The sequence below is a fragment of the Schistocerca americana genome, chromosome X, assembly GCF_021461395.2.
Source record: "Schistocerca americana isolate TAMUIC-IGC-003095 chromosome X, iqSchAmer2.1, whole genome shotgun sequence".
In the NCBI taxonomy this organism is placed as follows: Eukaryota; Metazoa; Arthropoda; class Insecta; order Orthoptera; family Acrididae; genus Schistocerca; species Schistocerca americana.
Window position 1 is genome coordinate 942,847,983 of NC_060130.1, and position 72,089 is coordinate 942,920,071.

The 72,089-nt window shown below is 37.7% G+C and overlaps 1 protein-coding gene across 1 annotated transcript; it reads right to left on the minus strand.

Annotated features, from left to right (window-relative positions):
• Positions 1 to 21,547: 21,547 nt before the first annotated feature.
• LOC124555213 lies at positions 21,548 to 58,831 on the minus strand. The gene is made up of 2 exons (XM_047129063.1): positions 58,447 to 58,831; positions 21,548 to 22,515 (listed from the first exon to the last, which is right to left on the minus strand). The coding sequence occupies exon 2, from the start codon at positions 22,421 to 22,423 to the stop codon at positions 21,773 to 21,775; it is 651 nt and encodes a 216-aa protein (XP_046985019.1). The 5' UTR covers positions 22,424 to 22,515; positions 58,447 to 58,831; the 3' UTR covers positions 21,548 to 21,772.
• Between the last annotated feature and the right edge of the window lie 13,258 nt (positions 58,832 to 72,089).

Sequence of the window (72,089 nt, forward strand, 5' to 3'; positions counted from 1 at the left end):
GGGGCTGGGAATTAGGCGTTACCCAGTCATCTTTTACGTGTCAGACGCATGGGCCAGCCTTCAGGAATGCACAGGGAGGAAGAAGAAAAAAGAGGATCCTCAAACGCCGAAACGGAGGAGAAGGGAAACATGGAAAGGAAAATGGAGCCAAAAAGAAAGTTGAGACTGTTCACAGGTCAGCGACAGAATGCAGAACATTCCCAATAATACCCCAGACATGTTACCCAAGGGAGGGGAAAAAGAATAGCAAGAGGATAGACATACAGCATGGAAGGGAAAAAGTGCTGCAAAGGCTGAGGCCCTGTGGTAGCCAAGCACGAACCCGCCAAAGAGTGGCGAGCCCCCTGGGGGGTTGAAAACTTTTGTTTATCCCATCCAGTACCTCACAGAGAATATAGCATTTTCAGCTGTTAAACGACTTCTAAAGCTGAGCTGTATATTTGACAGCAAATTGTGTGATATAAAATGATCAATTATCCTTACATACACAGCCTTTTCAATAACTTTAGCAAACACTGATGGCATAGAAATAGGTTTCAAATTGTCTACATCATCCTTTTCTCCCTTTTTATAAAGCGGCTTTACTACTGAGTGCTTTAATCCTTTAGGAAACTGACCCTTCCTAAAGGAAAAATTACAAATATGGCTAAATACAGGGCTAACATGTGCAGCACAGTACTTTAATATTCTGCTAGGCACTCCATCAAACCTATGAGAGTCCTTAGTCTTTAGTGATTTAATTATTGGCCCAATCTTCCCCTTGTCTGTATCACAGAGGAGTATTTCAGACAACAATCTCAGAAAGGTATTTGCCAAGAAAGTTTTTTATTTAATTCACCAGCAATGTTCAGAAAATGATTGTTAAATACTGTACATATATCTGATTTATCAGTAACAGAAATATTTTCACTATGACCCGCCAGGTTAGCCGAGAGTGCTAATGCACTGCTTCCTGGATTTGGATAGACGTGCGGACCCCCGATCGAATACGCCTGGCGGACTAATGACGAGGGCCAGTGTGCCGGCCTGCCTGGATGTGGTTTTTAGGCAGTTTTCCACATCCTATGTGAATACTGGGCTGGTCCCCATGTCCTACCTCAGTTACACGACTCGCAGCTATTTGAAATATATTTACACTATTACATGGATTACACTAGACACAGACAGCTGGTGTACACTGATTCCGTTCTGGGGGGTACGGGGTGATGGCAGGAAGGGCATCTGGCCACCCCTTCAATTAATCATGCCAAATCTGATCGTAACTATGCCGACCCTGTGAAAACTGTAGAATAAGGCACAAGCAAACGAAGAAGAAATATTTTTACAATGAACTCACGTTATATCATCGACCTTGTGCTGCTGACCAGACACCTCCTTCACAACTGACCATATGGTTTTAATTTTATACTGAAAATTAGCGATTCTATTTGCATACCACATACTCTTTGCCTTCCTAATAACATTTTTAAGCACCTTACAATACCGTTTGTAATGGGCTACTGTAGCTTGATTGTAACTATTTCTAACATTTTGATATAATTACAGCTTTGTTCTACATGATATCCTTATCCCACTAGTCAGCCACCCGGGCTGCCTATTACTGCTAGTACACCGTTTAAAACATTCTAATGGAAAGCAACTCTCAGAGAGCATGAGAAATGTGTTAATGAAAGCATTACATTTATCATCTATGTTATCGACACTATAAACATCCTGCCACTCTTGTTCCTTGACAAAGTTTAAAAAACTCGCTATTGCAGTTGGATTAACTTTCCTACATCATTTGTAATTATATGTGACATTTGTTTGAGTACAAAAGCCTTTTACTGTTAAAATTTGTGCATCATGGTCTGTAAGGCCATGCACCCTTTTACTGACAGAATGGCCATCTAGTAATGAAGAAAGAATGAAAATATTGCCTATGGCTGTGCTACTGTTCCCCTGCACCCAAGTTGGAGAAAACACAGTCTGCATCAGATCATATAAATTTAGGAGCTCTACCAACATTCTTTTTCTTGCTCCATCATATACAAAATTTATATTGAAGTCACCACATATAACTAATTTCTGGTTTTTCCTACAAAGTGAATCAAGAACCCTCGCTAGCTTGAGCAGAAATGCTCTGAAGTCAGAGTCAGGGGACCTATAAACAACAACAATTAGAAGTTTAGTTTCAACTGCTCCTGCACAACATTCAAATATCTGTTCAGTGCAGTGCCGTGATACATCTATGGACTCAAATGGAATACTGGTTATTACGTACATAGCCATTTTCCCACCACGCAAGGAACTTTGGGGTGTGGTCCACCTTCTCCTGGACTGTGCTGCAGTGTTCAAACACAGCAACCTGGGTGAACAGTGTCCAGTTAGCCCAGCTGACCATCCATTTCGGCAACTTCTGTCCAAGTAATGCTCCATCCAGTAGGTAGATCCACAGTGGTAAATGATTACTAGAATGAAGTTCATCAGTTACTTCCCAATGAGCAGAGTCTTCAAGGGATGGAGAGCAGAAAGAGAGGTCAACGGCTGAGGATGGCCCAGTAGTAGCCAAGAAATGAGTGGCACCAGCTGTGTTGGGTATTCACAGCTCTTGAGACATCATGGTGTTCTCCAAAACTTGACCACCACGGCAAATATAGTTTAAACCACATAATACATTATGGGCATTGAAATAAACCAGTAAGAGAAACTGGCAGGGGAGTTGTTCAATAAGGTCTGTGAGAGTGTCTGACCCACATGAACTGCAATGACTATGGCTTGCAGATCAGTAACCAAGGAGAGAGCAGAGAAATGGTGTTTGTTATTGACAAACACAGCAACCCCTCAAATGGTTCAAATGGCTCTGAGCACTATGGGACTCAACATCTTTGGTCATCAGTCTCCTAGAACTTAGAACTACTTACATCTAATTAACCTAAGGACATCACACACATCCATGCCCGAGGCAGGATTCAAACCTGCGACCATAGCAGCCACGCAGTTCCAGACTGAAGCGCCTAGAACCACTCGGCCACTCCGGCCGGCAGCAACCCCTCCCTTGATCCTTTCCCAAGGCAGGTGATCCTTGCAACAGGGACATCAGATGCTATAAAATGCACTTCCTGAAAAAACAAGCACAGGGAGCATTTCTGTGCTAGGACCTCTAGTTCTTCCTCATGTGTCCTGAACCCATTAATGTTCCACTGTAGCAAGGGAGCCATTTATCACTAGGGCCCGGATTTTAATGACGAGTCATATTTTTTTCTGAACTATAGGGTGAATTTTAGAACAATTTATAAACAAATCTAGGCATTTTAGTGTCAAAAAATGTATTTTGATTGTGCATATAAAGTCATATTCAACAAATTTTAGTAATATGTCATACTGCGCCTAACTTTTAACATAATAGGTCATATTTCCGTCAACTTTTGCCAAAAATGCATATACCGTTTTTCTTGTATCTTAAGGGACACACAAATAAGAAAATGAATATGTTGCTCACGAGACAATATTTAACGTGATATTATGAAAGATAAACAGATAAATTAGTACACAGATTTATTTCTCAGGACTGTAGCAGACAATCGGTGTACCACAAAAGTCGTCTCGCGAACGTAAAACACTGTTGCGCAGAGTCGGCAATACGCACTCAGAGCCAACAAAGGCGGCTTCTGCCGTAATAATCATTGCAGTCGCACAGGTGTTCCCAGTAACCAGTTTGAATACAGCCTTTGCCTTGTTCAACATGCCTAAAGCAAATTGCTCCGACAGCGTGAAGTTGTGAGGATATGTTCGAGAATTTGGAAAGAAGTTCTTTAGTACTGATGGGAAAATATTATTTTGTAAACTGTGTGAAGTTAAAGTTAGTGCAGAAAAGTGCTTTAATGTGCAACAACACTGTAATACCGCTAAACACAGCAGCTGTGTGAAACGAAGTGCTGAAAATAACAGCAGGCAAACGCTGTTATTTGAACAGACAGGTCAATCGTCAACCGTGCAATCATTCTGCAAGGATTTGTGTGAGATGATGGTGTCTTGCAACATCCCATTGGAAAAGCTGAAGAATCCACACTTCAGATGGTTCTTGGAGAAGTGAACAACACATCCAGTTTCAGATGAATCTACACTGATAAAGAACTATTTATCCGTATGCTACAATGATGTGCTCAACAAAATATGAATTACTATTGCTGAGCAAAAGATCTGGCTGTCGATAGATGTAACTATGGCTATTAGTGGGTGATATATTGCAAATGATGTTATTGGTGTGCTAAAAATTGATGGCCCTGGAGATATGTTCCTACTAATGTGTGAAGCTCTCGATAGAGTAAACAATTCGAAGATTGCTATTTTGTTTGACAACTCTCTGAAGCTACTGTGACCTGATGGTGCGAAAAGAGACATTTTGCTGCTTGTAACAGATGGTGCTTCATATATGGCTAAATCAGCCAAAGGGCTTCAGATTCTCTATCCCAGTATGGTGTACGCCACTTGCCTTGCACATGCGTTGCACAGAGTTGCCAAAGAGGTGCGATCAAATTACCCTGACGTGGACAAATTAATTTCCTGTGGCAAGAAAATCTATGTGAAGGCTCCGCTACAGGTGCAGAAATTCAAGGAACAAGCACTTTCAACGCCCCTCCCACCTAAACCTGTTCTTACACGATGGGGTTCTTGGCTTAATGCTGCTGAGTATTACTACACCAACTACACCCAAATAAAGACAATCTTCTGTGAGCTTGATAGCGATGAATCAACTGCTATCAAAATTGTGAAATAAGTTTTTACTGATACATTGTTTCGAAACTTGGCATCCATCAACGTCAATTTTTCAGTGATATCAAAAGCCATCAAATGACTGGAAGCTGTTGGCACTCAGCTATGTGAGGCCCTGAGTATTGTGCAACATGTGCAGAGTGAGTTGGGTCGAGCTCGTGGTCATGTGGCTGACAAAGTGAAAAGCAAACTGCAAAGTGTTCTCCAACGGAATCCTGGATATTCTACACTGTGCAAAATTAGTGACAGTCTTTCAGGGAATGCCGCAACATTTGAAGATATTGAAACAAAGCTGAACTCCAGTGACCTGGCTGCCTTCAAATACGCTCCAGTGACGTCTTGTGAAATGGAGAGGAGCTTTTGCAGATACAAAACTATCCTCAGTGACAACCGTAGATCTTTGAGAATGCAAAACCTGAAAATGCACCTTGTAATCCAATGCATCTTTGCAGATACAGAAGATCGACATACAGTATTAAATAATGTGAAATGCTTTAAATACTAGGTAGAAATAAAAACATTGTTTTACTGTTTCGATAGATGATCTTTTCACTGTGCTTTGTGTTTAGAAAATAAAACATTCTGACATTAAAAAAATAGGTGCAAATTAGCCACAAACCCTACAGAAATAAAGAACTATACTTACAATATTTTGAGAAGTAAATTTTGTATTAGTTTATGGTGAATAAGAAATTAAATAAACATACAAGAATGCTTTAAATAAACTTCTATTAAGTCATATTTTATTTTTAAGGTCATATTTATGTAAGTTTTAGGTGATAAATGCTTGCATATTTCACTGTTTTTAGGTAATTAAAATCCGGGCCCTATTTATCACAGCGGTTGTGCTTTCACCCTGTATTTCTGCTGGGGAAGGGAACCTGTAGAGGGCAGAGCCTCAATGTTCGGGCGAGATGTGTACCCCAGTCTGACACTAAGGGCCATCAGCTCCGAAGATGAATCATGAGAGATTTCATTGAGAGGGACATTGACATCATTAGACTACTTAAGTACCATCTCTTTAAGTGGCTTACTCTTTGCCTTTCACTGATTTATGTTGTTTTGCCTGGGGATGCTTCAGAGCCACAACTGTGAAGTTGGTAGTGGCAGTGCTGGACCAGACAGAACCTTTGGAGGAGCAGGGGGGCTGCACAACATTGGCAACCAAGGCCTCTTATCATGTTCTGGGAGGAAGTAACAAACACAGGTACTAACGCTGACACTAGCAACCTTCCTTTGTGTAGAAGTATCTACCTTCTGAACAAGCTGTTTGAGAACAGAAGCAAAGGAGGTAGCAAACACTGGGGGCTGCATGGTCTGATAGAGCTCTTTGGTCTCAGCATGTGAGACATGCTTATTTGTATTTATCTCCTGTATGTTCCTTTCTTCAAGGAAGACACTGCAGTTCATTCTCCAGACAGGGCGATCCCCAGAGCAGTTTACGCATTTCAGAGGAGATGAACAACCAATTCTTCATGGCCGACCTAATCACATTTGGCACAAGTGGCTTCTCCCTTACAATCCAAGACTCACGTGCCCAAGTGGTATCATTTAAAACACTGCACTGGGTTGGGAAACATAAGGACGCATGTTGAGTCAAAAGAAATCAGCAATGACATGCTCGGGAAGTTTCGTGCTGTTGAAAATCTGTATAAACAAGTTTGGTGTGATCAAACTGCCATCCAGCCTTTTCATGATATTCAGCACATCAACAATTCCTTTCTGAGCCCACTCAGCTTTCAGTTCTTCTTTAGAAATGTCCATCAGATCCCTGCATGTCATATCACCTTTGCTGAAATTCAACATGGTGCGTAGCTGAGCTTTGATGGCATATTTCTAGCTTTTCGCTTTCTGCAGGTTCATTGCCTGTTGGGAACTAGAGGTTTCAACCAACAGCATCCCACTGCACATCTGCTTGACTGATTTTAATGTCCCTGTGATGCCTTAAAAACACTTTTGAATGTAAGAAGCTCAGACTTTCTCAGAGGTTCCCTCTCTTAACTATCAAAAATACAATCTGACCTGCAGCATGCATTCTGTTACTAAATACTGAACTACCTTTAACAGCTGCAGAATCTGGAGGGCTCATCACGAGGCCTCTTGAGTGACTGCACGTTGGTACCTACTAGCAGCTCACACATTCCGTTTGGAGGACGAGAAGAAGATTTCGAGGGTTCCATGAGCAGCTAGGAAAATAAATTTCCACCAAGGCAGAGTCCCATGTGCCTACGTAAAACTTATACAATTGATGTGTGGTAGGTTCCCCAGAGATAGCCCACTAACTACTGTCCCACCTCAACAGCCATACATCTCACTGGCATGCAGCACACCTTGAGCTTGAGGTTTTTATCATCTTCACAATCTGGGTGGTCAAGCCAAGGTTCCCATTGCCTGTGACACAACATTCCACTGCCATGGTGCACAGTGGTTGCTGAAGCATGCCCAGAGCTTACAGTGACAAAGGACTGGCGGCACGTGTCAGTCCCCAGCTCAGGAACCCTGGGATTGCTGAGCCTGTACCCAGCAAACAAATTCTGAGCCGCTGAGGGCTGTTCCAGGGCTTTGGAAATAGTGGGTAAGATTACCTGTTAATCACAAGTTGTTTGTTAGTTTTCATTCTTCAGCACAAGTTGTACAATGCAAGTGGGGTACATCACTTTCACAAGAGAAAAAATTGGATATGCCTGTCAAGACATACTAAGCTATCTGCAACATTCTTGATGATGTTATTGCTGATATAGTCACTGACTATCGCTTCAGAGGAAATGCTCATTATTGCTTTTCTCACTGTGTTTATTGTAATGTGCAATAAATGGAAAGGGTCAGGGTTAGATATACAGTCTGGAGCTTTTTGCAGGTGACAGTTCTTTACAGCATTGGAGCTGATTTTATAAAATGCATTCTGTTGATCAACTAAGACCTGAAATACAGTTTCTGATTTTGTCTTTACTGCACCCAAGCTGCAGAGATTCTTCCACAGAATCACAAAGCTCATACTGCTGCAAAACAATGGAACAAACATGCTTGATTGTGGCATAGTGAACTCATTGCTTTATCCTGTTTGGCAGCTTTAGATATTCTTCATACATACATATATAGGGTGAAAGAAAAAGGTATGGCCAAACTTTCAGGAAACAGCCCTCAAATGTAGAGGAAAAAACTATGTTATATGGACATGGGTCCAGAAACACTTTATTTTCATGTTAGAGCTATGTTTCTACATCTCTTCAACACATTCATCATCTACTTTGTACAAAGCCTCATCTGTGAACAGCACATATGTATTGAAATGAGGGTTGACACATGTTGAATGAACGATCTGCAGAAGTATGCCTCTGCAAGAAAATGAGCTGCTGGTAGTGCCTGCACTCACTGCATATGGTGGTACAGATACAGCAGGTTCTCCTGTATCACCCTCCACACAGTCATGTGATCCACATTACTTGTTGTATCTAATTGTCTTACAATGACACTAGCATTGGTGCAACTGCATGAAAAAATTTCTCCTCCAATTGAGATGTCCTGATTCTTCTATGCCTCCCCGAGTCACAAGTAGTAGGCTTAAGCGTACCACACTCCCTAAAACAAAGATCAGTTATTTCAAATGTCGTCTTGTTAGGGCACTGTCATTCTGGAAATCTCTCCTGATACAAATGTTGATCACCACAGCCATTACCATCTGATACTCCATACAACAAATGTGGAACTGCCAACTCCACATTTGAGTACACTTCCACTGCACTGCACTGGAAACCGTGTTCATGAAAAACACCAAACAGTTGATGCTACAAGCTTGCACAGTTGATGATGAACATGGCCTGGATGTCCACTGGGGCCATATTCGTCTGATTAACAAGTTACCCACAAGGTCATACATCTATGGCCGACTACTGAAACTCGTCCACTTCAGCCGAGTAAACTCTGACACAGTCAGTCATGGGGCAACTGAATTGCTTGATTGGACAATGGAAAGTGATTTGTAATTCCTAGCAAATGTATTCTTCATGAGTCAAAGAACCAAACTAAAACGAACGAAGTTCCGGGTCAGCCCTATACTACACAATTGAAGAAGGCTGAATAGGGAACAGGAAAATTTTTCAGCTACTACACGATTAACACAGCAACGTTTCAGTATATCCTTACAGCTATTCAGCCTGTGATTATGAAACAGCTGAATTTCAGGGAAACTATACAACCTGAGGAATGTTTGAGTTTCATATTGGCATAACTTGCACATACATTTAATGGCCACAAATGAAAAAATACTGTACAATGCTAGTTCTATAATAATATTCCAAAAGTGTATTACAACACAGTTTATGAAAAATATGTACCAATGGAGAGATCATAGTACTCGCATACGGAACAGATAAAACATTTTGTTTATGAGTCTGTACAGTTCTCCACAAAATTTGACAGTATGTGGTCACAGTTGGTATAGGGACTGTTTCATTTACATCAATGAAGTTGACATTTGTCAACTTGTATCACTATATCTCGGAATAGACTGTCTCTCTCAAACAAAGAGCTCACAGGTAGTCTGTATCCCGAACATTCACTGCTTGATTACTGAGGAGATATACTATAGGATATGATGGTGGTAGACACAGCATATTGATCCTCATCAAGAAGAACTTGTTGCAGTTTGGGAAAAACTGCAAGTTTCCAGTGGGTAGTTATGTTCTTTAAAAATGGTAGCAGTGTCATTAAAAACATGTAATTGCCGTCTTGCTTCAATGCAGCATGTTGTTGTTGTTGTTGTTGTGGTCTTCAGTCCTGAGACTGGTTTGATGCAGCTCTCCATGCTACTCTATCCTGTGCAAGCTTTTTCATCTCCCAGTACCTACTGCAACCTACATCCTTCTGAATCTGCTTAGTGTATTCATCTCTTGGTCTCCCTCTACGATTTTTACCCTCCACGCTGCCCTCCAATACTAAATTGGTGATCCCTTGATGCCTCAGAACATGTCCTACCAACCGATCCCTTCTTCTGGTCAAGTTGTGCCACAAACTTCTCTTCTCCCCAATCCTATTCAATACTTCCTCATTAGTTATGTGATCTACCCATCTAATCTTCAGCATTCTTCTATAGCACCACATTTCGAAAGCTTCTATTCTCTTCTTGTCCAAACTATTTATCGTCCATGTTTCACTTCCATACATAGCTACACTCCATACGAATACTTTCAGAAACGACTTCCTGACACTTAAATCAATACTGGATGTTAACAAATTTCTCTTCTTCAGAAACGCTTTCCTTGCCATTGCCAGCCTACATTTTATATCCTCTCTACTTCGACCATCATCAGTTATTTTGCTCCCCAAATAGCAAAACTCCTTTACTACTTTAAGTGCCTCATTTCCTAATCTAATTCCCTCAGCATCACCCGACTTAATTAGACTACATTCCATTATCCTTGTTTTGCTTTTGTTGATGTTCATCTTATATCCTCCTTTCAAGACACTGTCCATTCCATTCAACTGCTCTTCCAAGTCCTTTGCTGTCTCTGACAGAATTACAATGTCATCGGCGAACCTCAAAGTTTTTATTTCTTCTCCATGAATTTTAATACCTACTCCTAATTTTTCTTTTGTTTCCTTTACTGCTTGCTCAATATACAGATTGAACAACATCGGGGAGAGGCTACAACCTTGTCTTACTCCCTTCCCGACCACTGCTTCCCTTTCATGTCCCTCGACTCTTATAACTGCCATCTGGTTTCTGTACAAATTGTAAATAGCCTTTCGCTCCCTGTATTTTACCCCTGCCACCTTTAGAATTTGAAAGAGAGAATTCCAGTCAACATTGTCAAAAGCCTTCTCTAAGTCTACAAATGCTAGAAACGTAGGTTTGCCTTTCCTTAATCTTTCTTCTAAGATAAGTCGTAAGGTCAGTATTGCCTCACGTGTTCCAGTGTTTCTACGGAATCCAAACTGATCTTCCCCGAGGTTGGCTTCTACTACTTTTTCCATTCGTCTGTACAGAATTCGTGTTAGTATTTTGCAGCTGTGACTTATTAAGCTGATAGTTCGATAATTTTCACATCTGTCAACACCTGCTTTCTTTGGGATTGGAATTATTATATTTTTCTTAAAATCTGAGGGTATTTCGCCTGTTTCATACATCTTGCTCACCAGATGGTAGAGTTTTGTCAGGACTGGCTCTCCCACGGCCGTCAGTAGTTCCAATGGAATGTTGTCTACTCCGGGGGCCTTGTTTCGACTCAGGTCTTTTAGTGCTCTGTCAAACTCTTCACGCAGTATCATATCTCCCATTTCATCTTCATCTACATCCTCTTCCATTTCCATAATATTGTCCTCAAGTACATCGCCCTTGTATAGACCCTCTATATACTCCTTCCACCTTTCTGCTTTCCCTTCTTTGCTTAGAACTGGGTTTCCATCTGAGCTCTTGATATTCATACAAGTCGTTCTCTTATCTCCAAAGGTCTCTTTAATTTTCCTGTAGGCGGTATCTATCTTACCCCTAGTGAGATATGCCTCTACATCCTTACATTTGTCCTCTAGCCATCTCTGCTTAGCCATTTTGCACTTCCTGTCGATTTCATTTTTGAGACGTTTGTATTCCTTTTTGCCTGTTTCAGTTACTGCATTTTTATATTTTCTCCTTTCATCAATTAAATTCAATATTTCTTCTGTTACCCAAGGATTTCTACTAGCCCTCATCTTTTTACCTACTTGATCCTCTGCTGCCTTCACTACTTCATCCCTCAAAGCTACCCATTCTTCTTCTACTGTATTTATTTCCCCCATTCCTGTCAATTGCTCCCTTATGCTCTCCCTGAATCTCTGTACAACCTCTGGTTCTTTTAGTTTATCCAGGTCCCATCTCCTTAAATTCCCACCTTTTTGCAGTTTCTTCAGTTTTAATCTACAGGTCATAACCAATAGATTGTGGTCAGAGTCCACATCTGCCCCTGGAAATGTCTTACAATTTAAAACCTGGTTCCTAAATCTCTGTCTTACCATTATATAATCTATCTGATACCTTTTAGTATCTCCAGGATTCTTCCATGTATACAACCTTCCTTCATGATTCTTAAACCAAGTGTTAGTTATGATTATGTTGTGCTCTGTGCAAAATTCTACAAGGCGGCTTCCTCTTTCATTTCTGTCCCCCAGTCCATATTCACCTACTATGTTTCCTTCTCTCCCTTTTCCTACACTCGAATTCCAGTCACCCATGACTATTAAATTTTCGTCTCCCTTCACAATCTGAATAATTTCTTTTATTTCATCATACATTTCTTCAATTTCTTCGTCATCTGCAGAGCTAGTTGGCATATAAACTTGTACTACTGTAGTAGGTGTGGGCTTCGTATCTATCTTGGCCACAATAATGCGTTCACTATGCTGTTTGTAGTAGCTTACCCGCATTCCTATTTTCCTATTCATTATTAAACCTACTCCTGCATTACCCCTATTTGATTTTGTGTTTATAACCCTGTAGTCACCTGACCAGAAGTCTTGTTCCTCCTGCCACCGAACTTCACTAATTCCCACTATATCTAACTTCAACCTATCCATTTCCCTTTTTAAATTTTCTAACCTACCTGCCCGATTAAGGGATCTGACATTCCACGCTCCGATCCGTAGAACGCCAGGTTTCTTTCTCCTGATAACGACATCCTCTTGAGTAGTCCCCGCCCGGAGATCCGAATGGGGGACTATTTTACCTCCGGAATATTTTACCCAAGAGGACGCCATCATCATGTAATCATACAGTAAAGCTGCATGCCCTCGGGAAAAATTACGGCTGTAGTTTCCCCTTGCTTTCAGCCGTTCACAGTACCAGCACAGCAAGGCCGTTTTGGTTATTGTTACAAGGCCAGATCAGTCAATCATCCAGACTGTTGCCCTTGCAACTACTGAAAAGGCTGCTGCCCCTCTTCAGGAACCACACGTCTGTCTGGCCTCTCAACAGATACCCCTCCGTTGTGGTTGCACCTACGGTACGGCTATCTGTATCGCTGAGGCACGCAAGCCTCCCCACCAACGGCAAGGTCCGTGGTTCATTGCTGGAAAAAAATTTCGGTTTCTCCTTGTCTATTGATAGAAATGGGTCATCACATTCAACTTGACATAGCTCAAGTTTGTTGCCGACATTTCCCATTGACAGGTTAGGCGGTGCTTCCATGCTTCTTGGCATAGAAGTTGGTGACTGAGGAGCATCTGTTGGACTGAACCTTCAGCAATGGTGGATTCCTCACTGAAGATGCATGTGATGTACCAGATGTAAGTTCACCTTCTTGTGATACATAAAATGCAAAACCACTTTGTAGTTCAAAGTCAGCAATGTGTGATATTTATTCTTCAAAAACTGAGATGTCCCCATGGAGTCTTCTGTGTTCAGTTTCATTCAAAAATAGTACAGTTTGGAAGTGTAGTCATGATGAGATGTTCTCTAGAGGTGCCATGTCTTCACTCTTTTGTATACATTTGTATGCATTTTCTATGAAAAACATTTCTCCAGTATGCCATTTCTTCTTTACCACATCAACTGGTAACACTCAAACTACATAATATATCCATGGTGTGCCTGTTGGTCACTTACAGATGATAAAACTGACAGTCAGCATCATCTCCTGAAGGTACGGTGGCCATAATTTCTCTTAAACTGACTTAAAAATGGACATAATTTGGGAAGCAGAAACAGGGAGACTTCTCTTAAGGTCGCAGAAGGTGTAAGATGCAAGCAAATCGCCCCTTTTTGCTGGGACATTGGGAACCACTGAAGCTTGCTGCTCACAGTAGGCAACTCAGATAACATCTGCCCTTCAGCCAAAGAGTCACACTATGTTCAAGGGGGAAGAAGTAGGAACTGTTGTAGCTGTGGAAAAGAAAAGGGGGAAGAGGAGGAGAAGAAAGCTGCAGAGACAACACATTACTGTTACAAGACTGTTCAGGATGTAGCTGCATAAAAGATTGAATATAAAGGTGCAGTTACACATTTGCTGTTTTACCTGTTATCTGCACTCAGAAGTACTCACATTCATGAAGCACGAATTTAAAAATTTTTGGTGAACTAATAGGCCTGCGTATTTTTCCAATTCTCTTCTTTTCCCAAAATATATATATAAAAAAAAAACACTTAACTAGACAGATATATGAAGCTTTACAGATTCAAATGCAGTAGCCTCGAAACAGTGCAGATAGTTATTCACTATCCTAGCAGTGTGTGTTTTAAAACTGGCACTATTCCATTATTGTCAGAATAATCACACTTCCTTACTAGGGCATTCATATTAGTGGGCCCACTCAAGCGGTACACTGTTTACATTGCAATTTTTGATCAGTTGATTGTAAGTTCATTCACTGTGTGTGATGCAAGTAGCAGGCGATTTGCTTTACAGTTGATAAGTCAGGCGCAGAGTTGAGGAACTGCCTGATGTACGTTTATCTGAATGCTCTCATTAATAAGGCACCCAGTTACATTTTTTAACATCTTTCCATTGTGACACACAAAATTAAATATTTAAATATGTTGAAATACAGAGTTTTGATTGTAAACAACTAACAAAATTTCATTTGAAATTTTCTGCTCTCTTCTACATTTGGTATTTATACGATTTCTGAGCTTTAGAGAGAAGATCCTGCCATTGAATGGCATAATCATAAGAGAGTCAGAACAGCTCGCTTCATAATTAAAAACAAATTTTACTATTGCCTCACCTGTTGATACTTGTAATCTATTTCATTCCCCAGCCAACTGAATATTCATGAGAGAGGACATTCTTTCCACATCAGCACTATGTTCTGAAACACTAACAGTGAATTCTCCAATATTTAGTAATTTCCAGTGCAGCCCTGTGTGTCCACACCATTCAAAGAAATTGGTCGATTTCTCTTGACATGATCTGCTAGACCAATTATCACTATTCTTGCTGTATTGTGATTCAGTGAACTGGTTGAGAAAGCAAAACTGGTCAAACAATGCACTATCATCTACTGATAATCCTTTATCTTGCAGAAATTTTACTGTCCTTGTCACTTCATTCCAAATTGGCTATGAGTCCAGCTACATCCATATCAAAATGGAAAAGTCCTTGAAGTTTGTTGACCAGTTTTTTTTTTTTTTTTTAAATAATCCGCATGTTTCGTTAAACTGTTCAATATCAGAACGAAATTTCTGAACATCCCTAGCTGATGCAACCTGTTTTCTGCAAGATAGATACCACTTTCAATGGACAAATTTTTTCCTCTTTACACTGTTCCATAGCTATGACAACATCTTCCAAAATCACAACTACTTCTATAATACTGTTATCTGCCTTCTCAAGTTTATGTATTTGCCTATGAAATACTCTCATCTGACATTGGAAAAACCATAATTATGGCTCACTTACTGGATTCTGAAACACAATTTTCAGAAATTAAGGTGCTTTATCTTTTGAGAGGAAGAATTTAGTACTCTCTCTCTGCAACAAAGATAACCACCTTTTTTTTTATACGTGACAACAATGCATGACACTCTATGCCAACAAACCCAAAACATTCTTTTACACTCCTTTTGTACTGTGTATATGGAAATTTAATTGAAAAGTTTAATAACAAATTTTCCCACATGGCCAGCATTTGTAATATGTGTGCAGGGCATTCAACTCTACAAGATTTTTGTTTACTTCACTTTTATATTTTTCGGAAACATTGTACCAGCTAGTCGTATTCCTTCATAATTAGTGTTGGCATAGTCACCACAAAACACTATGCATTTACTTTTGTCAATTTTGTTTTCCTCTAAGCCAGTGATGCAAAACATACTTCTTACAGAAGCAGTTTCATTTGGTAGAGAAGTTAATTTAAATAATTTCAGTTGAATTCCATTTTTCAGTATAAAATACTGAACAATCAATAGAAATATTTTCTTGGCTTTGTGATTACTAGCATCTGTAGCTATAACAAAATAATGGAACTTTGAAAGATTATCAGATATTCTTTTGACAGTGTCGGGTGCTAAGACTGGTTTTACAATTGCTGTTGATTTTGTTCTGCCCATCATTTTTTTTGCTGCTTTGGATCCATTAAAAAGTTTGGAGCTTAGGCTGTAAGAACAGCCACTGATTTCAAAGGCATGTGGTGTTTAATGGCATGAAAGTATGTTGCTAACTCTGTTACTAATTTGCCCTGTTTAAATGAATGTGAAACATAATAACTGTCCATTTTTTTAAGTGCTAGCAGAGTACACATTTGATTTGTGCTTTATGCTAGCTAAATGATCCTTGAATATCTGCTCTTCCCCCCTGGTGCAACGGAAACATACTACTTATAAATTACACATTCTGCTTCATAGTCACTTTTTGCTTGTTTTATGAAGAACCATTCTTCTGAATATTTTCCTTGGCATGAAAAACTTCCTCTTTGGCATTTTGAGTTAACTTGAAACAATCAAACACTTAAATAACAAATTAACTGCAATACGACGCAGACAGAGAAACAGAGAACCACGTTGCTGCAAAGCTTAAACTGAACTGAGATAAGGGACAATGATAGAAACCCAGTAACGTCACTGCACAAACACCATGCAATAATAACCTGAACGGGACTCAGTCAGTTATGATAATAAAAACTGCCATTATTTAGCTTAACAGCTGGAGTTGAAATGTAGATCCATGCAAGAATTTGGAGCAAAAATAGATAATAAGAGCACATTTCTCTGAAATCCGGGACAAACTGCTGCCCGGAAAGTATTTTTCATTACACCAATTTCTTTACTCTGAAACCAAGACTGTCCTGAAAACCAGGACATCTGGCAACCCTGCCAGAAGGTGATACGTAAGAGCTCTCTGTAAATATTTTATAATTTCAGCAACACCATCTGATGCAAAACCCAACAATCTTAACAACATTTATGCCTATGCTGGGAAAGAGTCACACAGCATATGCCATTGTCTGTTGCAGTTTAGTGGCAACTGCTGCTTCTTTCTAAACACTAGTACATTACTTTAGGTACAAGGTTTAGGGTGAGAAATGCCAGTTTATTGAATGCACACTTTAAGTCACATAAGTCATTACTAGGTTCCCAGTAAAAAGTCGTGTATTCAATACTTATTTACGTATTGTATGGCACATGTTAAGAGTTTTGAATTCAAAGAACAGTTATAAATGCACAAACATTAGTAAACTACAACATATCAACGCAGGTCTCCAGCATAATATAACACGGATGATGACAGATATAGGAAAATATCAATGTCTTTTGTATAGTTTATCACACCACTCATCATTGTCAGGAAATCTTTGAAAGAACCCTTGCAGGCACGTGCAGGATATGTTGATACAACATGAGCAACCGTCTGCTGTTCTGCACCACAGTCACAAGACGGTAATTAAGATTTGTTCCACTTGTACATAATGTCTCCATATCTTCCATGGCCCATTCGGATGTGGTTCACCATAGTTCAGATTACTTGAGTCTAGTCAAATCTATGGGGTTTCTCCCTTCAATGCAGGACAGTATCAGGAATTGTGCAGGACAGTTTTGTTGGCACCAGCATTTCCATTCATCGATGGCACTGAATTCCTTTTCAGTTAGAATGCTGGCTGTGATGAGAGTGGCACGTCTTGATCTTAATCTTTGTCTCTCCACAGGGACTACATCATTCAATACTGAAAGGTCGACATTATCAACAATCTTCTTGTAAACACATACTAGCACACACACTTCTGCCTGGCATCAGGAGGAATGTTACTCAAAATGGGTAACCAGTATGTGAAAGGAATCTTATTGACCCACTGCCAAAAAATATGGCTTTATTAAGTTATATGTCTATCTTTTTCACAAATGGACCATTAAGCCAGGCAGATACACAGTACTCTGCTGTTGAGTATTCCAATCTTTAAGTCACATGAATCTTGAGGGTGATGTTAAAGAGCAGTCACTGTGAGGCAAATATCTGAAGTTGAGAGGTAGAGGAAACAAGATAATCTCAAAGATCTCCTGGCTAAAATGAATTAGTCCCAAGACATGTATTCAATAAATCCGATTGCACAATATTATGTTTTTTGCAAAGTTACGATCAGCGGTTCTACTTACCTTCCACCCTCATGTCTTCTGCAGCTTTCAACCACAGTTTGCTCCATAGCTCATGGAGGTGATATGTTGTCATCCGTATCTCACAGTGGCCTGCTCTCATTCACAATATAAGCTTCTCTACATCCATAGTTGGTAATTAAGTACAAAACAAATCCAATAGCAAGCAATAACAGGTGCTCACTTGCAATGACTATGTCTGACCAAACACATTTCACTAGGATCCCTCTGTCAGCCGGCTTTTAATGGCCAACTTGGTCATAAGCAGTGCGCATGTGCCCAAGCTGCTACATGTCTTGGGATTAGTCGACCATGTGTGGCCTCCAACTAGTTGGAACAATATAGTTCCAGTGGAAGCTCAACCTAAACTGTTGATACTATGTGCTTGATGCTACTAAAGCAATGAAGTGTAGTATTACATGTCAACATTACCTTCATTCAATTGGAACAACAGACACTGGCTGTGAGCCTAAAGATTTAAATTTATGTACATTCTAACCAAAAGGGTATTTTGAACACATAAGAAAATTTTTCAGGTAATGCTGATATGTTCTGTTTCTACATGTTTCTCATGATTAATGTAATTAAGAAGAGAAGTAGAAACTGAGCTCTAACATGGAAATAACGTGTTTATGAACCCATATCTATATAACGTATTTTCTTCCTCTATTGATGAGGAATGTTGCTTTAAACTATGATCATACATTTTTTACACCTTTTATAGGATATCTGCTACAAGAGGATGGGGGGCAGGGGGTGATTTAGGGAAAACATGGAATATCTAAATGTTGATGGCTGGACAGGGATTTGACCCTCACTCATCCTGTACATGAGTTCAGTGCCTTGAGCACTGAGCCAACTCAACTGGTTTGTTACAGATAGTCAGAAAACAAGCTACAGAAATGACATGCTTTTACTGCGGTGCAATCCCTTGACTTAGATTTCTAATTTTTGCTTAACTTGTCTAAATGCTCTCTTTCAATCTGGCTGTGTGGCATGGATTTGTAGAGATTACTCAAATGTCTCTGCAAAATGGAAAATTGTGGTTGTGGTGGTACATTTTGCCAGTGTTCAAAGGAGCAGTCCGTAGATTTAGGAAAAGTCATAAGAGTTCTAATCTTGTTATAACGGATTTTTCAAGTGAATACAAAATATTTTAAAAGTATTTGAATCCTGGGAGCACACTGGCCATTCAATATGATTTTTTCTCCATACAGAAAGTCATCCGCTACAAAACTCCATGGACAACTCAGTATTGCTGTGCAACAGAAGGAAAGAGTCTAATTACACTTGTCCACATCAGAACATATGATTAAAGGATTTGTCCCCATACCTTTGAGATACCAGCCTACCATTTCCAATAATGCAGATGTATAAAGAGGACAGTAATTACATTGCCAAGTTTTTCTGTTGGCCTTACATGTCCTGAGTCACACACGCATGAATAACAGGAAGCAGATTAGTATATTCCAGTTTATTATGCTGTATTTGAAAGTATATACCCCTATGTAAAATATGTGTTGCGTCACTATCTTTCTAAACTGACATCCATAACAAGTAAAGCTAGAAGGCTGCCACCGTGTTTCGCTGCCAGAACCTGGAAAGGGGCTGAGATGAAGTGACGAAATTCTCCACTTTGGCACCAGAATAAACCAGTTACCACACATTTAGCCATGCCACCTGCTGTCGGGATTGGAACATTATCGATGCAGCATTGTACGATGGACAGGACACCACAGGGGTGACCGGGTTACACTGTGCTTGAGCCTGGCACTGTGCCGCTTCTGGAATCTATATGATCAACACAAAAGGGCCATGTTCAGCAGCCTCAAGTACCACATCCAAGATGTATGTCATGCCCATTGTCAACCTGATGATGGTCATTCAGTTTTAACTGTACTACCAGATGCTCCTTCAGCTAGCCACTGGTCTATAGGCCATGTCTATTCCTGATGCTGCCAGGAGCTGAACTGGTGCCTTCCAGCTGGAGGCCTACTGCAGTCTGATATCACCTGACACCAGGGTGCCTTCCTGTGTCCACAGCTTACCACTCACGCTCAGGTGCCAGCCGCACCCAACTTTTGCCCAGTTACCGCCCACCCTGTGTACATGCAGTCCGCTACCACAGACTTGTGTGTGCATGCTACTGAGCTGCATTCTACACTGAGGATCCTTGGTTTGCAGCTTTGTTTGGGTGCTTCCTGCACCAGGTACACCGCTAGTTGCTGGCTGGTCACTGTGTTTATGCCTAACGGCGTGGTCGACTTACACTGGAGTTTACTGCCACTGTGTGGTTGCGTTTGCAGGTCTACACTTGCTGAGGTGTTGAAATTGCTGCTTATGTGGCCACCTGTCCAGTTGGACTCTTCATGTTGGTGGTCGCCTACTGCTGCTGCATGCTGAACCAAGCACGCACCACTGCCCAGGGCCACCACATGCCACTGGGGTACATACTACATCAAGATGATGCCTACAGCTTCTGTAAAATAAACCTGTTGTTATTTTCACTGCCTGTATGATTCCATGGTGCCAATGGCCTTGCTGTGGTGGTAATACCAGTTCCCGCCTAAATCACTGAAGTTATGTGCTGTCAGTCTTGGCTAGCACTTGAATGGGTGACGACTGTCTTTGTCTACCAAGCGCTGTTGGCAAGTGGGGTGCACTCAGCTGTTGTGAGAACAACTGAGGACCTACTCAGAAGTAGCAGCTCTGGTCACGAAAACTGATAACAGCCAGGACAGCAGCATGCTGACCACATGCCCCTCCATACGTGCATCCAATGACACCAATCAGCTGAGGATGATACGGCTTTCTGTCGGTACCATTGGGCCTTCTGAGGCTTGTTCAGATGGAGTTTAGTTTTAGCATGATTCCACGGTGGCTGAGGAGCTGACGCTCTGTGCTCATTGTCCTGTCTACAAGCCTGCAACATCATTGTGACCTGCAATGGGGTCAACAACTGTCACTACATATTAGTGTGAAATAAAAGTATATCTTCTACCATGTGTGAGCCTCAATCTCATTCCTTAACTGTCTTAACTACTGTACTATTCTAGGTCACTTTGGTGGTAATACGATGCATACTAGCAATTTTTACACTGGCAGATTGCTCTTCTCTAACATCAGAAATTTTTTGGCCTGAGTGGCCCGTAAGATTAATATATTCCTCTTCTGTTACAACATATGGTTTATGATAAGATTAGAACATCAATAGAATCCAGAATCATTCAGAAAATACTCAGAGGTTGTAGAAGACATGTCTTTCATAACCAGTATGGGTTAATCGAGTTAATGTGTATGAGAGAAAAGTGTTAGAACTCATTGTAATATTCACTAGCACTCTCAAAATTCTAACCTACACTGAAAAGGAGCTAACTGTGGTTTTAAATTACACATTTTGGGTAATAAAACAAAAACCACCCCACACACAAAGATTCCTCAAAGTTTGAAGCCACATTGCAAAATATACTACAATCAAATATATAAATTATGTAGTTTTCTAGAGATCTTATTTTTCCTATAACTAAACCCTTCTAATGAGTAGCACTGGCTTATTTCTTGTCTTCCATTTGAAAAAAAGTTCAATTATAGACTTACCTCTGTAGTCCACCATTAATCTTCCTTCAGAACCATAAAATCTATTGTTACATTTACTTTCAGTTGACACGACAATCTAACAGTGTAGATAACCAAAACCACTGCTCACCCTTCTCACCAGAAAACAGTTATGCAATTATCAGGTTTCACATTCAATTCGCTAATTTAATTTGCAGTATAAAAATTTACAGAAAACACAATTAACTATATCTCACTCTGAACAAGAAACAGTCTTCATCATTTTGTTCTAGATGTAACCCACAGAAAATCCACCAGTTCTGTTTGTCACAAAAGACACAATACTGTATACGATGTCTATTAAACTTTAATGACATGGTGTGAACTCTAAGCACAGCCAATACAACCATCTCAATATGAATAATAAAATGAGTCTGTTGGCAAAGGCTCACACCTGACTCTGACCTCATCAGAATTAACATGCCTCATAAGGCCAAAACAGTTCCAAAACTGGTTCCCCTCACAGTCGTCATGATTTTCAGTCTTTAAATTGAAAGGAAAATAGTCAAAATCGTCAGTTGGCATTGCAAAACTTGGGTGTATAAAATCAGATTGTTCCCACATATCATTCTTTCCAGGATCTGACTGTACTACCGTACTTGCATACTGGTTGGAGTAATCAGTGTCCACAGACGGCTGTGCAGCATTTATAGCTCTCTTTGCTCTTGTTCTCTCTGCATTGCGTCTCCTAACTCTTTCTCTCTCTTCATCAGACAATCGCGATCGTCTAAGCTTTTGATATTCTGCATTTTTTGCACGCCACACAGCTTTTTCTTCATCAGATAATGAAGCCCTCTTTTCCCTGGCCCGTAAACAAGCCCGCTGCCTCATTTTTGCCCTGGAAGTTGGTGACATGTTCTCACGACGTATTTTAGCATACTGAGCATGTCTCTGGCGGTCAATGGTTGCCTGCTCTGCAGTTCGTGTTGCACGATAACGCCTCATCCGTTCTCTGTTTCTCTCTCTTTGTTCGTCACTAGTTTCCTTGGGTCTTTGTGACATCTTCAGGCTGCTTGTACACCTTTCATGACCACAGAGATATTGGTCGCTTTCAGTTGTCTACGGCACGGTATGTCGGATGTATGCAACTGCACCTGCAAGATGATACATATCACAAATCAATTCAGATAAACCCCAATTATAATTACTCTAATGATACTCTGCTCAAGATTATAGTTACTCATTTCTCCAAAAAGTATCAACCAATGAGTACTTTCTGGTAAATTCAATGCATAAACATGATTTTCAAAAAAGCTTTTCACATATTTTGGTACACAATACATTAAGGCTACTTTAAATTTCATGTAGGCACAGATCTGAGTCTAAGGAAAGTAGAAACGTCTATGGATGTTCAGTATTTCACAACCAATGCAGTGTCAATCACTTCATATCACACTGACAATGCATTAATCTTTGATAACTCCCCTAAAACATGCAATGAATAAACAAATTCTAGAAAATCAGGTGTGCTCAAATACATACAATAACAAAATCTTCTAACAGAGAAAGATAATTTGATGAAAGTGAGTGGGATGTACTACACATAAAACAATAGAAAAAGCACAAGATTTAATGTATACAAACATCTATCACAAAATAAAGTGAGCTGTACTACTTGATGGTGACGAAGTGCTAACCTGTTCAAGTCACTCTCCATGTAAAAAGATCATATTGAATGGTCTTCATAAAATACATTTATGACTCCAGACTCAATCCACATGTACTATGAAACCAACCAAAAAAATCATCCCATAAACATTCAAGAAGTTGGCTGTCATCATATGTATATGCATTTAAAGTTAATTCTTAAGTTGGTAGTATCAGGATGTGTGCATGCTGTGTGCACACAAAGGGGGAGCTGGTCACAGTTTGCATACAGTTGAAGACGCTTTTGGCCGTGGTCAGCTATCTTCAGGCTAATGCCTCGGGGTGTAGCAGTGGTGGAGAATCTAGTGCATCCTTGCGGGATATGTGACCTGAGGGATCCATCATCCTCATCACAAGGTAAGTGGTGTTGCCTGAGGCAGAGTGTCAATGTGGAGGCTGGCTGTGTGGACTTGCTCTTTCATCCTTCAACAGGAACTGAGCAGGCACACGGCAGGGGCAGAGGGGGTGGGGGTGTTTACTGGTTATCAGGAGCTTCAATGCTGGGTGTGTGATTATGTCCTTTAGGGAAATAGCATCCAGGGCTGGAAAGAAATCCAATGTGAACTCAGTATGGCTGCTGGGGGTACCTACAGCTATCGGGTGCGGAGGGTGCAGTCATGTGCAAGTTGTGGCTCACATCAGCATCAATGATATCTGTCACTTTGGTTCTGAGGCCATTCTCAGTTCGTATGGACATCTGGCAGAAGTGGTGAAGACTGCTGGCCTTGCTCGTGGTGTGCAAGCAGAGCTCACAATCTGAAGCATTGCTGCCAGAGTTGATCAGGGTCCTTTGCTTTGGCTCAACCAAAGGTCCTATTGTGACTGTCTTGGCTACATATTTTTGGACCTGAGTTATGGAGCAAAGAAATGTACAATTCCCCTAGACAGGTCAGGGGCGCACTACACAAAGGAAGCAGTTATTTGGGTAGCAGAGTATTTGTGGAGTGCATATGAGTTTTTTTTTAGGCTAGGCACTAGTTTGAGGCCCTCTGATGAATACTCGCCACTCAATACACAGAGAGCAAAATGAGATGGTGTACTAAGTAACGACACTTTGACTGTCAAAATTTTAACAGTGAATTATTGAAGTATTTGTAACAAAATTTCTGATTTTAGTGCCCCACAGGCAAGTTGTCATGCTCTAATTATTCTTGGAACTGAGAGGTGAATGAAACGTGAAGTAGAAGGCACCCGAATATTTAGCGAGGCAGGCAACATATATCGAAAGCACAAGTTAGATGCCGTAGGAGGGGAAGTGTTCACTGCAGTCAAAATAAGTAGTGTGTCTATAGCGTGATAAACTGAGTCTAACTATGATGTTATCTGGGCGTGCATAATACGTGTAGGTGAACTCAAGCTAATTATCGTGGATTTTTATTGGCCACCTGAGTCTATTGTGACAGTTTCAGAATCATTCAAAGGGCTTCTATGATCGGTAGCGTGGAAAAACCCAGAGCATGTAATATTAGTTGGAGGTGATTTTAACCTGCTGAGTATAGGCTGGGACATCTATAGATTCATTGCAGCTAGCATGGACACAGACAGTCTTGTGAAGTAGTTCTGAAAATGTTTTCAGAAAACTGTCTTGACCTGCTAGTTCCATAGTCCACACACAATGGAAATACTTCAGATCTTGTACCTACAAACAGACCTGACCTTATCGACAGTGTCACTACAGAGACAGTGATTAGTAATCATGATGTCACCACAGAAATGATGGTTGTTGTTGTTGTTGTTGTTGTTGTTGTCATCGTCGTCGACTTCTTCAGTCCAAAGACTAGTTTGATGCAGCTCTCCACGCTACTCTATCCTGTGCAAGCCTCCGAGTAACTACGGCAACCTACGTCCCTCTGAACCTGCTTACTGTATTCATCTCTTGGTCTCTCTCTATGATTTTTACCCTCCACACTTCCCTCCAATACTAAATTGGGGATCCCTTGATGCCTCAGAATGTGTCCTACCAATCCCTTGTTTTAGTCCTGTTGTACCACAAATTTCTCTTCTCACCAATTCTATTCAGTACTTCTTCATTAATTACACGATATACCCAACTAATCTTCAGCATTGTTCTGCAGCACCACATTTCAAAAGCTTGTATTCTCTTCTTGTCTAAACTGTGTTATCATCCCTGTTTCACTTCCATACATGGCTACACTCCATAGAAATACTTTCAGAAAGGACATCCTGATACTTAAATCTATACTCAATGTTAACATATTTCTCTTCTTCAGAAACACTTTTTTTAGCATTTATATCCTCCCTACTTCGACCATTATTAGTTATTTTTCTTCCCAAATAACAAAACTCATTTACTACTTTAAATCTCTCATTTCCTAATCCAATTCCCTCAGCATCACCTGATTTAATTTGACTGAATTCCATTATCCTTGTTTTGCTTTTGTTGGTGTTCATCTTGTATCCTCCTTTCAAGACACTGTACATTTTGTTCAACTGCTGTTCTAAGTCCTTTGCTGTATCTGACAGAATTACAATGTCATCGGCAAACCTCAAATTTTTTATTTTTTCTCCCTGGACTTTAAGTCCTACTCCAAATTTTTCTTCTGTTTCCTTTACTGCTTGCTCAATATACAGATTGAATAACATCGGGGATATGCTACAACCCTGTCTCACTCCTTTCGCGCCCCTCGACTCTATAACTGCCATCTGGTTTCTATACAAATCGTAAATAGCCTTTTGCTCCCTGTATTTCTCCCCTGCCACCTTTAGGATTTGAAAGAGAGTATTCCAGTCAGCTTTCTCTAAGTCTACAAATGCTATAAACGTAGGTTTGCTTTTTCTTAACCTACCTTCTAAGATAAGTTGTATGGTCAGTATTGCCTCATGTGTTCCCACATTTCTCCGGAATCCAAACTGATTGTCCCTGAGGTTGGCTTCTAGCAGTTTTTCGATTCTTCTGTACAGAATTTGTGTTAGGATTTTGCATCCATGACTAATTTAACTGATAGTTCAGTAGTTTTCACACCTGTCAGCACCTGCTTTATTTGGAATTGGGATTATTATATTCTTCTTGAAGTCTGAGGGTATTTTGCCTGTCTCATACATCTTACTCACCAGATGGAAGAGTTTTGTCATGGCTGGCTCTCGCAAGGCAACACTAGTTCAAACAGAATGTTGTCTACTCCCGGGGGCCTTGTTTCGACTTAAGTCTCTCAGTTCTTTGTCAAATTCTTCATGCAGTATCATACCTCCCTTTCCATTTTCCTATGCATCCTCTTCAATTTCCATAATATTGCCTTCAACTGCATCTTCACTGCATAGATCCTCTATATAGTCCTTCCACCTTTCTGTTTTACCTTCTTTGCTCGGGACTGGTTTTCCATCTTAGAAACGGTGGTTACTAAAGTTAATAAATCCATCAAGAATGTTAGGAGAGTATTTCTGCTGCGTAACATCCCACTTAGAAAGTGAGTGGTTACCACTTGGATGTAGAGGAATTATGGGCAAAATTTAAACTGGAATGAGATTTTCGCTCTGCAGCCGAGTGTGTTCTGATATGAAACTTCCTGGCAGATTAAAACTGAGTGCCAGACCGAGACTCTAACTCGGGACCTTTGCCCTTCGCAGGCAAGTGCTCTACCAACTGAGCTACCCAGGGTAGCTGGAACAATCTGTAGGATCCCTGTCTAAATACCACAAGGAAACGGAAGAGACAATTGGAGGAAGTAATATTTACATTAAAGTTAACACTAGGCATGTGTACATGTCCTATAAATTGACTCACTCCAAACCATTTTGATAAAAGAATCATTCAAATGATCTATGGAACATGTCGCAAGGGCAATCCCATCGTTTAGGTGTCACAATATTTCCACCAGCTCCAACCAAATTTCTGTATAATACAGAAAAGGACAGAAGATGATGGTTGCACATGAAAATAAAAATGCTACACATCCTTTCAAATAAAATGAAAACATGAAGAATAACCAGTACCTGTCTGGATGGTGCCCCAAAAATGCATACGATGTAGTTTTGCAATTAATTACATGACAGAATGGTATTTCAATTTATTTACATTAAAAACTGCATGCACATTTACCTGCATACACTGCAAGAAATGCATATGCAATTTCATACCAGAGGATTAAAATTCAGCAGTGCAACTCTACAGGATATGGAGAAAAACACTTTTTCCTAAAACATCCCTCACACCTTCCAGGTGATTCAACATTTCTCTTATCTTGTAAGGGAAATTGACGACACAATTCAAATAATTACTGGCTGCTTTGTGATAATGTGGCAACCATTCTGACGTTTGGCAAGAAGCCCATAGTGAATCAAACTCTTGTAGCTTATTGCGCTATTCATTGAGGGCCCATTTATCATTTCTTATCTTAACCCAGTGCTCCCCTCCCCCATCCTCCAAATTTCTCTCCACTCATTAAACTTCTTTAGACATCTAAATAAATTACATTTTGACCTTTCACTTGCATAACAGTGTTTTACTGTCATGGACCATTTACCTTTGATCACTTTAACAACATAAATATGAACTTATCACCATGGACATACTTTTTGTACAACAAGGCTTTAACCTAAGTAATGCTAACGTATTTCAAAGAAAAACTCTTTCCAGCCAACTGAGTAACAGTAATCACCACACAGAACAGCAATAGTGGCAATCAATATTTTATATTCCACAACCAATGAGAGTGATACGCTCAGACTGCATAACATGCAAAACCCATGCTCTGGAGATGAAAGTGTACCATACACAGTTTGCATTTTTCACATATGATCCATATATATAAAGATTATATACCATACATACAACTAACTGTGGCTATCAGTGCAATGCTAAAAAGTTATCTATATAACATTTTCAACAAGAAAAACAAAAGATTATACCAAAAAATTTTTAAGGTAGTTACAGTGACTTTTCATAGTACATCCTCTCCAATTAAAAGATTAGGGTTTAATATCCTGTCTAAACATGCTATTAGAAATGGTGAACAAGCTTGAATTGGCCTACTTTTCAGGGAAACCTACATCAGGATCACAAGAAAGGGATTTAAGTTTAACTCCTCCCAACAAGTACAAGTCCTGACTCCAAACAACTGTACCACCTAACTGGCGTAAAAAAACAAACAACTTTGAATGTTTCTCTCTGTTATATTATATGGTCATGTCAATGAATTATGCTGATGTCTCAAAGAAAAAAAAAAAAAAAAAAACCACACTCTAAACTTTTGAGATACATTTGTAGCATGAAAGAGTGCAGAGATGCTACAAATGATGACCCCATAATATCACAGCAGTTTCAAAAAGTACTTTGACACACAATTGGACAACACTACTGGTCATTAAAACTGTAACACCATGAAGATGGAATGCAAATGATTAACATTTCAGTGTGTTACACTACCACATTATGTCAGACATACACTATACTCTATGAATGTTAAGATTTATATGAATATTTTCTCACATATCGAAAATGACTGATTCCCGTCCAGGATCGATTCATAGCAAAGAGGTTGTAACATTAGGTAAGGATAAACAAGGGGAAAGTATCTCTGTGGTTAGGGGGCACAAAGGCACCAAAGGAAAAGATGGTTGGCTCCATGAGAGAACACGCGAAGCAATCACAGAGACAGTCAAATACAAGTTACTGAACAGTTACATGGTGTCAGGATGAAAATAACATGGTGTAAGAAAAATGATGAAATTGCTTCACATAAATGATATAATTGTGTCTGCAGTATAAGAAGAAGACAAAGTGGGCTCCACAGTACATAGCAAGTGGTTGCACTGGTATAAACAGTTGAAATATGGTCCTAGATGGGTGCAATGTAAAAGCCATATATGGAAAGAGGCTGCACAGACTGTGTAAATGTTGACATCCAACTTGGCACATAATCTTACAACCTACAGGCAAAATACCAATTAGTATCATAAATGCACGGATGAGTATGTGGTTTGAATGTAGAAATACACTTGTATTATTTCAAGTGCACGTGTAGGATGTGATTGACCAAGTTCATATTGCCTCAAACTGGTTTCCTTCCCCAATTCATAAACTTTGGGATTTAGTGTCATTGTATGGGAAAAATATTTAAGACTAATTGTCAAACGTCTGAAGAAATTCTATTGTTCACTACATATGAGAAGTTTTTAAGCAAGCTCAAACAACACAGATGATTAAGTTTTTACTACTTTAACTTATGAGTCAAAAGTATAATTTCATTTTTTGGATAGTCTCATAATTTGAGAAAATATTATGAATAAGTCAGTTAATGATTCTGAAATTGCAGTTTCTTAAGTACTTCTGTGACTTAACTTAATGTGCCATTCCTGTGTGAATTTACCAGCACTGTCACCGAGTGATTAACAAACGATTAATGAATCACAGTAGCACACATTACTGTGAGGAAGTAGTTTCAATAATGAATTTCATTACTGCTCTATATATATATATATATATATATATATATATATATATATATATATATATATATATAAATTGTAGTGAAAGTTGCACTTAATGAACATATGGTTAATGTAAGTGCATGTCCAAACTGGTCTGGCAACCACTTATAAAACCGCTGTAACTTACATGAATGAAGCTTTATTGCCCCTTTTAAACACTACTCTTGCACTTTTCTATACCCTGACATGTACTCAGCTTCTAAATTACTATTATAAATAACATAGCAACAGTAGTGGGAACTGTGTTGAGCAATTATGAAATTGGGTAACTATCTACACTTAGGTAATACTTTCACAGTCAACATTTCTTTAATCTTAATGATATTAGCAAGTTTATTTTTCAGTAAATTCAACACATCTGATTTTACTGATGTATTACCTTGTGACCAGATGTTTTCTACAGCAAAATATTTCTGAATTCACGCAAGTATTACAAACGCAACCACATAAAGTGGTTAGGAGTAATATCAAATACATATAAGGAAATATTACACAGGATTTTTCTCATTAACAAACCACATTTGAGTGTAGCTCGTGTACAAGAAGACTTTATTATGCCTCGTGTATTTAGGGGAAATGTCTAACAGTATGTGTTGGCATTTGATATTGGCAGGACTGTGGCCCACCTCCATCGTTCCGCAATACTGCAGCTTGCACTGTTCAGGAGTAGATGGGTGTAAGAGGGCCATATCCAACATCGTGCATGATCTCAATGGCCTCGTGTGGCTAGCAACTGAGAGGACAGACATATTGTTCAATTTGTCACACAGGACCATACAGTCCCATCAGGTACCATGAGTCTGGTATTAACACAGACAGTGTGATGACATCTGAAACACCATGAACTGTCATCATGACGTGTTGCAGCTTCCCTTGCTGCATTCGCAGAGAGGTATGCTGACAGTGGTGCATCCAATGAAACTACTATGAACAGGAGTCACACCAAATCCTTGACGTTTCTGTGATGAGATGTACAAAGACTGTGCCACGCTGACCTCCTGCGATACAGAGGACATTTTGACTCTTGCCATGGCTAGCACGTTCTCCAGATCTCTCATTACTCATAAAGACCAATCACGGGTTACCTAAAGACTGATATGCCACCATGCATGAGCCACTATGGCTGATGACCTGTGGACTGTAGTTGAAGCAGCATCATGGAGTGACATACCTGTACCTGTCAACTAATATCATTCTGACTCAATGCCCAGCCGGGTTGGAGCCACTGTTGCTGTCAGACATAGCAACTTTGTGTGTTAAATTTCTCATCCCCTATATCTTCAATTCATGTACAAATTCAATACTGTATTCTTTCTGCTATACTGTATATGTATAGTTTTTTTATTTGCTATCCTTCCTGGAGTTGAAATTTTAATGGCCAACAGTGTACAAAAGGAACAACATTCCTTTGACTGCGAGGCTGCATGATTCTGATAGTAGTAAAAAAGCAGATAGGTGCCCTCATTGGAAGTGAAGATAGCACTAGATAAACTGTAAAAGAGTGCAGCAGCTGTATTTGGTGTACACATAACTGAACACTTTGAGGGACTGATAGGAAATGGTTGTACAGGCTGCTCAAGAGAATGTTGAAAGTTGTTCCAATATCCAGCATTCTGAACAGGAAGAGGAGGAGGAGGAGGAGGAGGAGGAGGAGGAGGAGGAGGGAGGAGATTAGTGTTTAACATCCCATTGACAATGATGTTATCAGAGACAGAGCATTTCGAAATGGATAGCCTTTTGCCTACTTCTTAAAAAAAGTGGGAAAAGAAATCCACATACACACCACGAAAAATGGCTATGTTTTGGCTTCAAAGGTCAACTACTGACATAATTTTTATTAGAATGTTTTATGAGAGATAAAGCTGTCATCAACCTGCAGAGTGGTTTGAATACTGCAGTGCTTTCCCAGGAATGGTCCTGTTGCAGGTGAACACTGGACATATGGATTTGCAGATTTTAACTTACTCACGGCTGAGGGGGGAATATGCTCCTAAAAGTTGTTTTGTACATCAAGGATTATGTGCCACATTTACAAGGTGGTTTAAAAAAAGGTGCCATATTCCTAAATATGGTAGTATTGGTTGAAACAAGAAGAAAAGTTCCTATAATACGATATCTAGGAACAAATACCTGTAGAAATATGGGCTGTTTTACTTTTGACGAGTAGTGTGTAGTGTTCAGCATGAGGTAGGATTCACAAGAGATGGCAAGTGAATTACCACAATATGCATGAGAGGGCAAATGCAAGTCATTGAGCAATCATCGAGGTGACATATTAGAATTGTTTCAGTGTCAATGTATGGGCCAGAATTGCCGGTGTCAGACTCATGGGGCCATACACTTTACCAAAAAAAATTAACAGGTGCTATGTATCACCAATTTCTGCATGATGACTTACCAACACTACTGAAGACCATTACCTTTACAGAGAAACAATGACTGTGGTTTATGTACCACAGCGAATCATCCAATTTTCTACGGATCATGTGACGCTACCCCAACGCAATGTTTCATGGGTGTCAGTTTGGTCCAGGATGTAAAGTAGCATGGCCTCCCCAATCATTGTGCCTGAATCCACTGGATTTTGGGCTGTGGGAACATTTAAAGGAATTGGTGAATTCCTAATGCATCAACAATGTGCAGACATTACAGGAATGTGTAACCAATGCATGATCCAAATGTAGCCAGGTGTATTTGATAGAGTCGTTTATTCACTGTGAAGAAGGGCTGAAGTATGTGTGGTAACTGCAATATCTGTAGTGCGTACTTCTACGTAATTATTGTGTACCAATCAAGAGGTACACAACAAATACTGCGACAGGCCGCCACCACCACCCAGGCTCTATCACTCACTTGGCATCTCTCAGTTCCGTAAAACAGTCTCCAGATGGCACTCACAAACACGGACCTCTTCCTGCTTCCACACCACTAATTCCAGCGCATTGTTATGTCTGCTGATACTGTGGATGACCAATAGGGAGTACTGTGAACTGTGGACTACATTGCTTCTGCCTTGTGCTGGTGAGCATGGAAATCCTTTCGCTGACAGGTGACAAAACATGATGTGCTGTGAATACACAGAGTTCTGTATCCGCAATTAGACAGTACTATTCAGTGCCCATGGTCAGCTCAGTGCAGTACCTTCCAACACAGTCATTGCTATCTACGGAGAATTATGACCAGTAGCAGAGTGTCTGCTAACATTACCATCAGTCATACTGACAATATATAGTTTGCCAAGAGACAGCAAAGTTATTTTACTTTTCTTCAATGAAAGAATCACACAGCCAACCAGTTGCAAATAACTATTTGGTGCATTGACCTAGGTTTTGACATCTCTAAGTATGTCTTCAACAGAATGAAATTTTACGAAATCGTCTGATGATATTCCTAGCAAGAATACATGCTAAAGGCCGTAACAAGTTTAATTTTAATTTTTCAATTGAGCATATCTGATCTAAACTTTGACCATGGCATTCTCGCAATAATTTTACGGTTTCTTAAAATTTCATTCTGATGAAGACATCCTCAGAAATGTCAAAACCTACGAGTAGATCAATGTACCAAACAGTTATTTGCAAGCGGTTGGTTGTATGATTCCTATGTTGAAACTTATTACACAGTTTATGAGAGACAGCCATGTTTAAAATTGTAAAGTTATTTTAGATACCACTATATTAGGTATAGGACCTTAAGTGCCACACATCAAACTATAACATAGCACCATTTTATAACCTACTCTTAATAAATGTTATTCGTTATTTCTTATTGTGTTATTATTATTGCTGTTGTTGTTAGTTAGTTGGTTGCTTGTTCCATTGATCAATTGTACGGTACGGTAGCCATTATTATGTGGAACGTGTCACATGCACAAGAAATGCACAGATGAAACAAAATTTTTTAATATATATATTACAATACAGAGTTAAAGATTAATATTTCTATTATTTACCCCATTCCCTTAAATGGCACAAAATGCATATAATATATTTATAGATTTATTTATTCCTATTCAAGAATTCATCTATGGTATAGAAGGAGTTGTCAAGGAGACACGATTTCAATTTATTTTTGAAGCTATTACTGTTGTTGTTGTTGTTGTTGTTGTTGTTGTAGTTGTAGTTGTAGTTATTTCTTATTGTGCTGCCCTACTGCACAAGTGTTTGTTTGCAAGTGTGCAATATCAGCCAACATTAAGTAACCATAGCAGGGAAACTGTTTTCTGCTACTGTGGATGTTTGAGCTGAATTAATCGTAACATTCAGTTACAACATGAGAGGACAGATTGGTCAATACCTCAAAAGGTATTGGTTTTCAGAAATCACTGTAGGAACTTTTTTCTTCTAGTTTTGACCAATACTATACTGTTGTAGGGATACGTAACACATTTTTAAACACACTGTATTGGGTTATTTGAGGTATATGACAGTGATTAAGGACATCATAGCTGAGTTTGTAGACTCAAGAGTCGCATACAGATGCACACCAGAGGGAGATCACATTTGTTTGAGAGGGGGAGGAAAGAAGAGGTCTAAAAGAATGAGTTATCTCACCTCCCTTGATTGTCATAACAGTAATGGATGACGTTCCAAAAGCATTCAACAGAAAGGTTTCAATACCTAATGTTTTATTCTTAACCAGTGATACTACAGAATGCGGTGAGGCAGACGTGAAAGTATAGACCAAACTAGATCTCTGGTATGAAGAATTTGTAACAGTGGGTCTCAAAATCAGCAAAACTGTGACATTAGTGTTGAGCAGATTTTCCCCAACAGTCCATCTAAGACTTGGAGATGATGAGATAGGTGGACAACTTTCAGTACTAACAGTGCATAATGATGTCCCTTTGGATAATACCAAGTCCTAACATACAGTACATCAGGTACTTAGGAATGAAATACTTTGACAGGTTTCCAAGATTAGCCTGCACAAAACAGATTTTTATAACTATATAGATGAATGGATTGGTTGCAACAACTATTACTACACACACCAAAGCTGTTCAAATATACAAACTACTATGGACAGATAAATTACTATGTATACCCCAAGGACCTACATCCAACTTGCTACAGCAGAGAAATGATAATAATGACTATGATCATATACATGAATGGAATGCTGTTCCTTTATAAAAGTCTCTGTTCTTGACTGTTTGCTGTGGACATAAATGATTGCTTATCAGGAGTATGATTTTTGATTTTCAACAGTTGATTCAAATGTGACTGCATTTGTCTTGAAGATGATTCATGTGAAGGAGATTCCAGCACTTCAAAAAGAAATGAGAAGACTGAGGAAGAGCATAATTTGGTGCAGGATGATAGTAGTTAAAGGTGTATGGAATGTCCAGTTCCTCAGAAGAAAGGGCATGTAAAGTTTTACATGAAGGATTAACTACCAGAAAGCTTTGCACAAGATGAATAGCACATCAGTGGACTTTTGACCAAAAGCAAATTTAAAAATTAATTTCTCAGTAAATGTCTGGGGCATTTTCAAAAGAATCCAACTGATACAGTGCACTCTGTGAAAACTGGTGGCCCTGCACCAAAGAAGTCTAAGTGTGTTTTGACAGACAGTTATTGTCAGTGTTTTATACGATGCAATTAAGACAGTCTTCTTACTGAATGCCTTGTCTGCAGTGAAGTAATAACTGGAAACTACTACACAAGTCTTCTGAACTGCCTGGACAGAAAAACATTTGGAAAGAGATCTGAATTATTACAACAAATAAAAATATTTTTTCAGGACAATGCGTCGTCCTACAAAGGTGGTTTCACAACGGCAAAACTCTGTTTATATTTTTTAGTAAGTTGACAAATAACTCAAATAACTTCCATTTTGCTACTTCTCACCTAGTACACAACATAAATTTAAAACTCTGGGATTTGTATGCATTGCTGGAATTATCTCCTCCTGCCTCTCCTCAAATTTGTACAATTTGGCACCTTGTAACTTTTTGCATATCATCAAATGTAATAGAAATTTGTAATTGGAAAATGTTTTGAGTTCAAGAAAGAGGGTATGAGAGCTGTACACTAATATTGCACAGACCTCTTAGGATTGTAGCTCAGTGACTAAATCTACTCACAAGAAAAAGTTTGGAAGATATGCAGCAATCTGAAATAGGACTAAAATGAAAAATTAGTTTAACTTAAAAGAGAGTGCAAGTCAGAAAGGACACATGCCGGTGGATATCAAAATTAGAAAGAGACACTACTAGGGTTATAACAGGACAGTGCAGAGAACACAAAATTGTAACATACATATTTAGGAAATTAAATGGTAATCTATGGAAAAAATGACATTCTTCAGACAAAATGAAGTAAATTTAGAGAACCAGTATTTGAGGTAGACAGTGTGATGATTTGCTGCCTCTATAACATTTCACTCTCAGGTAAATTGACAGGGGGAGAAACACAATACAAATTATCTATAGAGGAATGGAACCACCAATAGACTTAACCTGGGGGAAGATTAGTTTAAGTTCCGGAATAATCTCCTGGCTTTTCTTGAAGATAGACAAACCCACATTTGAATACTGCTAAATCTTGAAAAAGCTTTTGACAATGTTGACTTGAATATACTTTCTGGAACTGTGAACCTACCAGGGTAACAAACATTCTAAGAAAAGACACACCACAAAGGAGTTATTCATGTGGCATGGAAATCAATAGATGAGGTGTACATGTATAGACAAACAAACAATGAAAATTTCCAAAAAATGGATGATTTATTCAAGAGAAAGAGCTTCAAAAATTGAGACAGTCAATAATGCATTGGTCCATCTCTAGACCTAATGTAGGCAATTATTTGGCTTGGCATTGTTTGATAAGAGTTGTTGGGTGTCCTCCTAAGGGATACTGCACCAAATTCTGTCCAACTGGCACATTAGACCAACAAAATCATGAGATGGTTGGAGGACCCTGCTCATAATGCTTCATACATTCTCAATTGGTACAAGATTTGGCTGTGTGCAGGTGGGGATTATCTTGCTGAAATTTAAACTGATGGCTTGCCTTAAAAGGCAACAAAACAGAGCATAGAATGCTGTTGATGTACCACTGTGCTGTAGCGTGCTGTGGATAACAACCAAAGGGGTCCTGCTATGAAAAGAAATGGCACCCCAGGCCATCAATCCTGGCTGTCAGAGCTGTATGGCAGCCATCAGTCAGGTTGCTATCCCACTGCTGTCCTGGGCATCTCCAGACACATCTGCAGCCTGGAATCTCATTCACTGGATTAGAATTGTCTTCAGTGATGAGTCTCACTTTGAACTGAGCCCCAATGACCAGCTATGTTGTACGAAAATGTCAAAATTCTAGTATTGTCTTCATCATTTTGGGACTTGACAGTGAAAGAAACTGCTGAAATTCATTTGGCAAGGAAATTAATTAATAGAGACAGCAGTATCAGCTTGGATAAGTCATGGAAGTAGGTGCTTCTTCTAATCAACTTGCAAAGATGTTGGCACAGTGCTGCTAATAGTGATACATCAACTTCCCAGTGTGGATCGACTGGTAGTTACAGACCTAAGTCATGCAAATGTGTACTTCATTGCCACCAATTAGTGTCTCTGACACTTGTGTATCTGTTGCCGCATGTGTAACAGCATGGTCTATAAGTTTAAAAGGATGGAGCATGTGCTGTTGTGTCAGTCATTTGGCTCACTCTGAAGATGGCTCAGTGGTATACACCCAAAATGTTAGAATAAGTGGAAATTATGCAGCTACACACCCAAAAAATTGAGGGAGCAGTCATTGCACTGCAAAAACATAAAGATGCACATGAAAAGACTTGCGTAACATAGACTAGCATGAAGGGCTGTATCAAATATGTCTTTGGACTGAAGATTACAATCATCATCATCATCATCATCATCAAACACAACAGCAGCAGCAGCACCAATAATGAGAACAGCATAAGAGAGATTAGAGTGCATATAAAGAGATATCAACAACAATTTTTCTCTGGTTCAATATGTGAATGGAATAGCACAAAGCCATCAATATTGGTAAGATATACCCTAAGCTACACATTGTAAATTGACTTGTGGAGTGTACATGTAGATAAATTACATTTACACCACATTATAATGTTACTTCCAAAGTTCAATCTGCCTTGTACGAAAGTACATGAATTATGAGTGTTCTGTTGTAAGTGAGCCAGACTATTTACAGAAGACTAATAATTTTATTTTTGATTTCATTTGCATTTTATTCTCATGGCACATCTTAGGAGACTTGATTATGATGTCTGTATCATCAAAGAGAGTTAATTATACTTTATGCATATACAATAAGAGGTTACTCACATATAATAAGAATAGTAGTCTACACAGTATTGAACCCTTTGGAACACCTGTAATGATTTGTATCCAGACATAAGACTATTATTCATACATACTAACGGAATTATTTTAAGATGACTGTGTGCTACTGACATCATAAAACATAATGTTCTGATTCTTACAGGTGCACAAAATATAGAAAAATTTCAGTTCTGTGCTACTATGTCATTAAAATTTATTTATTAGGTTTGTGACTGTACACAACATTTTCACTGGCTAAGTAGTCCAGTAATGCATACTGTGACTTATTCGTCACATTCTTAGACAGATGCTAAAATATTTTTTAAAGAAAAATATGCTGACAGTGAAATTGGCCAATAACTGTTAGTTACCATTTAAATCTTTTTTTTTACTGGGGGGGGGGGGGGGGGGGGGGTCTGACAATAGCATACAATAATCTTTGAACGTAATGCATTACCTATAAATGAGCCTCATAAAATTCAAGTGGCGCAGCTCACACTATTCTTGTTTTGAGATTTTTAATGGCTTATGAAGAGTGTTAAACAGAATTATCAATTAACAATTTTAATAAATTTTATCCTGTTACACAAGGTTCCAAACGACATTACACGACTTGTGATGTGAACAGGTAAAGGAGTTTATTTATGATAAAAATATGCATGGCAATCAACAACACTGTACATACATAATTCTAGATAATCTTTGTTACACTTCACCAGCAATATTATTTCCTTTCAGCAGCCCAATGTCTTCAGCATTATCAGCAGAAAGAAGACTCTGAATTTACTGGTGATGAACAAGTGGGATGAAGGGCAAAAGGTCTTCCAAGTAGTCCTCTTCTTTTGTAACAACCCATGTCCCTGAGTGCAGCCTTCCCTGTGGTATATTAGCCAGAGAAACTGAGTGACCTTTTTTAAATACCAGCTCGAACTCAACTTGTAAAATTGCATGTCCGTTGAAAGAGTTTCCTTGGAAATATTTGAAAGAATTCACTCTTCTGTACTGAATCCACCACATCTTCAGTCACGGTACTGGATTTTTCAGTGTCAGTGTTCCTTTTCGTGACTGACTCCAACAAGTTTACCATAAACAAGAAGTCACTGTTTGTCATTACAGAGACATGAAAGGGATATTTTTCCTTGACTTGGCAATAATATTATACCAATGATTGTGTCAAAATACATGTTGTGTCTTTCTGTAATCTCCTTTTCAGCCAAAATCATCCTCACTGGGTAGATAGGAATGCCCACTTTGCATAAACTTTTGGTCTATGATTTCAGTGTTATCCTTTTCACTTAAAACTAGTTTATTAATGTCACAGCTACTTCCCACGTCATTCTGTTAGGGCACACTGTCCCAGCAGTACATGAATCCTAATACTAATGAGAACTTGTGACAACAAAAAGTATATAATTTACTGAAAGAGATACAGCCAGAAGAGGAGCTGTGAGGGTGGGTCGTGAGTCGGGCTTGGATAGTTCAGTCGATAGAGCTCTTTTTGTGAAAGGCAAAAGTCCCAAGTTTGAATCCTAGTATAGAATTTTCTAAATTCTACATCTACATATATACTCCACTTGTCACCAACCGGCGTGTGGCGGAGGGCAGTAGTCACGCCAAAATCATATTATCCCCCCCCCCCCCCCCCAATTCCACTCGCGGATTGCGTGAGGGAAAAACAACTGTCTGAACGCCTCAGTACGAGCTCTAATTTGACTTATCTTTGAATGGTGATCATTGCGCGATATGAAAGTTGGTGGTAATAATATATGCTCTACATCCTTGGCGAAGATCAGATTTTGGAATTTAGTGAACAGCCCCTTCTGTTTAGCAAATCATCTATCTGCAAGTGTGTCCCACTTCCAACTTTCTATGAGATTTGTAGCACTCTCGCGATGGGTAAATGTACCAGTCACGAATCTTGCTGCTCTTCTTTGGACCTTCTCAATTTCTTGAATCAGACCCAAATGGTAAGGGCCCCACAGATACGAACAATACTCTAAGACTGGACAAACTAACATATTGTAAGCAATTTCCTTTGTTGAAGGACTGCGTCGCTTCATGATTCTAGCAATAAACCACAATCTAGAGTTCGCCTTACCCGTTACTTGTGTAATATGATCGTTCCATTTGATATCATTTTGAATAGTCACACCCAGATACTTGACGGATGTTACCGTTTCCAAAGACTGGACATTTATTTTGTACGCAGACATTAATGGGGATTTTCACTTTGTTATACACAGTAGGTTACACTTACTAACACTGAGAGATAACTGCCAGTCATTACATCATGTATTTATTTTCTGTAAATCCTCATTGACTTGTTCACAACTTTTGTGTGATACTACTTTCCTGTACACTACAGCATCATCAGTAAATAGTCTAATGCCACTGTCAATACCATCAACCAGATCATTTACATAAATCGTAAAAAGCAGCGGACCTATTACGCTGCCCTGGGGCACACCTGATGTTACGCTAATTTCTGTTGAAGTCTCCCAATTCAGGACAACACACTACTCTCTGTCTGTTAGAAAACTTTCCATCCAACCGCACATACCTTCAGGTAGCCCATAAGTGCACACTTTTTGGAACAAGCAACAGTGTGGAACTGAGTCAAATACCTTTCAAAAGTCGAGGAATATGGCACCAACCTTGGAGCAGGTATTTCGAGCCTGTTGTATCACGCACAAAGAGGGCCAGCTGTGTCTCGCATGACTGCTGTTTCCTAAAACCATGCTGTTTTCTGCAGATGAGCTTCTAGAGTCTAGAAGGGTCATTATGTCTTAACACAAAATATGTTCCATGATTTTACAACAAATCGATGTCAGTGAAACTGGCTGGTAATTATGTGCATTCGATTTTCTACCCGTTTTATAGATTGCTATGACCTGGGCCTTCTTCAAGTCCCATGGAACTTTTCACTGTTCCAGTGATCTCTGATAGATGATGGATAAGAATGGTGCTATATTTGTAGCACAGTCAACATAAAATCTTATGGGGATACCGTCTGGGCCAGATGCATTCCTGGCATCTAAGGATCTTAACTGTGTTACAATCCCAGATACACTAAACATTAAGTCAGCCACCCTTCATTTGTTCGATAACTGAAATGGGGAAGGGTGCTGCAGTCCTCTACCATAAGTTTTTGAAAGCTAGGTTTAGGATTTCAGCCTTCTGTTTATCATCATCCGTTACATTACCCATACTGTCAGCAAGAGAAGGTATTGGATTATTTGTAGTATTCATAGATTTTATGAGACCAAAAAATTTTTTTTGTTATTTTTAGAATCTGCAGATAAAATATTGCTTTCAAAGTCGTTAAAAGACTCTCTCATTGATCTTTAGACAGCTGCTTTCATTTTGCATAATTTCTGTTCGTCAGTGGGGCAGTGACTACATTTAAAATGACTGTGCAAAATTATCTGCTTTCTCAGAAACTTCCTAATATGTTTGTTGATCCAAGGTGGATCCTTTCCCTCCCTTATATTTTTGCTAGACTCATATTTCTCTAGCACGTGGTGGGCAATACCTTTAAATTCAGACCAAAGATTCTCAATATCTTTGTGTCCTGCAGTGAATGCTTGGAGCTGACTATGATGATATTCGCAGTGAATGCTTGGAGTCGACTATGATGATATTCATTAATGACACTTTTATTTGCTTTCCCAAACAAGAAAACTCTATGCTGTCTCTTTGGTCCCCCCCCCCCCCCCCCAACTCCCACTGACACAGAAGCCACAATGATATCATGGTCACTAATACCTTCTTCTAGATTAACTTCCTCAAAAAGATCAGGTCTGTTTGTCACCAAGATATCTAATATGCTCCCATCTCAAGTTGGTTTTCTAACCAATTGCTCAAGGTTGTTTGTTGAGAACACTCCTAGAATAACTTCACACGAGTCTTTACTTCTGCACCTGTGATAAACGTGTAATTTTCCCAGTCAATGGATACCAGATTAAAGTCTCCACCTATAACTAATGGATAATTTGGATATTTATTTCCTATGTACTCAAGACCTTCCCTGAAACATTCTGTGACATTTGTTGCGGTCTATAAAAACGTCCTAAATTAAAAGGGAAGACATAGTAGGTCCTACCAGAAACTGACTTTTCAAACACATTTTCAATGACTTGCAAGCTTTTTCAGTTGTGCATAAATGCAATTCATGGTCCTGCTGAAACTTTACCTTTTCCTGGTCATCTGTTGAATGTTTGGGTTTATCAGCAAAAGTATCAAGCTGTACAAAAATATCCTTGTGAGGAGCATGGAAAAGCAAGCTGAATTTTTTGTTCAAAGTTCTATGATAAATGTGTCTTGCAACTGGCTCTATTCCAAAACTTTCAACACGTTCTTTGTACAAATTATATAGCAGTCGAATGTTCAAATATTCTGATAAATATGTTCTGTTTGGGTTGTGGGATCTAGTATAACCTGTTTAATAACACAGGAATGATACTATGTAAGCATGTACTATCAAAATTTTTTTTTCTCTGGAGTTTTATTATCAGAAAATTTCTTGCTTCATTTATCTATCTGGAGGCTCTCCATGTTTTACCTTTTTTATGGTTCTGACCATTCTACCAGAGATTTTGAGTGTTTGCCAGACGTATTTTTTACCAAGTATTTTACTTCTTCCGTCTATGGTCCCGTGAAAAATGTTCTCTCTGATTTTTTATTTTTACTGATATTTGTTAATGTGATGTTTTCTGTTTCATTAGGCCACATAACAATCCATTCTGAGCAGAGAGAGAGAGGCCCTATTTTTTGAAAGATTCAGACATATTTATTCATCCTTGCTCTGAAATGTTAGAAAAATATTTTTTTCTGCAGTTTCAATTATGGTTGCTGAATGATTTTTATGCAGCCATTTTTCCCTTTCTTGTTGTGTAAGACTGTCCATAATTACTTTCTCTGTTTTTCTGATGTCATTTGTTTTCCTCTTTTGACAGTGTTTACGTACACCTGCAATGGTACTGTTTTTATCCAGTTCAATTAGATCATCTTATCATCTTCCATCCAGCTACCATGACTCTCATATATAGAGGTGGGAGAGCGGCGAGGGGGGGGGGGGATGTCACAACTATTACTAACCCTAACAAAATTATGGAAAAGTGTGCATCAGTATCCTTTTTCTTTTTTAAAAAAAAGGCGTCTTAGTTAATGGCTTTGGGCCCTATGCCTACTTTAGGCTACAAAATATTAACCAAATGTCTGGTGTAACTCAACTTTTAGGTTATGAATTTTTAACATCCATTTTATCGTAAAGCAGAATTATCTACTCCCATTATCCATAAACTAATGTTTTTTACATAGATAAAAGCTTTCAAGCACAAGACAGTATTTATTTTTTATGTTAAATATTCAGAAAAGGCGAAAATTAGTACTTAACACACACGTCAAGACTTGTGAGTTAACCTACTGGATGTTGTCGTGCCTGAGCAATGGCGCTGCGCACTTACTGCTAACACATGGTTTCATTTTTCCATGTTTTCTGTTTGCTTAAGCTGGTATTATGGTGTGAAGTATCTTTTTCTGATATTTCCAAGTCAGTTATGGCATCTTTTCTGTTAAATAGTATGTATGAAATGTGAAGTTGTCACAATATTTTTCCACTGTGAAGATGATCAAAGATCAAAACCAGTTGTGAATAAATATATTATAAGACAGCACAGTGTTTATCACGGATTTCTCCAAGGAACTAGATCCAATGGCTCTAAGCGACACAACATTAGATTGGAGGTTCCTCTCAAAAATCAATCCGTCATCTGAAATAAGTACATCTTTTGCAGGGTGACAATGTGCATTGTCCATCAAAAGAATAACCCTTGCAGATAAACCTTTCCACTCAAAGTACGTATGCGCAGAAGGAACAAATGCAGAACAGAACCAATTTCTGAGGACAGTACTGCTCATTTGGGCCCTATCCTGATGTTTGCAATATATTGGCAAGTTTGTTATTCCAGTGAATGCGCACAGCATTTTTGATTTGCATGCACCCATTGAATTGCTGCAGAAAAGAACAGTCAGGCTTTCTGTACTAGGCTTATGCCAGGTAGCATGAGCTCCAGCCTGAGAGGCTAATGTTTGTGTGAGGATGGCCTTCAGTATAGTCCAATTTCAATAGTGATGCAAATCTGTTCTCAAAGAGAACTGTTCTATCTGATGTAACTGAAGGAATTCATTGTAAAAAGCATCAGCTGTATCTTTGTTAGGACTAAGTTTCTCACCCTGTTTCTCAAATCCCTAAACAATATTTAATCAAGTAGGGCATTGTGATGAAGTGTTAAATTTTACTTCAATTTCATGAGTTTCCTGGAACCCTCCTGCTTCCTCTTTTAACATAAGAAAAGATATGGGACCATATTTTGCTCTCTTCTGTCGGAATCACAAGTGCAGTGCATCAGCTAGTTTTGACTAAGTTGAAGTTATCAGGCAATTGCACTATGATCGTCTACCTTTACTGTCAGCTTTAGTTGCAAAGTATGACAGCTTTTCTTTATTTTTATTTAAGTCTCTCACTGTTCATTTGTCTAGTCTGAAAAAGTTTCAGTGCAGATTATCTGTTTTTTAACTTATCAATAGCTATTAATACCTTTTTGATGGTTAGAGCAACACATTTGTGTTTATATGTCATCTTCCTAGCTTGTAATTTCAACAACAACAAGAATATGATACAAGTAACACTCACTGTCAATGATCCATTTTAGAAGCTACTACTGAGATCACTCAGCAGCTGTATGATCAACAGTTAGTTCCTCCTGACACTAGGCAACAGTATGATTTCATTTTATATCAATATACAGCACGAATTCTGAAGGGAAATATGTCAGAAGAAAACCTAAATCATTTTCTTTTACTACCAGCTTTAAGTGAGTTGGAAATTATCAACTTTTAGCTTCTAGTGAAATGGCTAAACAAACACATACAGGAAGAAGAAACTGGCCACATACAAGTCACTGTATTTACATGGAGAAGAAATGGAAAACAATAGAAAAATATTTCATGGATGTCCAATGGCAGATTGGGATCCACACCATCTTCTGGCCATAAGACTTGTCAAATGCATAATAGTGTATGTGGTGTCACCGCCAGACACCACACTTGCTAGGTGGTAGCTTAAATCGGCCGCGGTCCATTTAGTACATGTCGGACCCACGTGTCGCCACTGTGTGATCGCAGACCGAGCGCCACCACAAGGCAGGTCTCGAGATACGGAATAGCACTCGCCCCAGTTGTACGACGACATTGCTAGCGACTATACTGACGAAGCCTTTCTCTCATTTGCCGAGAGACAGTTAGAATAGCCTTCAGCTAAGTCCATGGCTACGACCTAGCAAGGCGCCATTAGCCTTACATAGTTTGATAGCTATCGTATGAAATGTCTCATCAAGAATGCTGTAATTCACATCAAAGAATAAAAGATAAGTATTCGAGGAGCTGCATACTTTTCTTATTAGAATTCAATACTTATCCTGTTCCAGACTTGACGCCAGTCGGCGTGTGTGTACGCGTGCCTTTCGGCTCCCTTCTCAGTGTGGCGTAGCTAGCTTGTTACGCCACAACAGTGTATTCTCAAAGTAAACATTTGTGCTAATAGTAAGAGAATAATTATGCCTTCACTTCATATTTTATTCAACAATTGCAGAACTGGGAGTTTGTTGTATGCTTGAAACGCAAACATAGAAACACTCTTAGAGTTAAGTAAAGATCTTCAACTGTATTGCCCACTAACAGTAGCAAAATTCTAAATGACTTAGAAAGCTTGCCTTAAATGGGGACACCTTCAAGATAATGCACATCAACAGGATAAAAAAAAATGTTACTGTGATTACTGTTCTTATAATAACCAGAGGATCTGTTTGTTAACAGCAGCACATGAGTTCAGATAAAACTACTGCAAAGACTATTAACCTCTTCATGTGCACATGCCTCTTCCTCGGTGGCTACTTTGCACCAGTGTGCCCCTTTTCATTTTTGAATTCAAATTGATATTGGGTAGAAATGAATAAAATATATTGCACAAGTTAATGAAAATTTATTTTCATGATATTACAAGTTGCTTTCAGTGTGAAACATTTTAAAGCAAAATGCTGCACACAAAGAAACTTCAAATTCTGTGCACCAGTATAGTCTCTTGTGAAGGCCTTTTCTTGTGCACGCTACACGTCTCCTTGTTGATCTTCTTATCATTGTGGATGGCATAAAGTCTGGAAAATGCCTGGCTATAAGGTGTTGTGTTTTTGGTGTTCAAGATGGGCGTCCCACTGATGGCCCTTGTTGTGGTGAAGGATTTGACCAACTCTCCACTGAAGCTCATTCTGCTTTGTTCGCCACCATGCTTCTTGTACAGAATGTATGAATTGAAGCATGCAATTTCCAGCAAGTGGCAGAAAACATGATAATATTTTTTCTGTCTGCTCCTAGCCATCTGATAATTCTGCAACTTAGAATCACACCTATCCATGCCTCCCATATTCTTGTTGCAATCAGTGACAACATGTGGCTTCTGAAGGATTCCCTTCTTCGAGTTGACATTTAAAGATGCATTGTCATGTAAGGTGCTGACCACAACAATGCCTCTTTTGTTCTTCCATTTCATTATCATCTGCTTGCCTCTGTACTCTGTTATGTACTCTCGTTTTTTCAGTTTTTCCTTTTTTATGACGGCAGGCAACCTCATCCCTTGTAGTATCCTGCCAATGGCAATCCGTGGAGTGGGCTGCTAAATTGTGGAGAGAAGCTATGAACTGTTGTGCACATAAGTTTATCTGTTCAGCTATTACTTTGCACTAAGCATCATGCATGTAACACACAAAACAGCTTGTCATAGCATACTGTTTTAGGGGCACAACTGTACCACTGCTACCATTGCACAAATATTGATCACGAACTGAACTAGCATGCTCAAATGCACTAGGTACCATCTGCTGTAGTAGTGCCTCATCACCAGAAGTTTCTGAATCGAAGTCACCTTCACTAGCCTCAAGATCCATATCTTGAGAAGTTTCAGAACTGTCACTGAAATTATCATCACTTTCTAAAAGCAGCTGCTCTATCTCTGAATCCAATAAATGACTTCTTTCTGCCATTGCAAAAGACCACTAACACAGTGGGAAAAACAGACAAAAAAGTTGTGCTTTTGCAGCTGCTTCACAGGGTGCGTACTGTCGATGCATGCTTGAGTGGAAAGTGTTATAACTAGCCCAGAATATGCTTTGTCGCCTGAAGAGAGCTGCCATATAGTGGACAAAACTCAACTGATACCACAGCTTCAACAGCAAGCTGATAACTCCATCATTCCCACCAGCTACTAGCCACAGAATGCAGCAGACAGATATATCCACCCAACACATTGTAAATTTGCAGAGCAGGGATGGACATATCCGTCATACTCACATAGAAGGTTAAGGAATAATACAACAGCCCTGTGCAGTTCCTCAGCCACTCAAAGAACGTATTAAATATGGCACATCTTTACTCTACCCAAAGAGTTCCCATAATCCTTCATGTGACAATCAAACTAAATGTACGAGTGTAGAGGTATAACTGTGATGACAACATGTGAAGTTTTACTGGACAAGTATCCTAAATTAATTTTTCAAAATTTTACTGTGAAGTGTTAGATACTTCCAATGTGTCATTTGGGCATACCCAAGATGACAATTGTTTCAGCTGTGACATATTTGCCAAAGCAATTTCTGATGTTACCCTAGTGACAAAAGATACTGACATAGCCTTTTAGGTGCCAAAAGCACAGGAATGACTCTTTCAAGGCATACAAAACACTCTGCCTTTCAATTAACAAGAAATGCAGTATTTTATGCATGGGGTCACTGTATTTCCTTTTTGGCATTAACAATCGTTTGAATGAGTGAGTACTCATGATCACTTCCCATGAATATGTTGCCAGAAGTGGATAGAAAGAAAGACTTTTATAACATTTCATAACAAAATGGGCAACATTTGGACAGAGAGTTTTGTTCCATTTCCCTGTTGCAAGCACTGGCCAGTATACATATGTTGTTCTGATGTATTTTCTCTACATGATGGTGCATGACCCTGTGGTGTCACCGCCAGACACCACACTTGCTAGGTGGTAGTTTTAAATCGGCCGCGGTCCATTAGTACATGTCGGACCCGCGTGTCGCCACTGTGTGATCGCAGACCGAGCGCCACCACAAGGCAGGTCTCGAGATACGGGATAGCACTCGCCCCAGTTGTACGGACGACTTTGCTAGCGACTACATGGACGAAGCATTGCTCATTAGCCGAGCCAATAGTTAGAATAGCCTTCAGCTAAGTCAATGGCTACGACCTAGCAAGGCGCCATTAGTAACATTGCATGTATCTAAAGAGTCTCACTTATATCGTCAATAGCGATGTATACAACAAGGATGGATTAAAGTTAAGTATTCCAGAAGCTACGTACTTTTCTTTATAGCATTCATTACGTATCCTGTTTCAGACCTCACGCCATCCGCGTGAGCGTAGCGCGTGCCTTTCGGCTCCCTCTCATTGTGTCTAGGCTGTCTTGTCTAGACACAACAGACCCGAAAATATTTGACTGGATAACTTACATCCCTCTCATGAACGATGGACCTTGCTGTGGTGAGGTGGCTTGTGCGCCTCAACATTACAGATAACTGTACCGTAAGTGCAACCACAATATAGGGGTGGTTTCTGCAGGAGTCTTTGCAGTAGTTGCAGGGATAACAATCTGGATGATTGATTGATTTGTCTGGTAACATTAGCCAACATAGCTTTGCTGTGCTGTTATTGTGAACAGCTGAAAACAAGGGGAAAGCACATCTGTTAGTTCCCCCCCCCCCCCCCCCCCCCCTGAGCATGCAGCTCTACTGTATGGTTAAATGGTGATGGCACCCTGTTGGGTGAAATATTCTAGAGTTAAAATAGTCTCCCTAGTAAAAACACAACTGGCATTCTAGTTGGAATGTGGATTGTTAGATCATTTAATCCAATATGTGTGTTTGAGAATTCAAAAGGGAAATGGACAGGTTGAAATTAAATATAGTAGGCATTGTTGAACTGCAGTGGCAGGATGAAAAAGAGTTCTAGTCAGGTGAGTACAGGGTTATAAATAAAAAATGAAATAAGAGTAAAGAAGGAGAAGATCTGATGATGAATAATAAAACAGTAATGGGGGTACACTACCATGAAAAGCACAGAGAATGCATTATTGTAAAAATGACAAACACGAAGCCAAAAGTTTATATGCCAACTAGCTCTGTAGATGACAAACAGTTGGAAGAAAGTGTGATGAGCAAAGGAAAGATGTTAAATGAGATGAAAATTTAATTAGAATTCAGTAGTATGGAAGGCAAAATATGGAAAATAGCAAGGGAACATGGACTGTGGAAAAGAAATGAAAGAGGAAGTTGCCAGGTAGAGTTTTGCACAGAGAATAATTGATTCAACAACATTTCATTTAATTATCATGAAAGAAGGTTGTATGGAACAGATCAGGGGACTCTGAAAAGTTTCAGATTAATTATATACTAGTAAGAGAGACCCTTTGAAACCAGATTTTGCACTATAAGATGTTTCCTGGGGCAGATGAGGACTCTGATCATAATTTATTTCATATGAACTGCAGAGAACTGAAAAAAATTCAAAAAAGTAGGAAATTACAGGGATGGGACTTGGATAAATTGAAAGGATAAGAGGTTGTTGAGAGATTCAGAGGAAGCATTAGGCAATGTTAGACTGAAATGGTGGAAAGTAATACAACACAAGACGAATGGGTAGTTTTGAGACATGAAATATGGAAGGCAGCAGTGGATTACATAGGCAAAAAGACAAGGCCTACTATAAATCCCTGGATAACACAGAGGATATTATATTTAATTGAGGACTAGTGAAAATGCAAAAAATGCAGCAAATGAGGCACACACAAAGGAACAGAGATGTCTGAAAAATGAGATTGACAGGAAGTGCAAAATGACAAAGCAGTAATGGCTAGAAGGCAAGGTTGCAGAAGCGCACATAACTAGGGGAAAGAGAGATGCCCAGGAAAACTATGGAGACCTTTGGAGAAAAGAGCTCAGGTGACAAACTTTGTGAAAACCAGCCATGAAAAAACTATTCCATCTGGTGTGCAACATATCTGAAACAGGTGTAACACCCTCAGACTTAAGAAGAATGTAATAATTCCAATCCTAAATAAGGCACGAGCTGTTAGGTGTGAATACTACTGAACCAACAGTTTAATAAGTCACAGCTGCAGACTATTGAGCCAAATTATTTACAGAAAAATGGAAGATCAGTCTGGGTTCTGGAGAAATGAAAAAAAACCATGCAAGGAAGAACTGACCCTATGATTTATCCTAAGCAATGGGTTGAAGAAAGGCAAACCTATGTTTGTAGCATTTGTAAATTTAGAAAAAGCTTTTGATAATGCTGACCAGGATACACTGTTTGAAATTCTGAAGGTAGCATGAATAAAATACAAGACCCAAAATGTTATTTACAACTTGTCCAGAAACCAGACTGCTGTTATGAGTTAACAGAGATTAACGGGAAACAGTGTGTGGGAAGGGAGAGGGACAGGGTTGCAGTCTATCCTCAGTGTAATTCATATGTACATTGAGCAAGCTGTGAAGGAAACCTAGGAGAAATTTGGAAAGGGAATTGAAGTTCAGGGAGGAAAAATAAAAACTCTGAGGTTGACTAATGACATTGTAATTTTGTCACAGGCAGCAAAGGACTTGGAAGAGCAGTTGAATGGAATTTTTAGTGTCTTCAAAAGACATTTTAAGATGAACACCAACGAAAGTAAAACAAGGGTAATGAAAAGTAGCTGAATTAAATCAGATGCTGTGAGAATTAGACTGGCAGATGTGAGGAGATGTAGAGGAGCTCTGCTAGCTGGGCAGCAAGGTAATTGATGATTACTGAAATAGGGAGGCTATATCAAATGTACACTCACAATAGCAAGAAAGGCATTTCTGTTCAAATAGACATAGGATGTGGTAGTTATGCAGAGAACAAAAGGCTAGCATGGAGAGCTACATCAAACCAATTTCCAGACTGAAGAACACAACAACAACTTTCATCTTTTCTCAAGAGTCTCTCAAGGAAGTGGGATTTGTATGAAGTCACTGCTTTATCAGATACCAGATACAAAATATTCTTTTTTCCAACATTCTGTAACTTTCATTATTTGCAAGGTAGCTTAGTCATTAATATTCAACAGAAAAAAAATCTGTAATGCAAAATTGAGAGCCTGTTTTTGATAATCTGCCAAAAGAAATCACAAGCATGAGCAACAAAATTTAATATATGAGAAGCAGACTCAATACTAATTTTTTTTCCCCACTACAATGGTATGTCATCCACACGAATAATTCACAGTTCATTTCATTCTCCAGTTGTTTGCTACTTATGAATCAGTAATATATGAATGTAATTAATTATAAAATTCTATGGATGAAAAAAATTACATTTTTCCTACGATACTACTGTAATCAAAGTTTGTGCCATGAACTCTGGTAAACACTGCATCTACCGATATGTTCAATGGCCAAGGATATCAGATGCCAAGTGTCCCCTAGATTCAGAACTCTGAATAAATCAATAAATGGTCTCTGAATAATAGAACCACATTTTCATGCTGCAGATGTTAGTTACGGAATATTTCTTAGTAAATACCATGTGTAATGTGCATGGCTAATTATTTTATGTTCTGTTTTAAACTTATATTATTACTAAGTTTCCATAGTTTATTTATGCTGCAGTCCAGAAGATGCTGCTGGCTCAATCCACATCAATCCATGTAAGCAAAGGAAAAAATTCTCCCCTTCACAGTCTCACATGTTATTGGATTTGAGATACATTAAAATTCAGGCCAACATTATAAGATAATATTATTTATTTATTTACTTTTTTTTGGGGGGGGGGGGGGGGGAGAAACTGCTGATCTGATATACAGGCTGCCAAAAATGGCAAATCTGGAAACATTCATCATGTGCAAAAAATTTTAAGATGCTCCATCTCTGGAATGGTTTGAGATTTTTAAATGTGACATATAACAATTTTATCATTAAAACAGTATCCTTGGTTGAGAAATGTGTGTCCAAGATCATCTGCTATAGGTGTCCACATATTTAATTAGAATTAAAAAAAAACATATTTCTTGCCAATCATAATAAATTAGTCTTTTTTAATGTTTATCAGTACCACATAGTACAGTATTCCTTAAAAAGGAAAACTTCCACTTTTCAGTTTAATAAGAGGTTTTTAAACATCCACTACCGTTTTCTAGTATATTGATACCATGAAATCAAAACCTAGTCTTCTTTGACATAGCATTTTAATTCTTCCTAATGATATTCACTAGGCAGTTTTCAAACATCATAAAAACTTCCAAAATATATATTGAAATCCTAAAACATTTAGGTTCCAAACAACAACACCTTTGTGCACTGCATTTAAAATTGAAATCAGCAATTCAATACACTAAACATGTGTTCAACTGGGTCGGTATCTTCCTTTGACACTCAGTGATGCTTTCCTGTGGCACCAACAGGAACTGGGGTGTTTGAAATCTTCAAAATGCCATGGAGTGGAAGTGAGCACTGGAGGTATCGTTGCTGTCTGGGAGCTTCAAATCTACATACAGCACTTGGTCTACATAGTAGCTTTAAGTTCATAATGATTTCAATCAACTCGTAACTGATATCTATAACTTCTGCAAATCACCAATCACAATGATACACACAGGTCAATGAAATCCATCTTTGTAGGTTGTGAATGTGAACACTCTTCAGTTGTTTATGAGATCTTGGTTGGACAAATGGAATTTTCTTATTTCTTGCTCCTTAAAGTTTGTGCAACATATGTTCAGTTCAAATGGCTCTGAGCACTATGGGACTTAACATCTGAGGTCATCAGTCCCCTAGAACTTAGAACTACCTAAACCTAACTAACCTAAGGACATCACACACATCCATGCCCTTGGCAGGATTCGAACCTGCGACTGTAGCAGTCGCGCGGTTCCGGACTGAAGCGCTTAGAACCGCTTGGCCACCGCGGCCGGCTACGTTCAGTCACCATTACTTTGAATCCAGAAGTGTTTTTTCTGAATTTTTGTTCCCAGGTAGACTGGTTGGACCATTCTTCTATTTTTTGTTGGCAGAATTCTTCAAGGTGCGCTTTTGGCAACAGGATGATGGCTGTTGATGTGTTGGGCCTATGGCTTTACCACCCTTCTAAAATCCTCAGCATTCTGAATTACAGCTGTACTCAGCAGGAAAGATTATGTTTCATAGCACTGTACTTCAGTCGACCTCCTACTTCACTACAAGGCCCCTGCCACGACCAATAATACATTATCCATCCTACAGCTGGCACTATTGACTATGTTAATTCAAACAGCTGGTACTGATTTTTGAAATGGTAAGGGACACGATAAGAAATGATTATGATCTTTTCTGTCTGTGGATGCAGCTCATTTGAAAATATGTCACTCCTGTAAATATTGAAACTTGGTCTTTACTGCAGTCATACCCCTGTACTTCCTATGGCATAATCACAGACCACTACTCAGCAAAATCATACTGAAGCACTAAACACGCCTGTTAAGCCTCACTATGTCCCATCACTTCTGAAATATGCTGTTGCTGCTGCAATTTCTTCAGATGTTTGTGTGTTACTGCTTTCACTGTCCATTTTCAGTTCACCAAAGAAGGTATCAATGACAACAGTTTTCTTAGCAAGTTTATTCTCGTCCCATAGTACACATGTAACTTCAGAAGAGTAATCTGTTATGTTTTCTCGACAAAATGTTTTTAAGGTGAGTCCAGGGCAATCACCACACTCTTGAAACAAAGTCTCTTATTCTACAGTACATTACATAAGACTAATGGCTTCCCACATCCAACTGAGATGTTATATGTGACAATTTGAAACAAATTCTTCAAAGTTCAAAATTTGCACAATCCACACATAGACAGATATCTCTAGATGAATGCCAAGTTACCAATTTAGGTTGTAGTGCATAAGATTTTGTTATTCGAATGTGGAATATTGGATGTCTCTTCTTATATATGGCAAATTTTTCTATAATACTGCGGGTCATGTATCTTTTAACTTTTACCACTTTTTCTCCTGCAACTGTTCCAATGTCATTTTTGTTGGCACTCTGGTCAAAACAGTACCATTTATCTTTCATTTAATATGGCTATGCAGTTTGAACATTTGTTTTGTTAACAGGATGACCATAGTAAGGATCTGGTTCTCCAAACATTCCTCTGCAGTTACTATGCACCTAGATTTGTCCACCATGTACACAGATGGAATGGCATAAAAAATATTTTTCTTTGCAAGGGACACTGGGCAACAGTAAGAACTCACTCACTTTCATTGACGCAGCAAAAAATCAGCGGAACATTATTTATTTATTTATTCATCCAAGAACGTTGTCATGAAAAACTATGTTGTCAGCTAACATCGTGTTTGATGTGAATCCCTGAAAAGTTGCGCAAGCTTCTTTTGGTTCATCTTCTTCTGAAGAGCTTGGTCGGTTTCATTTTGGTGTCATCTCTAAAGAGTAAGTAAATTCTCTCAGTTTCCTTAATGGATACACATTATGACTTAACTGACCATGGTTTCCTAACAGAGGTAACACCAACCTCTATAATCACTAGTTCAGGGAATGTAATTCTTCTGCAGACATGAAATCTGTATCACCCACATCACAGGAGTCTACTTCTTGTCTGCTCACTGTCACTGATACTCTGTCAAAGCATTTAAACACAGATTAAGTCACCACTGTAAATATTTTAACTTTCAAATAGTCTTGAAATGAGCACACATATTCACAACCTGAAGAAAGTCTAGTTCCTGACACCCATCTACATCATTCTTTTATGGATATGTAATTAATCAGCACACGATGCTATCCTGTGACCCCATTCAGAATACACTTCTAACACAATCTTTCCTGCAAAACACCCTAAAAACACAATCTTTCCCAGAAAACGCCCTAAAATTCAACCACTGTCATTTTCGGAAAAGCTTACTGGTACTGTTTGACAATAAATTGAAATGTTGTGTTTGTTTGCCTGTTGACAACTAAATTGCTGACTCCTACATCTTCACCTTTATCTTCTAGCCAAAACACACTGAATTATATGGATGATTTCAGGCTGTTCTAGAAGATGCTGTTATACTCTGAAATTACCTAAAAATATTTTTATTTAAAAATTAAAACCATAAAATAATAATCAACACATCATATTAAATAGTTCTATTAATTTTTGCTTCTGTTATTTTCCAGACTGTTCTATAATATTCTGATACATTCTGGAATTACCTGCAACCTTCCACATTGTTCCAAAGACTTTGATGATTTGGAAGGTCTATGTACAGGTTATTTAGAATAATATAGCCTTTTACTAATTCCAACTTTGTTTAATTCCTCATTTTTATTTGTTCACATAGGTCAATGATATGATAAAAAAGATGAGGAATTTCAGAACCACTTTGGTGTGGTGCTGTTTTCAGGATGTTTAGTACCTTCAATATGCAGCATCAGTAAAGTATTTCGAATGTTTAAGATTCATGCTTTTTAGATGATAGATTATAAAATAAATGAAATAAAGAAATTAGATATGGAAGTTACTTTTGAATTTTAATAAAAAATGTTAGACAAAGAGAACTCTGGCAAATAATTTCAATTTTTTTAAAAATAAAAAGCAGTCCAAATTACAATAAATTATTTATTTTTGATACTGGTAACCAGTTTTAATCTATGGGGCCATCTTCAGACATGAGGCTCCAGATGACACAAGTAGCTGGTTCATGAACCTGCAAGGTAGTACCGACCCTTGCCGTGAACTGCTACAAGAACAGATATCTACGTCCATTGCTATGAAGCAATGACCCATATATCTGTGTCATATACACAACTGACAAAAGAAGAAGAAGAAGAAGAAGAAGAAGAAGAAGAACAATAAATATAAATAAATAAGAATCACCATGGCGTGAACAGTTCTGAACTCAAACATGAATCCATCACGTACGATATATAAAATCCAAGTAACTCACTAGCAAACCAGAACAAACACTTCCAATAACAACCTGATAAACTCAACTCACAATGTCAAACGACTCAGTAACACACCTAATGAACAACTTTGAAACATATACATCCAACACGAAAGCACAACCAAATACTGCAACAAGCCGTATACAAACACTATCCAACTCAAAGGCACTGTGCCATTATGTCACACAACAGTTATGCCCCGGATCAAAGCAGACCGGTGGAATCACAATTTTTGGTTGATGCTCATTCCTGCCTCTAAGAACCATACCGACAACAGGATATTAAACTCTAATCTTACTCCTCCCCTTCCCCCCCCCCCTACCACTTTTTTTTTTTATTACTACTGGAGCTGCACACGAAATGCACAAAAATGCTACAGACAAATCCCTATGAAATTCTGCTGCACAGACAAAATTGTGAATAATTACACAGTCAGTCATTGTCATACAGGATAATAATAATAATTCTACATATAAACACAGCAGTGTATTTCACAATAGTTGTGACCAGCAAGTATCAAATTATTATGCACACTATCAAATTTCCTGTTTATTCCTTTACATTCAATTACCTCCATCTACCTGTTCCTGCAACAGGGCAAGTTAAATAGGGCTGATACAGCAAGATGTACAATCAGAAATGAGAATGAAGAAATTACAAACATTCAAGAGCTAAGTAAATACGACAAAGGTGAAGTCACTGACAGAAGATGAACCCGAAGCATAAATGTAGAACATGAAAAGGTAATAAGCTGACAAGAGAGACAGACCCTTAGAGGACCAATGGATATATTTGTGTGTGTGTGTTAGACCATAAAGGTGAATACGCCAGCTTAACTCAATAAAGATTATTGTTCAATGTGATAAAATAGTGTCAAGACAGCATCAATGTTAAGGCTCCTATTTCTCTAATAAAGTGTGTGAAGAAACACTGCAAGAATCATGAAATATTCTGGACCAGTGAGGAACTTTAAATATTCTGTTTAACTGAAAATCAAAAATGATTTGACACTTTTGAGTCAATCCATATGAAGTAATATTGTAAGGATTGCTTGACCATTTTTGATTTTTTATATGTTAACATATGTGAAAAATAATCCTGTTTTTAAGATTTTTTTAAAAATTTTTAAAAAATGAGGGAGATTTATTTTGGACTCTGTCAGTGTCATGGTGTGTAACATATTTGAATGTGCTATGAAAATAAACTGTGGTGTTTTACTCCTTCATTGAAATTTTAACCCTTGAAAACAGTATTTTATTCAATCGTGATTTAAAAGTTTGGTACCCATGTTCTTGAACTAGGATTAGTTTTATGCTATTGTTTTTGGACTTTAACTATAGAAAGAATGTTCTGATAAAAATGGTGTGTGTTTCATTCCTGTAGCATTACCCTGTCTGAGGATACTTAATTTATCATAAATGTCTGTAAAGCCTCAAATGTGACCCCGCAGCTCAAGAGAAATATCTGTCTCTCTGAAAAGGCTCAAGATGATAAATTTTAAAAGCTGTTTTGAACTAGCTATTTACTGTATATCAACAAATAAAAAAGTCATCACAGAACTCATAAATGGTCAAGCAACCCTTATTGGTTCACTTCACTTCATATGGCCTCACACTTCTGTTGTTGACACAACTGTTATTGTCACACAGTGCAATGTTACAGAGACTCAACACCGCTATGGAATCACATATCACTTTACAAATGCATGTTACAGTAGAGTATTTATTATACATATTCTTGAGCTGAAAAAGGCTCCACAACTTAATTAGGTGAGCAAAGTTCCCTGCCAAGTCTCCAAAGCAGAAATGTACATAATTAGCTCAAGATAACTTTCAGTGTGTGATATACACCACAGACAATAATACACTGACAATCTATAGCACCAAAAGATGTAATGAACAGCGAAAGTCGAGAATTTGAGCTAAACTGAATACACATGAATGTTGTTCAAAACATGTTTCCATCTTTTATGGAGTGTAAACAAATTTCAAATAGTACAGTGATTTCCGTATCTCAGCAGCCTTATCTGTAACAACGGGGATGTAGATGCGGACATCAGAAGCAGAATTATTAATGCTTTTGCAGTCTTCCAATGAATGTGAAACACACATGGACGTGAACTGGGTGGAGGGTGAAATCCTGGCAGCTGAAGGAAACCTGTAGCCAGATGTACTACTTAGCACTGGTGGAACAACGTCTAAGTAAGACAGTAGAATGAAAGTATTATAAATACCATGTTCTCGCAGACTGCCATTGTGACCATGTTCAAGCAGAATGCCATTGTGACATTCTTAATATGCTTTTTGTTTACGAGGACGCATAAAGATGTTGGAGCAACGAAGTTAATAAAAATTACGAATTACTATCTCAAATTTCTTGGAATACACTCCCGATTAACGTTTGAAAATACTAAACGTCATAACACGACTACTGCCGCAAAGTTTCGCTTAAAGTTACAACAAACATGTACAGTAGGAACTCTAAAAATGGATATTTGAAAACCCATTAGGTAGGTAACTAAGATAACATCACAATGAAACTTATACTCACATATACACATCAGAAGTACGTGTGCATAACACAACCAGTCGCATGCACGACGATCGTAAATATGAAGAGCACAGGGACCCATTTAAGAGTGTTGAAGTACCACGTATGAAGTGTTGTACAGTCATGAGCATTAGTGTTCAATGCCATAATATGAAAAATCCATAGTCTCATTTGTTTATCACAAATATTTACATTTTCAGACACAGAATGACAACTCCATCGGCTTGATGTAAACGCGGTTCCATCCAATTGCCTTTGCACAAAACAAAGATATTGCTACTACGTGACACTCCCACCATAGATCTTTCATTTTTCACTTAATCGAGAAAATCAATAAATTAATCACAGGCGATGTCACAGTCTAACATGAGACTGTGTGCCGTATAGAGGTGTAATAAGGGGAGATGGCGCTACAGACGCTGAACGTTGCTTTGAAGCCGGCGCCGCCATGTTAGATGCCCCAAAACATTAGCAGACCACTGTTTATAATTGCTACTTGTTCTTAATTTGTGTTGTGTGCACGCAACATCTGTTTTAGATATAAAATGTTATAATGCTTCCTTGAGTAACCCAACGTCAGGAAGATATTTTCGATCGTTTTTCTGGCCTTGAATGCACATTTGAATCAGTAATACGACTAACTGATCCTCATTAATGTACCTTTCCTTTTGTTAGACATTACGAATAACTAAGAAGAGAAATATGTGACGTGAAAAGGCTGCTTTTGTAATCCAGAATTTTCCTTAATACAGCCTGACAAAGTTGATTTTCGGTCTATGTCCTCTTGCCGAAAAACCTGAAAAAATATTTAGCTATGTTTTTCACAGCGTTCGCCCAGATAGCTATTCGAGTTGAACTGATAAGATATCTAAAACCAAATGACAGAAATAAAATCACTACAGTAAAAGTAAACAGCGCAACCAAAATTCATGTATATGAAAGTAAATAACGGTTGAACGAGTCCACTTACGAATGAAATGTAATTCTTTTACACTTCAGACTACGGTGCGATCAGAGCGAATAGCACACCCATAAACGACGCAAGCTGGTATTTTTGATCAAGCAACTTTCACCACTCGAAACAATCAAAACACCAAAAGATAATACATGAAATGAATTCACAGTTGCTAATACGAGCAACCATCGGCTGTACGAAGGATGACAACATTGGAAATTTGCAGCGGACCGATACTCGAACCCATATTTCCCACTTTAGGCAACCAATCGCCTTAACTGCTTTGGCTATCCGTGCACGACTTCCGGTCAGATCTAAACTTCCATATGTTGTCGTTCCTGCGTCACAATCTGTCCTCGTACACACATTATGTAATTCCCATACATTTTACTTGAAAGTCACTGCCTAGTATTGGCGGATAAATACGATGTTGCAGTGCCTTTGTTGTTAAGAAGAAGGAACTGGCAGTGGAGCGAGTACAGTCATTATGAAACACATGAAATGTATTTGCAGTTGCGAATGCGAACAAAAACGTTGCAATAAGGGAATGACGACATTGAAAATTTGTGCATGTCTGAAGGAACAGTTTCATCATTCGTCTTAACAACACACTGCACTGCAACATCGTATTTATCCGCCAATACCACATAGAGACTTTCAAGTAAAATATACTCCACTGTATGGGAATTACATAATTTGTGTATGAGCACAGTCTGTGACGTAGAAACGACGACACATGGAAGTTCGAATTTATCCGTGAGTAGTGCAAGAATAGCCAAAGCGGTTAAGGGGACCCCTCGCATAAAGCGGGAAATCCGGGTTCGAGTCCCTACCCGGCATGAATTTTCGTTGTCGTCATTCCTCCATAGAGCTGATGTTTCTTCATATTCGCAACTGCAATTACATTTCATGTAGGTATTTCATAATGGCTGTATTCGCCTCAGTGCTTGTTCCTCCAAACGTGCATGAATGTCTGAAGGAACATTGCATCATTCTTCTTAACAATACAGGCACTGCAACATCGTACCTGAAGGTAATGTTTTGGGCAACTAATATGGGAGACATCGACTTCAACTTTTTGACATCATGACAGTTCTCCTTATTTTTATCTCAATGATGGGCCATATACATGGGATGTAATAAAAATACAGTGACGATCTTCGACATATTGTAGCTTGTGTTTTGATGAACAAATTGAGGATAGAAACTGTTGATTGATTGATATGATATGTTTATTCATCCATACAACAATACAAATTGTATGGATGCTGTTAATTGTGTCCTATGTACTAAAAACATGCATGGGTTCTTACAATATTCATAATTCAATTCCTACAATTTTTAAAGGTCAATTCTTACAGTATTTATAATTATGCCATAATCTGTCACTTTATATAGACCTATGTGGTATTTGTGTCTACTAAATAGCTATCTACGATTATTCTAAATACTCATATACCTAGTAAAAACTTTTTCTTAAAAAAATATGTCTTTAGCTTATGGCTAAAAATATGAATTTCATTTACACCTTTTAGTTCTTGTGGGGTCTGTTGTACAGTTTTAGGTAATTATATAGCATACTGTTCTGTGTGTTGGACTTGTTTTTCCTGTTTAGGTACAAGCAGTGGCTGGATCTAGTTTCATGGCCATCTATTGAGCTGTTTGTAGCATATAAATGAATATTTTTACTTACATACATTACAGCTTGGAAAATTTATTCACACGAGACAGTCAGAATTTGCAGTTTTTTGAATAAGTCAGTACAATGGGCCCAATTTCTGCAATTGTTACTATCCGTACACCTATTTTCTGTACCTTGAAGACAGACTCAATATTTCCATCACTTGTTCCCCAAAACATGAGTCCGTAACCGAGGACTGAGTGTATGTATCCAAAATATGTCATTTTGAGGCAAGAAATATTGCACACTCGTTGTAATGTAGCAAGTTATTACAAGATGGCATTTGTTGCAGTAAGGCATGCAGCCATTTGGTATGGTGGCTGCAGGATGGCTACGTTTTTTTTGCTTCGTTCACAGCGCAGTTGGCACTGCCTACCGTGAGAACTGTATAGAGCAACATTCAGTCGGTATGAAAATTCATATGCTCTACGAAACTAAATAATCCGTATTAGTTACTATTCCATTTTATTCGAATTTGGCACACAGCCTTCTGTTATTAATGGAATAATGCTGTCAAAATTTCAGATTTTTATTTATTATAGTTCTGGAGATAATAAAAATTACCTAAAAGACCTAAAACCTTTCATTATCATTTGAAGCCATTGCAAAGTTTTCAGTGGATAAAATCAATTAATTTGAATTTTCTTTTCAAAACTTTAGTTATTTTATGTTACATAATACAAAAATCGCTCAAAATTATTATTTGCTTATAATTTTTTGTGTGAGAGCATGAGAATGATTGAGAGAGTGTATGTGGAACATATGTTAAAACTTAATGTGATTTTATGTAAGATCTTGTACAAACGAACCGTAGGAAAGTTAAGGTGCCACCACGATTCAGATGACGTATGTCAGTGTGAGCTTGCTTTTGTATAAAAGCAGCCAGAATGAAAGTTAGAGGCAGAATAAGTTTATTTATCAATTAGGAGAATATTTTGAACTTTTCTTATTTTGATTAAACAATATACTAGAAATTGAAGTTTTAATGACATTTATTACTATCAGATTAGTGATTGGAAAGGCAAGTTTCGCTGTGAGAATGATTTGGAAGGAACATTCTGATTGGTCATTTAAATCAGCAGCCAACAGAATTAAGCTGTTCCCATGTGAATATAGTGGAATGGGCAGTGAATATAATAGTTCGTGATAGTCGCTTGCTAACCGGCCTATGGATAACACCATGTTAGATAGCTCCTTAAAAATAGTCTGTAAGATGAAGAACTAGTGAGTTCAGTTTGGTTAGAACATGTCGTGACTGAGATGACTGGATTTATGAACATTTTAATGAAAGTTTGGTGTTTCTAAATTAAATAACTGGAGATTTGTGAGCATGTGAACTTTCTGGTTATAGTAACAATTCCATATGGCATATTTCGTGCTCTGTAAGGAATACTTTGGTGATCACTTCTTGCTAAGAAGACCACTGAAACAACCCAATGTTTAACTCGTGAAGAGTGGTGGGTCTGTGACTGTTAGATGGTGAAAACTAGTCAGGTCTGGCTTGCAAAAATTCTGGCTGCTTTTCGAGTGAAAATTTGTTCTACAGACAGTGAATTTTGGAGGATAAAGTTTACCATATTAAATGCGGACTTGATAGCCATTTCATGTGTTTCCATATGAATAAAAAAGCAGATTCAATATAATTTGTAAATGCTTTCTGCAAGTAGACTGCATCCTCCGAACGTCCGATTTTTTAAATATAAACTTTCAGGAACTGACTTTCAACTCGAGTTACACAGCCTCTGTGTGGTAGGTATTAGGTAGTGGTTTCATCAAGGCTGCTTTACACTGCCTAGCATGTATCTGCTACTACAGAGTGAAGGGACGTCGAAAGGAAGGAATATCGAGGTAGGTGGACTTTCGATAAGTGATAGAGTGAACAAAGACAAGCAACACTGCCCCACCACAATTGGTGCATTTAGCGTCCAGGAAATGTGAAGTTCAAGTGAGTGCTAACCTTAAAAGCAGCCGTACTAAACTGATTTATGTTAGCTTCCAGGTCAGAAAATTTAGCAGCCACTTGCACACCAAATTTCGCACTCACATCTTTTCCTTCCTTAATTTGATTTTCCATTATAATGTGACTGTCCTCACCCAATAAAAGAAAGACCCTCACATGCATAAATGAACTTTAATAGGAAGACAGAGGAACCATGTGATCCAGGGAAAGGTGATTCAGAAAGGACAGCAATAGCGAAGTGGAAGATTTACCGGCTAGAACAACCTGTGGAGAAGGTGGCTAATGATGTCGGAAACAGTTGAACATCGCGTGACAACGAGCAACAGCAGCTGGGTGTCTGCAGCAGTTGGCAGTAGAGGACGGAGTGTGGACCCAGAAACTACACCTGCGGGGAGAGAGACAATGAACAAAACATGGCGGAAACCAATGTCAAGTTTATGCCTGTTACTGTTACATGAATAAACCAGGAACCATTGCCAATTGCTTCTGAACAGAAAGATGATGTTTCAGAAATGTTAGCGAATGTTTTGATACATATGAAGGAAATGGGTTCTGATATTGACACTAAAATGAATGGTTTGAATACTGAAGTTAATGGATCGGGTTCTGAAATGAACACTAAAACGAATGGGTTGCATTCTGATGTTAATCAAGGGATTAATAATTTGTCAGTAGAAATGGAATCCTGTATGGAAAACAAAATTTCTAAATTAAGGGATTCATGGAAAAACGATATGACTTTGTTTACTGACAGTGCAAAAAGTGACATTAGTAAAGTAAAACAAGAATGTAATAAGGATGTTGTAACTGTAAAAAATGAATTGACGTCTCGGATTAAGCAAGTTGCTGTTGGCAGCAAACAGATGAACAAGTAAATACAGCTTTAAATAAAATCCAGGAACAAGTAAATAATGTGGGAAAACAATGTGAGGACAGTCACATTATAATGGAAAATCAAATCAAGGAAGGAAAGGATGTGTGTGCGAAATTTGGTGTGCAAGTGGCTGCTAAATTTTCTGACCTGGAAGCTAACATAAATCAGTTTAGTACAGCTGTAGATGAACAACTGAGTAACCATGATGGTAGACTAAAAAGAGTAGAACAAAGTGTTCCTAACAATAGTGGATATTTAATATCTAAGGTGGTGAGGTAGAATCTTCAGAAATTGCATGTGTGACACATTGGCAGTTTTTGCAACTCGATCCAAATAAAAATGTACATTCTAAGGAATTTTGGGTTGATTTTCAGGACGTCTTGCACAAATCATGGAATGATAAACAAAAAATTAGTTTCATTACATCAAATTTGAGGGGGGAGCTAGAGTTTGGGGAAATGGGGCAGTAGATAAATATGACGACATAGGGGATTCTAAACAGTCATTTTTGAGGGATATTCGGGCAAACGAAAACAGATGGAAGTTTTAAACAAATTCTGGTCAGGTGAAAATATGATCCAAGGAAAGAGATTATTAAGAGTTTTTTACAAAAATGGGTCGTAACTTTGTCGTATATCAGCTCTAAAGTGGAGACAGAAAAGATCATTATGGGGATAGAGAATAAGTTGGCTTTGTACTGGCGTAATACAATAATCTCGGCACCTAAAGATGATATTGATAGATTTATTCATTACCTTGAGAGGGTATAAAATATTTTAAAAGAGGAGGAGAATGCTAGAAAGGATTATAGGCCTCCTGTTAGGCAAAATGAAACCAGAGCTGAGATACATGTAAACAGAATAGGAGTGCAAAGACCTAGTAATTACAGAGGCAGATACAAAGGGCGAGGGGGTTCTGTTGGAAGTAGATATAATAACAGAGATCGAACCACTGAATATAGACAGCAGCAATCCGCTGACAGGGATGAGTGGCGCAGACCGCCAGCCAAAAGGAATATCAGTGGCAATGACCACATACGGGAGAGGGGAAAACCAATGGCAGTCTGTAATGGTGCTAGCGCTTGCAGGCTGCAGCAGCGTAGTTTAAATCTGCTAGCAAAACCTTTCGTAAGGAAGCCATCAGCTGAACATCTTGGAGGTGATATCGTAGAAACAAATATTACAGGGGAGAGGGACACTGTTAAAAATTGTGTTTTTCTGGGGAGTAAGTAGATTTTTGCGAAAGAAAAGATCAAAAAGGTGATTCCAGGAACCAGGATAATGATGAACCGTTATTAGAAAATAAGGAGATAAAACAGGATATTAGTGTGAGTCAGCACTGAAATGCAGATAAGGGGCTTACAGTGAACTGTGGGATTAGCATGATAATAGGGGAAACGGTATAAGAAGTAGTTGAGAAAGAATATAAAAGGGCAGAGGAAGTTTTACAAAGATTAGAAGGAGTAGTTTCTGACAATGATGAAGAAGGAACAGAAGTGGAGAAAGCAGGGGGCCATTTTGATAATTCTGACAACACAATAGGAAAAGTTGCAAAATCTGATATTATTCGTAAGGAAGGAGAGAGTTTGGAGAATTGTTGCGATTTGTCAGTAGTGGACAGACTAATTAAAGCTTCCACCATTAGAGAGGAAGAAGACTCCGTGAATATGTGCATAATTTCCAAAGAAGGTCTGGGAGTCAATAGACATGATGTAGTGCTAGATTTGGTAGGCGAACCTTATTCTGAAGCCAAAGAAAAAGCTGCAGGACAGCCTATAATAGAAGTTGCTATTTTTAATGAGAAAGTTCCTATTTTACTGGATAGTGCTAATAAGGATGTGGTTATAATGCCAGTGAGTTGCATAAATATTATAGTAGCCACAGGGAAAAATAAGAAAATAGGTAAACACGAAATTATGGTACCTGTCAGGATCAGTGATGAACAATCGGACCAAAATGAGAAGAATAATTTTGTATGTTCTGGCTAACTAACTCAATGTTAAAATAAATTCTGTATTTTACATATAAAACAACCGATTTTTAGAAATTAAATAAAAAATTCAGTATATTTAATAAAATCAAACGATTTTATTAACGTTAACTAAATAACTATTTTTACAATAACATAACTAAACACAATAAACAGATGATATCTAACTTCATTATTTAATTTGCTACGTGATTGTAGCATCATAACATGTATTAGTTAATAAAAGTAAGCTATTTTTTTAAAAAAATTACATTGTGAACACAAGTAAATTAATCAAAATGTATTAGTTAAGAGCAGTACATTATTTTAAAAATTTTACATTGTGAATGTAAGTAAATTAATTAAAATTTATTAGTTAACAAAAGTAAATAATATTAAAATTTTCAGTTCGTATTTTTTCTATCATCCTTAAAATTTTTCAGAAATGTATATAAGCAAGAAGTTAACACTTTTATAAATTATTTAAGTTTTTCATTCATTTATATAGAAGCAAATACTAATAATTAAAAATTTTCACTAAGTAATCTACGTTGTGGATCGTTAATAAGATACTTTTTTCCATACACAATTACAAAAGCAATTGTATCATTTGGTATTTTATCATAAAAAGTCGCACAAAGTTTGATATTTGTTTTTTGTTTAGTTATAACATTGTTTCTATAAGTCATATTCATTAAATAAATTGGATAATTAATTATAAAATTAAATGGATTAATATCAATATCTGATTTTAGTAAAGTAATTCTTTTAAAATCTAGAAATGCATCATACGCTTTTAGAAAATTTTAAGTTGGATTAATATTCCACATTTCTTGAGCAAAAACTTCATTTTTACTATTTTTTAAATATATATTCTGTTGTTTAACATGATCAAATAATGATGCATCAACTAATTGATAATTTGTACGATTTGTCTGAAATACAACAAAAACAAAATATGGCATATCAAATTCTGTAGAGTTATCGACATTTCTTATATCTAGGTCAAAACTATTTTTATTAGATAAACCAGCAATTTCTTCTGTTTGAAATTCATAAAAAGAAATAAGAATTTTAGGATTTTTAAAAATATTTTCACTCTGTTCAAGTTCATAATTTGGTTCATATTTAACAACTGGTACACGAATTTCCCCAGATTCTGTAATAATTTTTCCTTCTTTTGGAAGAATATCTTTTATTTCAAAACCGGTATCATTTTTATCAAACCAAGGTAAAATTGCATCTCCAGAAGATGAACCACACGTAAAAACTAGTTAAGTTTCCTACAAACATAATTTCTCTATAATGTTTAAAAAGTCCACCAAGCATTGACAATGGATAAAGTACTTCATTTCTTTTCTATTTATTTTTCCTGTATTAAGAATATGCCCTTCTAAACTTATTTTGTCAGTAACAGATGAAATTAAATGTAGTAAAACTGTTGATGAAATAAAAGGATGTTCATTTCTAGATAATATATTATTTCCTTTTTTTATTGTTATAAAGTCAAAGAATTTAGTTACATTACTATCAATTAATTTTTGTTTGATTTTCCATCATAAGTTGGATAATCTGTGCCATCATTTTCAATAATACTAAAATTCATGTGTAATTGTGCATAATTTGGTTGAAGCCAACCCTCACAAATATTTATTTCAATTTCTGTATCTTTGTTACGAAAATTTAAATTATTTTAGTTTTTTCATTAACAAGGAATGAACAAAACTGATAACATTCAATTTTATTCATTATTGTTTTAGCAATAACTTACTTATTAAGAATAATGTGTATTAAGATATTTTTAAAATAACTGTTACGGTATCACCACTAAAGTCAATTAAATTGTCATTATCATCAGGTATAGTAACTTCTAAATCTTGAATTGTACTAAAAACTGGAACATTTACAGAGTAATTTGCTTCATAAATTACTGGTCCACCAAATTTTGCATTATGTTTAAATGAAGGAATGATATTAGTTTCTTTATGAAAATGATCATTACGTTTTACATAAATTCCAGCAACAAGATTAAAATTTATATCTATTCATTCAAAAGGAATTATTTTAGGAACATCTTTAGCTGTAACATTTTCATTAGCTTCAGCAACTTGATTATTAAAACGAAGTAAACTTTCAATAGTATCTGTTATATCCATATACAATTTTAGATCACTCTCAATAACAATTCTGTTTAAAATTTCATCTGCTTTATGTGTATATTGGTTTTTTCAAATGTATAAATTTTTTAAAATTTTTAAAACTATATTGACCTAAAGGTATTTCTATTGTTTCTCCATCACAATAAAGTTTATTATTTTTTGTTGTAATACTTGGTGTTAAAAAAGTTGAGTAAATACCAACTTATGAAACATTAGTTAATCTTTTTGTAAGTTTAGAAGATTTATCACTAAGTTGTGTTGAGTGGTACTTAAGTAAATAAATTAGTGATATCAAAGTGAAGTAGAAATTAGAATATAAATGAAAAACTTATTTTAGTTTAGAAAAATAACACACTGGCAAACTGCGGGCAGAACTGAGCAGAATAGACAATGACCACGAAGTCAGCAAGTTCCACAGAAGCGGACGCTGTCGATTCAGCCCTCAGGGCATCGCCCGACCAGCTCACGTGTTTCTCAGTTGTCACATGTGAGCAAAGGCCCTCGCCTACATTCCAAGAGCCAATGACCGACATTAAGAAGATTCTTCGAGAAGCTTTTCAATGTGACAGACCAGGCAATGACCGTGAAGTTATTTCACCTCCAGTGAACTGAAGTGAATAAATATGCGAGATGCAGTGGGCCTGACAAGAAAGAAGAAGACGAAGAAGTGTAGAAGAGTAGCAGTAGTTTTCAGTCAGTTTCGGTGCTGAGGACCGCCATGCAAGAAGAGACTACATCATACACAGACACACCAAGTCCGCCGCTTTAATGGAATAGCAAGCAGCAGCCTCGGCGCCAGAAGACAGAAGTTAAAAGGTATTTGAAGTCTGATTTTTACGTACCCGGGTGACTCGTGAGGATGGGAAGGAGACGGCCTCACATCAGCAGTCACCTGTGAGCTGGGAAGAAGATCTGACAGCCTAAGACTGGCAAGCGGGAGTCCATTGTTCAAGTCCGGGACACTGGCCTTACCCCGCCGCGCCGCTCTGCTGGCCGACGCACAACACATACGGCCGCTTAGAGAAGAGAAACACAGGGACACCACATCCAAGGTATCACCATACGATACACGACTTTGCTCGCAATAATTAAACGGCCACCTCGTACTGCGCATCTCCAATCAACTGGGCTAGACGGCGACACGAGATACACACTGCCACGCATAATCAGACGCCGCCGCTGCCGCAGCAGAAGGCATGGCAAACGACACAGCTGCCGTTCTCCAAGACAGAATATCAAGTAAGGAAACAGTTGTACGAAGCTTGCAACAAAAGTTATCTTATGTAAAAATGCTGTTTCACTCTACCTCATACCTGAGCCAAGGAAGAACCCACCTTTCCCACATGTTGTTAAGAGAGAAAAATTAATTAATTTAGTATTTTCACCCTGACAGAATGTTTTAGAATCAAATGCCCTTTGCAGTAATGCTCATCCTGGCAATTGACTAGCATCAAAAGGGAAAACCCAGTTACATTTAGTGTTAGAAGTGTTACAGCTGAAATAATCTACTCACTTACTATTGAAAAATTATTAATACATGTAAAACATATTAATAAATGAAAAATTATTAATAAAGGAAAAAATATTAACACATCAACAAAACAGATTGGGAACCTAAAGTAAGAATTCCAGAAAATAATTAAAAAAAAAGAACATGGTAAACTTTTACCAAATTCTATAAGATGCGCATTAATTGGACCAAGTGGTTATGGAAAACCAACAGTAATGATTGATAAATATGTTGTAGGTGCAGGATGGTTAAACTGGAATAAAATTAAACATTTGTATGTTTATTCAAAATGTTTAGAACAACCAAAATATCAAGAATATATAAAACAGTATAATAAATTGAAGTTAAAATTAATGAAAACATTGTATTTTTTGAAAGTAATGGGGAAATTGTTTCTTTAGATTAATGTGAAGATATTCATTTGTTATATTTGATGATTTTATTTTAGAAAATGAAGATATTGAAGAGAATATTTTACTAGGGGTAGACACAAGGATACAGATTGTTTTTATTTAGCACAATCTTACTCAAAAATACCAAAACTCTTAGTTACAATGTTAATTTTTTAAATATTTTTAGAGAAGATGATACAAATTTAAATCATATTTACCACGAATTTGTTGGTGGAGATTTAAAGTTTAGTACTTTTATAGAAATATGCAATAAATGTTGGAATGGTGACTTTGGTTTCTTAACAATAGTTATGTCAAGAAGATCAAAAAAAGGTAAGTTTAGAAATAAAGTACAACATTTCTTAACAACATAAACATTAAATAAAAACATTAAACATGAACTTTAACATTAACATTAGCTTTAAGTTGAACTTTAACATTAACATTTACATTAACTTTAACATTAACATAAACATAAACATAAACAAAATTAATGTTTTTTCTTCATCAATAAATGTTTGCAAAGTATGATGAAAAATTTGTTAAACAAGTTAAACAAAATATAAAGAAAGCTGAAAATCTAAAAGAAACATGTAAGCATTGAAAAAGAAACCTAGAACAGAATATGGGAAATAGAAAAAGAAAGATCAACCTGGTATTGAAGCTATTGAAAAAGTAAAACAAGGTATTGAAGGTGATAATGTCTGAGAAGCAATTGAAGAAAATAGAGAAGTTGAAAAACAATTGATTCCATATGATGAGAATATAGAAGATTTTGAAGATTAATCACCAATTAAAAAATTAACAGATTGGTTTGATGATATTCTTGGAAAATATGATTATACATTAAGTGACAGAAATTCAAGATACATTTAATAAATACCAAGAAGAAAAAGAAAGTAAAAATAATAAACGAAACTAAGAAGATAAATGTTAGTCAAAGGATGTTTAAGAACATTAATCATAGTGAAGATAAAGTATTTGGTTTAAAACTTGAAGGTATGTTAAATGTGTTGGTAATTTAACTGTAGAATTTAATGGTGATAAATTAAAAATTGGTTAAAAAAGATATGAAGGTACAAATGGATTAATGAGACTTATCGTTGAAAAATAAATTACTATAGATGATTTAAATGAAAAGTTTGATGGTGTAGATTGATCAAATAATGCTGATATATTATATAATTCAGGAACAATTTATTCTGATAATAACCAGAATAAAATATGTTCAAGTAGAGATAATAAATATAATTAGTTAATAAAAGCAATTGTTTATGGTTATTTTCCAAACTTAAGAAGAAAATCAACTATAATTTCTTCAGATATTAGTTCTCCTGCAAAACAAAAAATAGATGGAGATTTAATTGAAAAATATACAGATAAATCAATTGAATATGTTTGGTTAAATGACATTAGACAGTTAATCCATAGATTAGCAGTAATTCATGGTGAAGAACTAGCTGGCAATAAAAATTATGATGATGAAAAATTTTAGTATCACCCTAATGTTAACATATAAATTTAGTGATTTTATAATTGATAATCCAAAAGGAATTCCGTATTTAATTAGATTTTTAAATACTCTTCCACATACATTTTGGAAAAGTGATAAATAGGGAAAATTATTAGTAAACACTTTAATTAACAAATTACCATTTGAAATGCCATTTCCAGGTTTTAATTATTATGGTCCACATACAAAATTAGAAGATAGATTAGCTGAAGGTGATAAAGATATAAATCAATTAGATGAAGTTAGTAAAAACAAGATATTGCTTATATAGATAATAAAGATTTAGAAGAAAGATAGCTAGCTGATGAAGAACTTCAATTAGCTGCGAAAGGAAGAATGTATGCAAATGAGACATCTTTGGTGAAAGAGTTGCAGTAACAACTGTTGGATGGAAAAAGAAAATTAGGTATGGAAATTAATGTTAATATTGATGAAAATGGTTGGGGTTATAGAAGTCTTTATAAGTTTTTAAAATATATATAAAATTTTTATATTGTTTTTAACTATATAAAAATCTTTATACATTTCTTAAACAGTATAAAAGGTTTATAAATTTTTAACTGTATAAATATTCAACTATATCATATTTTAATAAAATTGCTAACTATATAAATGATTAATAATACAATTG

Bases quoted from the DNA above. Each gene is read 5' to 3' on its own strand.
- LOC124555213 (XM_047129063.1), bottom strand. From the start codon at position 22,423: ATGTCACAAAGACCCAAGGAAACTAGTGACGAACAAAGAGAGAGAAAC.